This window comes from Pan troglodytes, chromosome 6 (genome assembly GCF_028858775.2).
Source record: "Pan troglodytes isolate AG18354 chromosome 6, NHGRI_mPanTro3-v2.0_pri, whole genome shotgun sequence".
Taxonomy (NCBI): Eukaryota; Metazoa; Chordata; class Mammalia; order Primates; family Hominidae; genus Pan; species Pan troglodytes.
This window is the reverse complement of record NC_072404.2, coordinates 131177569-131249657: the sequence shown is the minus strand read 5'-3', so window position 1 is coordinate 131249657 and position 72089 is coordinate 131177569.

Below are 72089 nucleotides of genomic sequence, written 5' to 3'. Positions count from 1 at the left end.
CAGCAGACAATTAGAATGAAATTAGAACCAGGGACTGACTAGGATAGGAGGACCAGTCACCTTTTCCTAGACCTGAATCAAAGATGCAGCCCACAGGGATGTCTTGGATACAAGTTCAGATCCTTTTTGCTAGTGGGAAGGAGCTTCAAGGTTCAAAGTGGGTACCTGGTAGAAAAAGGGGGCAGTTTGATCTTTCACATGGCAAGTTTTTGTTGCTAAGAGCTAAGGAAGAGCCATGGCAGGTGGGGTGACGCTGGTGAGTTGACAGTTCCATTGCACTTATCAAATACCTTGATACAGCATTTACTTAGGGGACACGGAGCAGGATCAAAGTCTCTCTCAACCAAATAAACGGTGGAGGACTAGAGACATACCATGATGTTCACTGACCGCTCAGCAGTGTATATGTTGCTTGGGGTTTATAATTTCTTTTCTCATGTCTGTGTTTCTTAAAATATCTGCAGTGAACATTTATTACTGTTGTAATAAAAAGAAGATCTGATTTGAAAGTGAAATGTTTTGAAATGGTATTTTTATTACACTATGTATAAAGAACAAATAAGTAATTTAACTGGTTATTTGTTCAACATATAAACAGTACACTTACTGTCTTTTTTTTCACGTTCTCCTTACTCATAAACTATTTTAATTAGAGAAACATCTTTGAGTAAACTCTAATAAACTGTGTATGATGACAACTGATCAACTGCTAGTTTAAATTTATTCACTGAATTAACAAATATGAATAAGATATGTATATAAATATTATTGTACAACACCAATCAAAAGTAGCATTCACAGCCAGAAGAATTATTAGAAAATTGATTGTTTTGAATTATGTTTATATTTTCCTTGGAAAGGAAACAAAACAATAGGCCGGGCTCAGTGGCTCACACCTGTAATCCCAACAATTTGGGAGGCCGAGGCAGGTGGATCACCTGAGGTCAGGAGTTCAAGACCAGCCTGGCCAACATGATGAAACCCCACCTCTACTAAAAATGCAAAAATTAGCCAGGCGTGGTGGCATGTGTCTGAAGTCCCAGCTACTCGAGAAGCTGAGGCAGGAGAATTGCTTGAACCTGGGAGGTGGAGGTAGCAGTGAGCCGAGATCGTGCCATTGCACTCCAGCCTGGGTGACAGAGCAAGACTCCATCTCAAAAAAAAAAAAAAAAAAAAAAAAAAGAGAGAGAAAGAAAAAGAAACAATAAGTAGCTGTGTAAGTTTGTATTACTTAATTGCAGTTATCAGTATATAAAATTATAAGAGCTGTGCTTTCAAACTGTAATATTTGTATATGCATCAGATAAATATCTTTGGAATGATAGACAAACATTGATAACATTGACTGTTTTCAGAACAGGGAATTGTGATAAGGGGCAGTTGAGGGAGACTTTTTGCTGTATATTTTCAATACTTTTATAATATTGAATATAAGAATGTGTTACCTACTTAATAAATAGATATATATTTAAACAAAAGTTGAAGTAAGTTGTCTCAGTAGTAAGTGGGAAGTTAAAATAATACTTGGATAATGCACTGCGCATGCCTGAATATAAGAAGAGGTTCCCATCTTCCCATTGTCTTTCAAAAGGAGAGAATTATTTGCTTTACATTTGAACCCTTACAAAATAGCTCATGTTATAGCTGCTTTCCCAATTACCTTATTTTGCACATCAACGTTCCATTTGGCAAGTCATTTTATTAGTGTTACAATCAATGCTGGCTTTGCATGACCTTAGAGGTTAACTGATGGGATTTTTACAAAAGCAGAAACAGAAATTGAGCTTTATTTCTCAATAGGTGTTGGATTTCATTACAAATAATTCTGTTAAACATCACTTAAAAGTAATGTTGTACTTTATGGTTTGGAGATAAAAATAACAATGAAAAATAAGTCCTAATGTTAAGCTTATGGGTTCGTGTCTCTTGGGATATACTTTAGGGACAGTTCATAAAAAGAATGAAAAATGTGCTGTGTTGCAAACAATGATAGGTGAAAATAAAAACTATATTCTCTGCAAAAATTTGTAAAATAACTTTAAAAGTTTCTCTACTAATGACCAAGACACTGAGGTCAAAGATGTGTCTGGAGAATTTAATAAAATTTTTCATGAAATTAAGGAATGGAGAAAAGGGTATGGAGAAATTAAGAAGTGGAGAAAAGTGAATATTACACTATTATCTTATATATTATTTTAAATATACATAACTAAGGAAATTATTTTAAATACTAAAAGTAGACATTTGGCTACCTCATATGCTTCGGTGTTTATATATTCAACTGACTGAAAATAAAATCTTTAATTGCATCTTCTCATTGGAAAAGTAGGGAGTTGCCTTATTTTGCGGTGACCTTATATTTGGTATTGTAAGGTATTTTAAACTTTCTCAAATAAATTTACATTCAACATTTTCCAGAACTAAAGGTGAGATTTTGTTCATGCTTTTCTAACAGTGTAGACTTTTAAATTATTGTTTAGTAAGGCTTTCAGATTCAGACAACTTTTATTCTACAGCGCTGTAAAGTGTCTCATAACTGCGCAGATGGTATAAAAACAGGTAAAATTGCCTTTGAATCACATCACATTAGATGCATTACGACCCAAGGAGAAGATATAATCCAAAATTAAAATTATTTTAATAAAGCTAGCTTAGGTCTCTTTGAGATTTTATTTCCCGCAGTGTCAGGTAGACTGCAGAATAAAAGCTTTTCTGTTTCGTTAGTAAAAACCACTGTATCATCACAGAGTTTGCAAATTATCCACAGCTACTTCAAATAAATACTTCTCCACAGTGCAGTGCTCTTAAAATATTTTGGGTAGTTGAAACAAATCAAATGAACTCATGCACCCATGGAAAAAAATGCATGAAAGTTGAAAACACAAACACTACTGTGGCTTATGAAATTTTTAGATTAATGTAAACAGCGTGACTAAAATGCTAATCTTTTATTTATTTAAAACAATGAGCAAGGTCATGAACATAATTCACCATACTGATTCTGGCATGTAAGGGGAAAGTGAAGGCCCTATCAGTAAAGAAAGGAATGTTAATTCAAAATTAATGTGCTAGATCCAAATCATGCTGTTTACTATAGTTTTGACATGATATCACTCTTTTTCAGTAAGGATAAAAAGTGACTGGTAAGCTTTTTTTTTTTTAATGAGTAATGCCTATATAGAGTATAAGGGTTTAAAATAATTTTTAAGCCTGAAATTAAAATTAAAATTAAAATTCATGTTAAGCTAAAACTACACATCTTAATGTATGTTTTAAAAGGACAAACTTTAGCCTGTGTACTACAAGACAGTCATTTGCATGTAAATAAACACAAATTAAGCCAATTCATTAATTTGATTATAAATTTTCAACAAAATTTCTCTATTACTTTGGAGGAATGCCTGTGTTTAATGCTTTCAAATGAAGGTCATGTGAGTAAATCTTGTTTTGTCAGGTGGATGGTCTATAGTATACAGAGCTTTGATAAAAACCAGCTGCTATGACCTGATATTGGTTAAGGCTGAAAAACCAGACAGTGCAAACAAATACTATATCTTGGCTCAAAATACTTTCCACATCTGCCAACAATTAGTTATGTATCAGACCTAGAAAGGGATGCTGAAAAACAGGATAAGATTTCAGAGCAAGCAAATAAACAAGCGGCCCTGCATTATTCATCATCGAATGAATGCAGAGGTACTCAGTTTTTATACTGAAGCTCGAACTGTCAATCCTAGAACTCAGCAGATAATGTTAGATAAAAGGGTGGTGGGGACTTTGCAAGTTGATAGTCTAATCAGATCACTGACTTAAGGATGCCACCCAACAACTGTTTATTATTCCAGATAAAAGAGACCATACAGAGAGGTTAGAACACTAACCCTCAGAAACAGAAAATTTCAAAAGCATTCAGATGCCATCTGCTGATATTTCTGGTCAAGATTTATGACACAGTTTAAGGTACAATAGATAGAAAGAACAAGACTGGTCTTAACTACTGTGCCTTCATTCCCCCCAGAAATCCACCTTTCTAACTCTCCATTTAGTTTCCTTTCGAAGCCTACTCAACTTTCCTAAGATGATGGGTCTATTCTGGATGATTTTTAACTCCTTGGCCCTGAAATATGGCTTCCCAGATGAATTATTTATGGTATCATGATTGCCTATTTAGCCTTCTCTCTTCACTCTCTAACCCAAGAATTTTCATTTTCCTCTATCTCATACGTGGCTTCTTGGTGTCCCAGTCTACTGAAGTGGTCCTAACTGTTATAAGCCAGTCTGGGCTGTGAACATTTTCACCATTGCCCGGAAATACTCCATGCCCCTATCACATTTGTTGCCATTGCTGGGTCTCCATGCCTTAGCAGGTTAACCTGCAGATCTGCTTCCAACCAGAGGCGGTGAATCTCTTCCTCCTCTCCTTGTAGTGGATACCCATCTCAGAGAGTTAATCTGCTAGATGAAAGGTGCCAGTCTTGCTGCCCAGAGCAAAGGAACTTTCCTCGTAATGCTTCTCTCATTATTCTGCTCCTCCCAGTAAACCTGTCTTCTTCTCTTTTCCCCCAGACTTCTGGTTACTCACCTCTTCAGAAGTGCTAATCAACAGATTCACTGTCAAGTATTATGTTTCTCTATTAAACTGACACTCTACAACTCTCTTTTTGTTTTTTGTTTAGCTGTTTGTCAGAGACATCTGAAAATCAAGGGTAAAACAGAGTGTATATATATACACACACACACACGCATATATGTGTGTGTGTGTATATATATATACATACCTACATGGACACATACACGTATCATATATACATATGTATGTATGTAGGTATATATATCATATGTATATATGTCATATGTTGGATGACATTATCTGTAGAATATGGGTAATTGAATTGGGTGGGAAAAAGATGTATTAAACAAATAATTCTTTCACACACAGCCAACGTTCATTCAAGAACATTATTTTAAATATTCATTAGTAATAAAGCAAGGAAGTTTGGCTATAGAGCCTCTTCAATATAAAAAGAAGATGGACTTTTCTACTCCTATATTCCACTTGAAAGAATAATTTAATTAAAAGGCAAAGCTGGCAAGAACTTTATAATCTGCATGCAATGCAGGATATTATATAATGACCTTCATTTAAAACCCAAATCATTAAAACTAGTAAGTCTAACTGGTGACAAGGGAGATTTCAACATCAGGCCCAACAGCTTAAAAATATGAATAAAAATCATAGCTTAAATGAATCAGTCCATTGAGAACTTATCGCAAAGTAAAATGAGAAAAGAAAAAAGTTACCTAGGCAATGAATCCTTCTGCTGCACTATTTTATTGTTTGACATGTGCTTCTTTTTTTCTTCCCTTTTTTTTTTTTTTTTTTTGTTTTCAGAATTTCCTCCTTTGTATGAAATAAACTTAAATCCATTTCCTAGGAAAAAATTATTTTAGACAATTTGGATGCACCAAAGAAAATAATTTTTAGAGGTGGCTAAATCACTTCTCGCTCACCCCAGCCTCATTTGTCACATCATCTCCAGAGATGTGAGCATTTGAAATAATGTGAGGGAGCTGAGGTCCGTTAGAGGAGCATAGAGAATTGACGACTCACTCATAACAATTCCTGGACATTTTTCAGCAGCAATTCACTAGCTGAAAAGTATGTGTTTAGTTTCTGTAACACATATCTTTGTTTTGGCACCAACTTTTTTATATGATAGCCACTCAATACAGATTTGATCAGATCAAGCATTAGATCAACATTTAAGTAGGAGTGAATTCTTTTCTAGCTGTTGAAAATGTTTCTAAGCTTTGGAACAAAGCAGCATAACTAAGCCACATTTTTATAAAATTATATAATAATATTTTATGTTCATCAAATTCTCTTTTCTTATATTTTATCTCTCTTTTTTGTTTCAGTTCTGTTTACTTTTCCACGCAAGTGATTATTAACCCAGTTTTCCTCTGTCTCCTCAAGGCCTGAGTTCTCAGGCAGCAAACGCCATCAACTTTCCTTCCTTTTGATAACTTTCAGAAGGGAGTCAAGGAAACCCAGAACACATCATCTTCTTTGGAAACATGATGCCAGAGTTACTAAGAGAAAGATGAAAATTAAGTCAAAGTGATCATTTGATCTTATGTGAAAAAAGTTGTCATGAATTTATGACGACACACTTAACAATTAACTCCGTTCTCATTCAGAAGTGGAATCTGCACCAAATCAATAGAATACAAAATAAAACATTTCCTCAACCAGTGAAGTTATTTGTTTATAAGCAAACAACCAATTTAACTAGTTGCTTAAACATGAATTGACTAGGCACTCTTATTAACCAATAATTTAGTCATGTAATTAGTCAAACTAATTGCTTAAGCAGATTTGACCAATCTGTTGATATTTATGTGGCATTAATGTAGTAAAGGCTAATACCATAGAAAGGAAAACCAAGAAAAGAAAAATAGATTTAGCTTCTGGAGTAAACTGTCTTTGTCGAGTAATTTTCTTGTTATTTCATCAAGGAAAATAAATATACATTAATTTAAATGGAAAACAATTTACTGACTAAGGGGTATAAGGACTGAGTTCTAATCCTTGGTCATCTTCTTTTTGTGATCATGTTGGACAAAGTATGTGGGACTTTCTGGTCCTCATTTTCTTTGTCATAAAAGCATTGGGCTAGCTAGATGATCTCATAGTTCTGTTTAATTCTCACTATCTATAGCTGTATGTGATGTTAGATCTGGAATATGTGTCCCAAAGGACAATATAAATATGAAGCCAAATAGGTCTTGAAGTCACTAAATTTCCATGAATATATATTACTAATTAATGATATTGTTATTAGCATTTTATAATGCAGCTAAAAAGGAATGTACTTGTAACTATGTGAAATATGAAATGATTACTGAAACATATTTAATGCTATATAGTACACTAATAGAGTTTCTCTTGTTAAAAGTAATCCCCATAAAGTGTTTTTAAATAATTGATTGGCTTTTCAGTGACCTGATTTACAATAAAATAATTGAAACCCAAATAAAGCTAGTAATAATAACCTTAAAAGACACATAGAATGACAAACACAAACCTTTGTATTAGTTGGCATTAATTTTAATTTTTTTTACATTTGGTTTAATAGTATATTAAAACATGTAATTATGAACTTTTGTATGTTTTTGAAGAAACAGAGTGAAATATATTGTTCAATAGGCAAACCAGATTCTTTTTGGGAAGTAATCTCTGAAACATTTTTTAATTTTTAAGAATAAAAGAAAATGAATTAAATTAGATGTAGTAACAAACTAATGCTAATATATCTCAAACTTTTAAGAAGTACTACAGTGCATACTATCCTACTATTTAACTGTGAAAATTGGCAAAGATTTATTGGGAAACTTTTATTTGTTCAATTAGTCATTCACTAACTCAACAAAGATTTACTGACAAAAATATAAGGTATGTATATTAGATAAAGCATGTACTTTGGAGATTAATATTCCAGTTCAACTATTTATGAGTTTTAGCTTAAAAACTTCACTGAACCTCATTTTTAAAATTTTCATTAATGATTCCTAACTTATATGCTTGTTGTGGAGATTTAGAAGAGTTAACACAGTAAAGTCAGGACAAAATAAATTTTTGTTGAACTGAATTGTAATTACCTCTATCCGACCATACAGTAAGTTCGTAATAGGTGTTTACAATTCACATATGAAATACCGTCTCTGCCCTTAAGGAATCTCAAAATCTAGAATGTGAGTCTATTTATTTTGAGAATGAGAGAGGATAGAGGCTGTGTAGTAATGTAAATAAACTAAGAATTACTCTGAAAACCCAGAGACCTGTGCAACTACATTAATTGTGGAGATTAGCAAGTTTACATCATGAAGTACATTTTTACTTAGATCTTAAAGAAAGAAGGAGAAATTTCATATCAGGAAGCAGGGAGATAAATTATATACAAGAAAAAAGAACAGCATGTGAAAGGCACAGAGTTGTAAAGGGGCTGGAATAAGCAGAGAAGGGATAAGAAATTCAGCATGGCAGAGCACAGTGTGTGTGGTGGTAGAAGAGATGACACAGATAATTGTTGTGCACCTATTGTAGAGATCTTCATGTGGTGATCTAATGAACTTGGACTTTATCCTATAATTTAGCCCAAATTCAAAAGAGATTTTTTGACAGATCAGTTTTGCCTTGAGGAATGTTGCTCAGGCAGTAGACTGGAGGATGAATGCAAGTGTGCAAATCCCACGAGGAAGTTATGAAAAAGGAAGTTTTTTTGTATAGACATGGAGCCATCAGCATACAGAAAGTGGGTTAGAATCCTTGGGGAAGACTGGGATAATCTTGGGAAAATGGAATAAGATTTTTAAAAGGACCAAACAGAATTCAATGGAGCACCAACATTTCAGGTGACAGATCAAATAAGGTAGATTATATAGAAAGAAAAATCTGGAGAGAATCAAGGTGGATGGGTCAAACACTTCCATCCTCTAAGACAGGCACAGAGGAGTTAAATGACACTATGAAGCAAAGCACATTTCTCTGCCGACCACTGTGCTTATTTACATGATCTAGTTTAGTAATTGTGTTATTAGGAGGTTGGCATAGTAGGTTCAATTGCTGTTGAGAAATAAAAAGCTAAAAATTCTTCAAAGGGTTGTCCAACTTTCACAGAGCTGTGAAGTGAAAGAAGTGAAATAGGAAAGTACAGCAGCAGGAGGATGGTAAGTTGAGCGAGTTCTTCTGTGATAGATGGTGTTTTCTCCTTAAAGACTGAAGTAGGAGAGAAGGAAATAAAATAATAGGGTGTGCTTTGGAAACAGGCTTTCCAGAAAGTGTAAAGGGAGTTTCCTAGACAAGGTAAAATCAATGCTGGGTCCTGTGGAGATGGAAAACTATAAACTCAAGAATAGTACCAATTTTTGTAACTTTGTGGTTTTCTGCGAATAGGAGCAAAGAATATAAAGTTTGCTCTGTATCAGCTTTGCTCTAAGTTAGGGAATTTTCATGAATCTAGAATCTACATAAAAGTCACAACATGAAATGCTTACAAGAGTTTGTGAGGCCACTAAAATTCATGATGCTGGCCAACTAGTTGGATGGGATATGAAGAGCTGAAAATTTAGAGATCTCAGATACTCAGATCCTGCAAATTATTATAATGAGGAAGTCTGGGTCCTAAGTTTTCATATCCTCAATTTTTTCAAGAGAGGGTGGAAATGCATATCTTAATATGAAATCTAATTTGAATATGAAATCTAATTTGAATATAAAATCTAATTTGAAAATACTGACTCTCGAAAAACAAAATGAAGCTCTGCTTAATAAATAACCAACAGCGTACTACTGTGTGACTTGTGCTCTAAGTGATTCTCCTTATGAAACGCCAAAGTCTACCTAATGTGTGTTAAAGTTGACAATGGTTTATAGTTCCATATGATACATGTAGATGTTTGTCCTACCAGAATAAAGTTTCATCCAGGATTTGGAGGCCATTCAGAAATTATTTAAAGAAGTTTGGCTGATTACTTGGAAGTTGTAACCAAACCTAAATCCAGAGACAGTTGGGGAGTTGGGATGTCATCATCATTTCTGTTATGTTTCCCCTATTCTGGTTAATCATGTTGAAATGGAATGCTGGCCGGGCGTGGAGGCTCACGCCTGTAATCCCAACACTTTGAGAGGCCGAGGTGGGTGGATCATTTAAGGTCAGGAGTTCAAGACCAGCCTGGCCAACATGGTGAAACCCCATATCTACTAAAAATACAAAAATTAGCCAGGTGTGGTGGTGGGCGCCTGTAGTCCCAGCTATTTGGGAGGCTGAGGCAGGAGAATTGCTTGAACCCGGGAGGCGGAGGTTGCAGTGAGCTGAGATTGTGCTACTGCACTCCATCCTGGGTGACAGAGCGAGGCTCTGTCTCAAAAACAAAAAAAACAACAACAACAACAACAACAACAAATTATTTAAGTTCAATTTATGTGAAAGAGAACAAGTAACAAACGACATAGGTTAGTAAGGGATCTGAGTTTTGAGAAACACTTGAACCCAGGACATGGAGGTTTTATGAGCCGATATTATGCCACTACACTCGCAACAGAGCAAGGCTCCATCTCCAGAAAAAAAAAAGGGAACGGAATTCATAACACTAGTTGAAGCTTCCCACAATCTGCACAATAACCCACTTTTGGGATGCCTAGGGAAAAACACATTTTAAAAACAATTGAAATATTAGCTTGACATTTCTCAAAACTTTTTCTATATAGGTAATAAAAAGCTGCCTTCTGAATATATTATGTAAGATAACATTGGAATAAGATTAATAAAATATTTTTCTCATCTTCTATATGCATGCCATTTGCTATATGCTGGAAACAGAGTTGTTTAATCACTATCATCTTTCCCTGGTACTTAAAATAGTAAAAAAGCACAGATCAGAACTGAACATTCCCTGACTCTTGTCACTTCCATACAAATGTATTCGGATGACATAGCACTACTTAGAGTAAATCTGGAGCAGAAATAACTCTGGCTTCTGACTGATTTCAGTTTCACTTGTTCCTGGTTTAGAGATAATAGATTAGTATTAAATGGAAATAAGTCAAGGTCATGGTTTTTTGGTCATAAGTGAAATTCATCAGCCTCAAGCCTTTTCCCCTATATCTCCTCTGACTTGTGCTGAAATTTTCCTATTCAGATGAGTTATGTTGGAGAATTTGAGTAGTATTTCTGTAGTAGGCTTCAATATGATATTCACGGTCCTTAGTAAGGAAATTACACTACCTGTCAAATTGATGTTCAAATGCTACCATGCCTTTATGGGACAGCTTTCCTCTCCTTTGATATTATATGTTTCCAATAGAGCAGACAGATTTGTTTCAAGTTGAGATGAGACATTCATTATTAACTCAAAAGGTTTTCATTGGCTGATTAGTTTGCTCTCCAGTCAAGTTCTGAACACTCATATTTCTTTTAACTACTTTTGATCCACTAATAATTTCTTTTCTAATAGCCTCAATTTTTCCATCTTTCCATGTCTGGGAAGCATTTATTATTTCCTTACTTAACAGAGAGAATATAGCACTGCCTGACCTTCATCTTTCCTTTATCTACATGGTGATAACAATTACAGATTGAGGAATTTTCTTTTCTAAGCCACATAAGTGTTTGGCCAAAGACATTATTTGTGATCACAATAACACATGACTATAAATTCCTTTCCTAAACCTGAAGGAAAAGAATGACATAGGTGGTGTCCAAAGTTATTGGACAACATAATGCCATGACATCAGGAAGGATAGCCCAGGCATCCTAGCAGTATCTGGTGGCACTGTGGTGATGACACACGTATAAATTATGGTCATCTAAACTGATGCATATGTGAGCACTTACAGAAGCCAAGACCTGGGACAGAGAACCCAGAAGAACTCAAGCAATGTGGATAGAGATGAAGCACAACTAGTACAGTGAGTTATAGACCCTATGTCTGGCAGGAACCCTTTTCTGCTCCATGATGGCTGCGTGACCTTGCAAATGTTATTTACGTTCTGTGACTCAGTTGCCTACTGTGTATAATGATAACAACATTTCTCACACAAGGTTGCTATCAGTGTGATAGTGAGAAACAAAATGCTATTTAAATTCACAGGTATCACCAGATGCTGCTATCTCCTAAGGGGATAGATTATTTTTTTCCTTCTTAAAATTTGTGCTCCTTTTTCCTATTTGGTTGTAAAAAGAAGAGTCTGAGGACATGTGTGGGAAGGCAAACAGTCTATCGAGTGGGGCCAATAATGATAAATTGCTGTGCATAACCAATGCAAATTTTGAAATTTCTATAGGAAGAGAGTGATCTGGGAGTACCAGAAGGGTGAAGAGCTTAGCAAGTGGGTTGGGGAATCTGTGGGATGTTGGTCAGTAAAAATGACAAAGCCAGAGAGAGAAAGAAATATGGAGGGCTTTCAGCATCTTAACAAAGTTTGACAAAGGTTTAAGCCAATTTAATTTGACTCACAAAGACCCAGTTTCATTTGAATTGTAAAGAAAAAAAAATGTGTTCATACCCAGAGGCCAGACTGCCATAATTTTGCTTTTAACTAGGTCTGTGGCCTTGAGCAAATTTATTAGCTTGTCTGTACCTCAGTTTTCTCATCTGTAAAATGGGGTTTATAATGGAAACCACTTCATAGAATTGTTCTAAAAGTTAGTTGAACTGATAGTTATAAAGGGCTGAGAACTGTGCCTGGCACATAGTGTTAGATGTGTTGTGTAGTGCATTTTCCCAAAGTTTAAGTTACTTAATTTAGAAAGATACTATGGTGATAGAGGGTGGAGAAGGGAGGATGCTAAGATAGGATGCAGGAGCTGGGGAGTTCAGTAGGACAGTCCAGGAAAGTCTTGATCATGATGGGTTTGGGTGAACTCAAAGCTCTGTGTTATTCTTCATCATTTGGCATGAAATAATTGCATCATACCCATATCCCACTGACAAAAATAATTGTCAAAGACAATGTGGTCTGAATCTGTATCAGTATTGTCAATAATAATAATAATAATAAATCATTTGAGCCACATATGTAATTGTAACTTTTTGAGCAGGCACATTTAAAAGAGTAAAAAGAATTATTACTTTAAAATATATTTTATTTAATCCAATACATGTAAAATTTATTATTTCAACATATAATTAATATAAAAAGTAATAGTATAATTTGCATTACATTTTTAATATATCTGGTTTTCAAAATCTGGTATGTATTTCACACTTATAGAACATCTCAATTCAGGCTAGGCTTATTTCAAGTGTTCAGTAGTCACAAGTGGTTATTGGCTACTGCATTGGACAGTACAGTGCTAGATTAAGAAGGAGAAAGGAGAAACATATACCGGTGTCTTCAGGTACATAAAAGGTGTACTACGGCTAAGTCCTTCTCAGTTAACAAGACTTTCAGCCCCTGCATGCTCATCCTCTGGGTACAAAAATGCTCAAGGGATGCTTTGAAATAAATACTTTTCTATCTCTTAGGGAAGATACAATTCCGAGTTAAGCTCTCCCACTCCACTCTATTTTTCTTCCAGTTACATATTTATATATGAGTGAGGTGAACTTAATTGAAACATGGAAACGTGCAAACGTAATGCAGGAGTACAGATAAGATCATATCTAAATATGCTGACAGTGAGTTAGAATTATTATACTATAGTATTTATGTAAAATCTTAGATCTGCTTGCCTAAACTTAAGACAGTCTGCAGAACAACTAGAAAAATGCAACACTATCCTCAGAAATTGTATACATTGGGAAGCAGATATTTGACAAAAGTCTGCCAATTACCTTAAGTACAAAGTAAATACTAAAAATATTTTAATCAAAGTAAGAAAAATATTGTAAAGATATTTATGTTTCCTTAAGATTATGTGTCGGTAAAACAAGACAGCTTATGTCATCCCCAAATATTTGTTGTACAATTTCCACACAAAGCTTTATAATTGGATGAAGCCCCAATACTAATATGTGCCTCTTTAAATTTACCCACAGTTAATCAGCAAAGACATTTTGAATTTTTTATTTCACATAAACAATACCAGAATCTGTTCCTAAGTACCAATTATACCTCTTAATTCACATATGTGATGGTGCGTTTATGCAAATTAATTATAAGAAACATTTAAAAATATTTTATTGTGTTCGTAGGAACTTACATAGAAGAAAGGACATGTTGAAGTAAAAAACATCATCTTTTTATTATTAGAACACTTTCTAAGTTTGCTTATAACTCTATTTATTCACTTGCTGTTTTTTTAGTTGTGAAACCAGTGTAGTTCCTGAGAGAATGTCCTTACGTGGGTAAGTCATTTGTGTAACAGTGCATAACTTTAAAGTAACTGAATGATGAGTAGAATGTTTTTTAAACAGTTTAGGCAGAAATTATATTTTAATGGAACATTGAAATACAAGTGTAGATTTTACCATGGAAGATTTGACAGCACCCCAAGTAGCTAATCAATCAAAATGAGAACAGGAATTTGTAGGGAGTGAGCCACATTATGTCAGAACTACAAGAGTCCTTTCAGGAGAGCTGGTCTAAACTCAAAGGTTAAGTCACTGAATTAAGTTCTCACAGTTATTGCCAGAATCAAGAATGAACCTAGATTTCTTACCTAGTTGGTTTAGTGATTTTCTCAGTTTGTTATTAATGCTCAAAGTGAACTGACAATTTTGAGCAAAGAATTGGTCATCTGAGAAATAGAGAAGAAACAATTGTAAATAGCCTCTATACAAAATAAATGCAACTCCATGGACAGTGATTGATTCCGTTTACTTCTGTTCTATGAAAATGTCTGTTAAATAAGATAATGCGTATAAAGCACTTAGCAAAATGCCTGCTACATAGTTCACACGTGGTAAACTATCATTTCTTAGCATTGTCAGTCATGCACTGGACTTTACATCAGAGAAGTATGAATGATAACACTCATATGCATGGATCTTCAATCTTGAAGGACAACAGCATATCTATTTGTGAAATAATCTAAAGCACTATAATGGGTGTCATTAAATTGTGCCTACCTGAGGCAGTATAAATCATTCAGGTAAATGAACTGATTAAAAACCAATTACCAACACTGTCTGAAATGGAAGATCGAGGAATAGAAAAAGAAGGCTGATGTGGACTCCGTGAAACTGGTAGGAAGACTCAACTCCTGAGGTTCCAGGGAATGGAATTGACAAGATGGTTAGATTGTGGCGGTTCTTCTCAGAGGCATTCAACCCTGCATTTCTTGTAATTAAAAAAAAAAACATGTTTGCTGGCTAGATAGAAAATTGAACTTCATTGAGCAAATGATCATATTTATGATGGCTCTTCATTTGATATTTTATCTAGTTTGTTTGACATTTACCTGGAACAAATAGTTTTCCTCTGAAAATTGCTCAGATTTAGGCGTCTGATTTGAGACCTTCAATTTAGTAGAAGCCATAATTAAGAGTCTGTTTTTGAGGTAAGAAAATTTGGTTGAATCAGATGGGTAGTCCCAATGCAAGCCAAAATCATTATTTTAATGAAAATTTATTTGATACAGTTGAGGGGAAATTGAACAGACATTTTGGGGTGGTTATTTTACAATAGGCACTAATTCACTGATTAAAATGGATTTTTCATTTTTCATACATATATTAGCTATTAGCAATGACATAAAACATTCATATGTCAGCAACAAGTATATGCAGAAATAACCTTTGCTATCATACGTAAGAAAACCAAGTCAATATTTTCCCTTAAAAAAAAAAAAAACACCTGGCCAGGCATGGTGGCTCATGCTTCTAATCCCAGCACTTTGGGAGGCAAGGTGGGTGGATCACCTGAGGTCAGGAGTTCAAGACCAGCCTGGTAAACATGGCAAGACCCTGTCTCTACTAAAAATACAAAAATTAGCTGGGAGTGATGGTGTGTGCCTGTAATCCCAGCTACTTGGGAGGCTGAGGCAGGAGAATCGCTTAAACCCAGGAGGTGGAGGTTGCAGTGAGCCAAGATTGCACCACTGTACTCCAGCCTGGGCCACAGAGCAAGACTCCTCCATTTGAAAAACAAAAACAAAACAAAACAAAATAAAAAAACCTTCTGTACTTTATTATTGATGTGCAGTTCTAAGGCCCTGTCTTAGTCTGTTTGTGCTGCTATAATAAAATACCCAAGACTGGGTAATTTATAAACAATTGAAATTTATTTCTCACAGTCCTGGAGGCTAGAAGTCCAAGATCAAGGTGCCGGTGGGTTCGATGCCTGGGCTCTGTTTCCAAGTGATGCCTTGAAATGTTTGATAGCAAATTCAGATGGTTGAAGGGATGGAAAGGCAAAATGGCACCGACTAGTTCCCTCCTGCCCTTTTTTTTTTTTTTTTTTTTTTGAGATGGAGTCTCACTCTGTTGTCCAGGCTGGAGTGCAGTGGTACACTCTTGGCTCACTGCAACCTCTGGTTCCCAGGTTCAGACAATTCTCCTGCCTTATTCTCCTAAGCAGCTGGGATTATAAGCATGTGCCACCATGACGGGGGAATTTTTATATTTTTAGTAGAGACGGGTTTCACCATATTGGCCAGGCTGGCCTCGAACTCCTGACCTCAGGTGATCTTCCTGCCTCGGGCTTCCAAAGTGCTGGGATTACAGGCGTGAGCCACTGTGCCTGGCCCCTCCAGCCCTTTTTAAGAGCACTAATCCATTCATGAAAGTGTCCTCATGACCTGATCATCTTCCCAAATCCACACCTCTTAGTAGTATAGCATTGAGGATTAAGTTGCAGCATAAATTTTGAAAGGACACAAACATTCAAACCATAGCAGACCCTGTACTTATACTTGCACTTTCTCTATTTGTTGACATTGTACCACTCTCTGGATTTTTCTCTTACATAGTTTTTCTGCACTCTACACAATTGGATCCTTAATGTACATGTATTGCCTCTCAAAGCTGCATTTTTATCAGCATCCTAATAAAAACGATCATTCCTCTAAGGCAGTGGTTCTCAACTTTTAACCCATGTTAGAATCATCTAAGGCAAGCTTGTCCAGTCTGTGGTCTGTGGGCTTCATGCAGCCTAGGATGGCTTTGAATGCAGGCCAACACAAATTCGTAAACTTTCCTAAAACATTATTAGATTTTTTTTGAGAGTTTTTTTTCTTTTTAAAGCTCATCAGCTATCGTTAGTGTTGGTGTATTTTCTGTGTGGCTCAAGACAATTCGTCTTCCAACATGGCCCAGTGATATGGTTTGGCTGTGTCCCCACCCAAATATCATCTTGAATTGTAGCTCCCATAATACCCACATAATACCCACATGTCATGGGATGAACCCAGTGGGAGGTAATTGAATCATAGGTATGGGTTTTTCCTATGCTGTTCTCTTGATAGTGAATAAGTGTCATGAGATCTGATAGTTTTATAAAGCACAGTTCCCCTGCACACGATCTGTTGCCTGCCACCATGTAAGACATGGCTTTGCTCCTCCTTCATCCTCCTCCATGATTGTGAGGCCTTCCAGCCATGTAGAACTATAAGTCCATTAAACCTTATTTTCTTTATAAATTACCCAGTCTTGGGTATTCTTCATAGCAGTATGAAAATGGACTAATACACCCAGGGAAGCCAAAACATCGGACACCCCTGGCCTAGGGTGTTGTTAAAAGATGTACCTCTCCTAGTCCCCTGCCCCTTGAGATTCTGATGTCCTAGGTCTGAATGGCAGCCCAGGAGTGTTCCCTTTAGCCATCATTCTAAGTGATTATGGTGCAGGTTTCTGATGGCTACATATTGAGAAATACTGCTCCTAAAGGATCTCATCCTAGCTTTCTTTTCATTAAATTAAGAAGTTTACCAGGTGATTTTTTTCCTCTCTCTGATTACACAGTTTACATTATCCGTTATTCCTTTCTAAATTGACCACACTGATTAAACACTTACCACTATATTGATTCACTGGAATTGGTCTATTGATAACATGCATTCTATGATTACACTGTATTCTCAAGAGCTCTCATTTGCAAGCATGAAAAACCCTTTTGAATAAGCCTGAATGCAACAAGACATTTATTAGAATGGTAGTAGGCTATCTCATGTAACCAAACCAAAGTGAGTGGAGGGCAAATGTCCAGGACAACAAGTCCATCATTCTCTGTATTTGGCCTTATATATTTGTTTTTGGTGCAAACTCACTTTCTGGTGTTTGGAAAGATGGTAATGAGCTTCTCTAGAGTTATATTTCTTACATATCTAGAAAATACTGAGTAGTATTACCTATGGAGGGCTCTGACTGGCCCTGTACATCAGGTGTTCATCTCTGCTTTGGGGTATGAGGCCTATAAGAACATGTCCTCTCCCATTCAAAACACAAGATTGGATTCAAAGATGGGCCAAGTGTTTCCCAGAAGAATAATTGTTCTGTCCTCAGAAAATAAATATATCCTGAGTCACAATAAATACCCACTGTATTTTCTGACACATCTGTATTATGAGACAGATTCTCATAATTTGTCCTTGCCCTTATGACTTGAATGAGAAGGTACTGATTAATTCAGTGAAGAACTTATTAACAAGTGACTAACATCTAGAAATATGACCCAAGAAGCACTCTGACTAAAACATAAGATAATGTCTCCCTCTGTTGCCCAGACTGGAGTGCAGTGGCATGATCTCAGCTCACTGCAACCTTCACCTCCCGGGCTCAAGCAATCCTCCCACTTCAGCCTCCGAAGTAGCTAGAACTACAGGTATGAGCCACCATGCTTGGCTAATTATTATATTTTTTATAGAGACAGATTTTTCACCAGGCTGTCCAGGCTGGTCTCAACCTCATAAGCTCAAGCATCCACCTGCTTCGAACTCCCAAAGGGCTGGGATTACCACACCTAGCCCATGTTTTCCTACTTCATCCTTCCCTCTTCTGCACTCGATATCTAACACACTTCTATGTATGTACACTCATGTGCACACATATACACATACAGGCACACTAATAAATATACAGGCACACTAATAAATTCAATGATAAATGCCAAAATGTTACAATAAAACGTTTCAGCATTCTAACTCTTTACCTCTTTTCTGGCTACCATATTTAATTTATATTTTCACTTAAAGGTATTGATTAATTCAATTAAGAACTTAACTCCAAACTTTGACAAAGAATGGCTTTCATTTTCTCTTTCAAAAATATCTTAAGAGTGGCAATGTTTTATTGTTTAGGTTTTTCTTCACAGAGATAACTAAAATTATTTCTGCCAGTGTACAGATAAAACTGTAATTCTGCTTGATTATGCCATAATTAATTTTGCAAACATTCCTTAAATCCAAAGATACAGTTCATCTGTTCAATAGTAACTATTTGTATCTTATTTAAACATTTTAACTTACCTCCCAGTCACTTGGAAGCTCCAATGGTATAATATAACGCACTAGTTAAATTTACTTGCCAAGTTTACATTTTAATACTACTACATAAAATAATTTAGAGCTATAAACTACAGAATTTCCTAGAGAAACAACAGTTTATAAATAACTCCAGAGAATGGTGTACTTGAATTAATAAAACAGGAGTTCTACTACTACTAGGCATGTAATAATAATTGAGAATTTGTCTTTGCCTTTGTATTTAGTAACAGAAGCTCTCCCATAGATTTCATTTTGTACCTTTACAGCTAGAATTAAATCTCATGACCATTTCCAGATTCCAGAGGGTGTGAAAAGCCAAGCGTTTCTCTTAATAGCATCAAGAGCAAAGGAAGGCAGGGAGAAGGGAGTTGAAATGGACATTTAGTGAGCTGTCTCATCCTATCAGCTACATGGAATTTACCTGGAAGACAGATTTTTAATCTGCAGACATGGGCTTTCTAATTGGCGTTGTTTCAGTTGCTCTGCTTTCTTCCTTGGGGTTACATAAAATTTCTAGAAATGGTACTGAGTTTGTTCATTGCATCAGCCATCTTCTCTAGTATCTCTTCAAGTCCTGAACTTCTTTTCTGCATTTTGGCCAAATTTTTCAAGACCGTGCTTCTCATCAACTATTTTTAAATTTTTACATGATTATTTTTTAAATTCTGGTCATGCATTCTTAGTTTCCTATTGTTGTCTTGTTGTCACTATTCTCTTAAGTAATAATCATATTTTTTCTTTAATAAAGGTTCCAATTCAAAGCTCTCATCCTAATCCCTCAGTTTTTGGAAAGTTACTTATGCTATGTAGCACTAATGTATTGATGTAGAATGTCCTACTTCCATTTCCTAGTCGTTGTGTGATTAACAGTGGTTTAGGTGAATAGACAAAACCCCTAGAATGTAGTATACTAAGATATTTTCAGTATACTAAGATACTTTGCTAATGGCAAGCTAAATGTAACTTAACTCCAATTCTTCTCTGGCTTCCTCATCCATTCTTGCTCTGTGGTCCCCTATAACTAGTTATTTCTGAATGAATATTAAATAAGAATGAAGGAAGGGCAGAAAACAGTGATGTTGCCACCTTCATTCATGAAGAATTAAGTGGATGGAGAGTTTGGGGGTTTGTACAGCTCATGATTCAAGGCTTAGACAACAGAGAATTGCAAAACATCTTCCTGCTGTTTAAATTAATGGATTCCATTTCCTAAGGTTAATATACTACAGAGTATAGATGGGTGTTTCTCAACATTTCCAATGGTGATTTGTTATTCAATGTTACTTTTCAATGTTATGAACTTTTGTTGTTTTCTGTTCTTCCTGGGCATTTGGGTATAGGGCTGGAATGGGCTGTATTGGGGAATGCTAGTCAAATGCCATTTTATGCTAGCAATCTCTTCAAAGATGATCAGAAAGAAACTCAGAGGTAAGAGGAAAAGGAGAGCAATAGAGATGTGTGTACTGATTCTGCACCTCCTGTGAAATCCTTCTTGAATGATACATATTTTAAGGTGTAATTTATATGTTTGTGAAAATTCAAAGTTAATGAAGAACATAAAATACAAGTCAATGCTTACATGTTTGACTATGTCTTGGTCACAGATTTTTTTAATAGGGCCTCCACAATCCTACTTAAGATGCTCTGAATCACTAGTCTATTTTAAAATGTCCTCCACATTTTCCTTAACATTTTTACAAGCAATTTTCATTGCCTTTATTAGTTCCTCCTTATTTAAATTTTTCTTCTTCATTCTTTCTTAAAGACATTTTAAAATGAGCTCAATATATCAGCCTTCTTAGTGCAATAATTAATTCTTTGCTTCCTCTCATTTATTAGTTACCCTATTTTTTCTTCTGTTTCTGTCTTCCCCCGATACATCGGTTCTACACTTTTAAATTCTTCTTATAATAGATCAAGTCAGAGTTTTTAAAAATTTTTAACTTACATTTTATTGGTTTTGTTCTTCTATTTATAAATATACTTTCTGTTGGGAGGGGGTTGAGTGAAAATATATGGTAAAATTGACTATTATGCTCTAAGTTGGGTTATTTTTTCTATTACTTTTCACAATGTTTAATGCTTACTATTAAAAAGGTGGTTCTTCTATTCCCTTTATTCTGTGACTTTTCTCAGGGACCTCCATGATGCCTCAGGACACCAATTAACCCTATCTATAACTACAGTAAAAAGAATCATTGATATATTAAGACAGGTTGAGGATCAATTAAAGATGGTGATTTTTTAAAAGTAAGACTGTCCCTTCATTCCCACTGCAATACACAACTTTGGGTTTGATCTTTACCTTTTAGGGCCTTAATTTTATCTTAGAAGAAGACATAATTTAATATTAGAAGAAAAGACAAATATGTTTTTAAGTATGCATAGTAATACAAATAAATGGTAAAATACTGTGAAATGGAGGTTTATGTCGGATCTTCTGATCTTTTTATATAAGCTTACGCATTCATGTTTTGCAAATAGCTCTTTCAATCAGATAAAATTTGTTCTTATGAATGAAATCACTAATTCTTAAGAAATCTGACTAACACAAGGGGGCAGCATGGTATAGTAGAAAGAGCACTGGGCTTAGAGTCAAGAGCCTGAGTTCTAGTCTCATCTATTGACAGATGGAAAGGGAGTAACCACTTGAATATTTTCTAGGGGGTACTTGAGGATGAGCTTTTTCTCTTCATCTCTAAAATTAGGGGTACTGACTATATAATCTAAAGGGTTCCTTCAAACTCTAAGCATCTATGCCGAATTTGCCTTTTTTTAATAAATAGTTTTTACAAAGGTAGAAGAGAATTAAAGCAAAGTCCAAATTCACAGTGGTAAGATTTAAATTAAATGAACATGTTTTCATCTTTATAATGCATGAGTGGGTAGAGCAAGCTCCTTCCTGCCACCCCTGCCCCCACTCCCAAGAGGGAATATGGAACATTGTAGCAGTTGAGCTGACTCTGAGTCAAGGAGGGCTCAGTGAAATGGTCACAACAACTGCAAATTTGAGGTGACTATAAAAACTCTAAAAAAGCTTTGCCTCAGCTATGGCTTAGTTGTATGTTATGCTGACAGGGCAATTGTGAACTCTTCATTCTCCAAGAGGCTAGCAAGCTGTTGGTAAGGGACATAGGGAACTGTCAAAAAGAGAAACCCATGGGAGATCCCATCATTGTTCATCAGCACAGTTAACTGAAGTCACTGTTGGTGCTGATACAAAGTTATAAAAGCCACTGGCGGGAACCAGCGATGAGAAATTCTTTGGGGAACTCTCTTTCATTGGTATTTTTAGATTGAGTTGTGTACTATGGAGGACCTTTCAAAGTTTCTGGTCTGTCCTACCAGTCTAATATATCCCTTTCATGTGGTGAGTGATTTGCTGAGAGAAGTAATTTTATTTGGTTTCTAACCTAAAGTTGGTGACCATACTGTCTGCCACATGAACTTACACTACTGATGGTTACTGATTTGATCAGGAGTTAACCATCAACTCAATGAGAGTCAATCCATGAAACAGCTAGGAACTTATGAGGTGGTTTGGAATTAAGTTATTCCCAAGAAGAAAGATCATTAATTGGCCAAAATCAATAAAAGTCTACTTCTTTGTAATTTGAACTAGAGATATGGAGAAAATATCAACATGTTAGTAGCAGAAACATAAGCTAAAAGACCCATAGAGAAAAGGCAACATGTAATTGCTAGAAGGGAGAAAATGACATAATTAAGGATAAATTCTAAATTAGTATATGCTGTGAAGTAGAAAAAAATCATCACACAGTAAAAGTAATGTTTTTAGTTGGCAAGTGCAGAAGAAAAACATACAGATCAACTGAGAGACCACATGAGAAAAAATCATTAATTACCACTGTTGGGGGGGTGAGCAACAAGGTAATGCAGTCACTGGTTCAACTTTGGATACTTCCACTACCTGAGTGCGTTCCGATTTCAGAGAAAATTAATGACAACCAAAATATAAAGAGTCAACTATGACTCTTTTCCCTGTGTTCTTATGAAGACTGATTACATGACTAAGATTCCTATTCCTGTCTTAATTATTCTCACACACTTCCTTGAAATAAATTGTTTTGTTTGAGCTAACAAAAGAAATTTATACAATACATCATGACTATAAACTGATCTCAAAAGATGCAAAAGCAAGTTAAAAAGTCATATGAGGTAAACAAAATCCAATCAGATAGCATTTTAAATATCAGTTAAAAATGTATGGTTCAAGAATGAAGTTGTTCAGAATTCTGTCAAGTTCAAAGGTCTTTAAGCGTTTAGTAAGGCAGGTTTATAAAGAGCAAAAGAAATGCAAAATCCAATAAAGTGATTAGCTAGGTGTTCCAATACTATATTATTTTCTTTCAGCTCCAAATCTATTTCTTCCCATGCTTTGTGGTAATGATACAACCCAGGTAACATTTACTTTGCCAAGTTGCAAAATGCTAGGCATTATCAATAGAGGGCACTGGAAAGATCTGGCAAGACTGTAATAAAGGAAGATACCTCCCTTTGGGGTTCTGGTCTTCCATTATTATTATTCAGTGCAAAATTTCAGGAGCTCCCACAGAAGCAAACTAGCTGTGCTTTCATGTCACGATCTTGCCAACAACCAATTCTGAAATTCTAGCTCTTCCTGGCCACACCCTCCAGCAATTGTGGGCACTCCTACAGACTACGTCCCATTCACAGCCTCTGGGAATTTCTTCACAACCAGAAGTCTACATGTTTCTCCTATTGGGAGAAGTCTGCCTCTCAACTTTGGCAGCAAGAATCCCTAGTCATTAATTTTGTCCATTTGTTTTTGCTTGTTTTGTTATTGTCCATACCCCCTCAGCTTAGAGGTAGTAGTTGCTTTTTTGTACTTGCTACTTCTGGAGTTTTTAAAGTCCTCTTTTACCTCTCTTATCCATCTTCTACTAATTAACAATTCTCTTCATTAAATTCAAATAACTACTATGGTTATTGCCTCCTATTGGATCCTAAATGATGGAGCTGCATATGTTTTGCTGACTGCTATTAGTACTGAATCAAAGGATTTGGCCTACCTGATTATCTCCTTTGAGTAATGAAATTATTCACACAGAAAAAAGAAATCGAATTTAGGATGTCATATCAGGATGGCCAATAAGAATACAGTCAGCATCCCATTCAAAAGCTTAGGCAATTGCCTACATTAGTGAGAGTGCATATTTTAACCTTAGGAAGATTTTAATATAAATATAGAAAAGTATCTTAGGTTATATTCCAAGGAAACAGTCTGAGATGGAGATTTGTGTGCAGGAGCTTTTTTGGAAAGGGCTCTCCCCAAAAAGTAGAGCTGATGTGAATACATCCAGATAAAGGTCTCATAAGATCCAAAGGGAGCTCAAGTGCTGAGATGGCCATTCACTGTTCTTCCACCTTGATAAGGTTTAGAACAAGGAGTTGTTAGTCTCCATCAACCAGTCATTTGATATGGGCTGATTCTGGGAAGGAAAGTTATCCAGAGAATTTTAAAACTAATCTCCTTAACTAAAGGGAGTCCAGAGAGTGACTTGACTGACAACCTACCAATCAGCTGTTCACACTACCATTAGCTGGAGAAATGGGCACCACATTTCTAAAGGAGGTTTCTGAGCAGCTGTGTTAATTACGTACTGCTACTTAACAATCCTCCCCAAAATTTGGTGGCGTAACATAAAGACAACATGGTTTTTGATCACAAATTACAATTTGGACATGGCTCAGGGGGAATAATCCTTTTTTGTTCTACTCAACATAATTACAATGGCTCAAAGACAGGGAATTGAAATTCTCTGGAGACTTGCCACTCATGTTCGTTTGTTGATGCTGGTTGTCAACCAGGACCTGGGCTTGGGTTGTCAGCCACTCCAAACATGGTAGCAACATCACTTCCTCTAATTTTTTTTTTTTAATAGTATAAGTATTTTGTTAGGAACGAATTTGTGTATGGTTGACATTTTATTTATGTGGATATGTAAGGTAATTTTGGCTTTTAATGCAAAGACTACAACTCCAATTTCAAATGTAATTGAGCAATTTAGAAAAGATTTTAAGTTGAAATTTTAATGTGTTCCTTTTCAGAAATGGAACTTTTAAGAAAAGGTAAATCTCATTGTATTTTTACGCTTAATTTTTAGATTAACAAAATTGTTTTAGTACTTGGAAAGATCTGGTTAATTTAGTTAAAATATTTTAAAATAAAAAAGAATGTATACATTTATAAATGCCATTTAAATGTCTGAGAAAATATATGTGTAAATGAGACCAAACATTATTCATTTAAAAAAATTATTAAAATCTGCACAGTGACAAATAACAATATTTAGATTGGCAAGCTGAATTTAAGAACTAGGGGAAAACTATAGTTTTTAATGTATATCATTTAACAGAATAACAGCTTTTAGTTCCCCAATAAAGTTCTAAATAGTCTTTTTTGCATGCAAAAATCTACCTTTTTAAAATTTATTTATTTATTTTTGAGATGGAGTCTTGCTCTGTCGTCCAGGCTGGAATGCAGTGGCAGGATCTTGGCTCACTGCACCTCTGCCTCTTGAGTTCATGCAGTTCTCCTACCTCTGCCTCCCAAGAATCTGGGATTACAGGCGTGTGCCACCAGGTCCAGCTAATTTTTGTATTTTCTGTAGAGATGGGGTTTCACTATGTTGACCATGGCTGGTCTCAAACTCCTGACTTCAAATTATCTTCCTGCCTTGGCCTCCCAGAGTGTTGGGATTACAGGCATGAGCCACCTCCCCTGGCCTCAAAATCCACCTTTTGGATGTCTCTTCTTTTTCCTCACCAAAAACCTCTCATCAACATAACCAACAAGTCAACTCGCACAGAGATATTGATTATAACTCCCAAATTTTTAACACAGGGTTTGACCTTAATAGGCTTGTAGAAACTTACAGTTTCAGCACAGATCAAGTCAGCTGTATGGACAGTGCCATGTGCTTAGGACTGCAATCTCCCCGAGATCATCTTCCGAAGCTACTCCTTTTCAGGAGCTTACAATGTGAAACAGACAAAAGCAGAGTTGCTTTGTTCATAAAGACTGAAATAAGGCTGGGGCTGAATTTGGCCCTGACCAATGCATTTTCACCTCCCTTTTACAGCACATTTTGAAAATCACTGGTTGGTCTAGCAGATAAACTAATACAATTTAAAAGCTCAAGGTATCATTAGCAACTTTACTGTCAGTGATCTACTGATTAACTGGAAGTATTTTTTTTCTTGAACTAAGGGACTCAACAGGGTCAGTTCTATAGGTTAGAGCTTTACTGTCAGTGATCTACTGATTAATCGGAAGTAATTTTTTTTTTCCTTTTCTTGAACTAAGAGACTGCACAGGATCAGTTCTATAGGTTAGAGCACATGTAACATTCTTTCTTTTAGAAATTTCCTTTAAAACTGTACCTTAGAATTATAATATGTTATAATATGTTCTAAAGAGAATATGATTAAGCTTTCAATGGGTTTTTTTTTCTGTTGTGTCACATGAACTTTTTGGCAAAATAGTGTTATATTAAATAAGTTGGCTTGAGAGATAATTAAAGACCAATAGCTTTTCATCTAGAAAACACATTAAATATGTCAAAGTTATGGTTCTAGCTTCTAGATTTTGTTGTAGGTTATCCAGATAAACAGATTCTAGCTTTGAGATTATTTTGTTTAAAAATGAAAAGGTAAATTCAATCCCAAATCTACATGATAGCATATTTGGGGTTATTTATCAGCAATTACTGTGACAAAATATCTTAAAACTGACTGTGTGGCCCTCAACTGAGTAAACTGTAACAATTTGTTAGTATTTACCATTGTCATTTGTCACAATAACCTATCTACTCTCACTCTTAATGTACTACCTATCAATGAAGCCTCATTGGTGTAATCTTCCTGATTTAAAAAATAAAAATAAAAATCAAACAAAAAAACAGCAAGTTAGTACTAGTATAATGAGGCTGCATTATTTTAATTTTATATTTTATTGAATAAGTGATTTCAAGTTTTCGTCTAGGCTTTATTATGTAAGGGGAATAATGGTTTCATTACAGCATATCTATTGCTTTAAAACTTAAAAGATGAAAGACATTAGAGGCCTGCTGCAGTTGGGCTCTTCAGGAAGCAGCATCTGAGATGGGGATTATAGACTCTGGTTTTAGATGTATCTGTAGTTGAAAAATGAGACCACGTGGAATTTATGGCAAGCCCCAGGAGAATGATGATAATATGGAGCCCCTGGTTTCTGAAGCAGAACCATGATGTCTTTAGCATAAAAATTATATACCTCTTAAAAAAAATAGGAGCTGACATGCTCCTGGGCTCTAGAAGAGAATGAACATGTGACCACTCGGCATGATTTGATTATGCAGTCAGAGCTAACTATCATGAGCTGGGCTCTGTTAGGCTTCCCCAAAAATAAGGTTCAGTGGGCCCAGCAATACATTGTAAGGGATAAGTTGTACAGCTGGGATCAGGCCAGAGCAGGGTCAAAGAGCAGACTCCTGTCATCACCACCGTTGTACTGGTGTCTCTTATTCATACCTGTTGCTCATACCTATGGCTGTACAGAGTCCTGTATGGCCAGCTAGCAGAGGAGGAAAAAGCTAGTGCTTAATATACGCACAGATAAAATGAAGATGCTCTGCTGCTTAATTTAGGGATGACCTTGAAAGACAGTAGTGAAGAGTATTCTTCCCAGTGGGCAGAACTTTAGGCATGATGCACCTGGTTGTCTACTTTGTAGGCAAAATGAAGTGGCCTGGATGAAATGTCCACAGGCTGTAGTTACTGTCTTGGCTGGTTGTTCAGGGACCTGGAAGGAGAAAGATTGGAAGTTCAAGATCAAGGAGGTCTAGAAAAGAGTTAGGTTCAAAACTGTATGGGAGTCGATGTGTAAAATCTTTCCAGAAAATGACATAAGAGTTGTGTGTATTTCATATCTCCATTTCCTCACCTCCCACGTTCTCCTAAACTGACATCATCCAGGCTTTCAAACTCACTATACCAAGGTCACCAAAGGTCTCCATCCTGCCAAATCCAAAGACTATTTTTAGCCTTTACTTACTTGATCTCAACAGCATTGGGCATTAAAGGTTGTCTTTCTACTTCTGAAACAAGTTTTTCCATGCATCTTCTAGGATATTACATTCCCCTGGTTTTCCTTGCATTATATTGAATGCTTGTTTTCAGTCACTTTTCCAGACTTCTCATATTCCTTCTGTCCTTTAAATGTTGGAACGTCCCAGTGCTAAATCCTTGGCCCTCTTCTCTTTATGTATATTCACTCACTAGCGAATATTACATAAACCTATGGCTTTCAATGATACCCACAGCCCTGACTATTCCCTGAGCCCCAGACTGGTATGTTCAACCATCTATAAGCCATCTCCACTTGGATGAATAATGGGTATGCCTAACTTCAAATGTCCGAACCAGAACGATAGATTTCCCTCCAAAACCTGCTTCTCCATGGAGTCATCCTTATTTTTCTTCATGATACATCCCATCTGCTCCATCAACATCAGATCCTAATATTGATGCTCAAAGCACAGTATAAACTCGACCCCTTCTCACAACCTTAAGCAACCTCCCTAGGCTAAGCCTCCTGAAGTATCCTGAGAGCTAACTTACTGACATCCAGGGTTATGTTCCTGTTATGCTGCAAGGTCAATAGCCAGTACACAACAGAGGTGTCCTAGTGACTTTTTTTTTTTTAAGACATGAAGTCATATCATAGAACAAAGCCTCCCAGTGGTTTCCAATTACATTTAGAATAAAGTCCAAACTCCTTGCCATAGATAAAAAGGCTCTCCCAGATTTACCCCTGCCTGCGTCTTGGACTTCTTCTCCTATTCTCCCAGCCCGTTCCTCTCTTCATTTATTCTTTGGCCGACTAGCATTCTCAGCATTACCCAAATGTGTGCTTATTCCTCCTCTAGGGACACTGTTCTTGCCATCTTGCAAAAACCCTTCTTGTCCAAATTTTTCTGTGGTTTTCTCCCTTAGATCATTCACGTCTCTAACCAAATTTCACTATAATAAACATTTTAGTCGGGCATGGTGGGTCATGCCTCTAATCCCAGCACTTTGGGAGGCCGAGGCGGGCGGATCATCTGAGGTCGGGAGTTGGAGACCAGACTGACCAACATGGAGAGACCCCGTCTCTACTAAAAATAGAAAATTAGCTGGGCACATGCTTGTAATCCCAGCTACTGGGGAGGCTGCGGCAGGAGAATCGCTTGAACCCGGGAGGCGGTGCTTGCAGAGAGCCGAGATCGTTCCATTGCACTCCAGCCTGGGCAACAAGAACGAAACTCCATCTAAAAAAAAAAAAAAAAAAAAAAAAAAAAATTAGCCTGAGCATATTATTTGCAGATTATTTAAAACACATACTCCTGGCCCGGCGCGGTGTCTGTTGCCTGTAATCCCAGCACTTTGGGAGGCCGAGGCGGGCGGATCACAAGATCAGGAGATCGAGACCATCCTGGCTAACACGGTGAAACTCTGTCTCTACTAAAAATACAAAAAAAAAAAAAAAAAAAAAATAGCCGGGCGTGGTGGCGGGTTCCTGTATTCCCAGCTACTCGGGAGGCTGAGGCAGGAGAATGGCGTGAACCCGGGAGGTGGAGCTTGCAGTGAGCTGAGATGGCGCCACTGCACTCCAGTCTGGGCAACAGGCAACAGAGGGAGACTCCATCTAAAACAAAAACAAAAACAAAAACACCCACACATACCCCTTTACCTTCCCCTCAGCCTCTACTGTTTTTCTTCAAAACACTAACTGTTTTCTGCTGTGCTATAGCCTTTTCATGTGTTTATTTTCTTCCTTTCCTTGTAAAACACAAACTCCTGAGGCAGACACTTGCTGGTTCACTGCTTATCTTCAGCATCTAGAACTATGCCTGAAATTCTAAGAAACTTAGATAATATTTGTTGAATGAAAGCTAAATTTTGTAATTTATTATCTTACCAACATTGGAAGATATACAATACTTAACCTATTTTGCAAATGAAGAACATGAGTCAGGAAGGTTAAGTAATGTGGTAAAAAATCACATTGTTTTATTCAATGTTTCTATATGATAGTTGAAACAGGAAATTTCTTTTAAACTTTAGCACCAGGGAGGAAATGCTTGCTTGGGGAATATAATGACAGTTTTTTTTTTTAAGTATTATGTTTTCTCTTTGACCTTGGCTTCTAGGAAATTACAGTAAGATTTCCACTTAAACTACTGCATTATTTTAATTTTTAATTTTCATGGATACATAGTAGGTGTATATATTTATGGCGTACATGAGATATTTTGAGTGTGTTTTTGTTGTGCTGTTGATTCTTATGCTTTGTGTATTTTATTTCACTTTTTCATATATACATGTTTAAAAAGTCTTATCCAGCTAGAAATGATGGTGCATGCCTGTATTCCTAGCTATTTGGGAGGCTGAGGTGGGAGGATCGCTTTGACCTGGGAGTTTGAGGCTGCAGTGAGCCATGATTTTGCCACTGTACTCTAGCCTGGGTAACAAAGTGAGACTCTGTCTCAAAAAAAAAAAAAAAAAAAAGTGAAAAAAAGAAAGCCTTATTCTATTCTTCTTACGCTAAAAATAGTATTTTGAGCTTTAAAATTCAAGTGAATAAATTTGGCAAATTTGGTCAACTTAAGGCCAGAATAAAGAAAGAATAGACTATACAGTATCTATTTTTTGTACTTGCAGGTAAAAGGGTTAACAAAGTAAAGTGAGAGCAAAATGATTTTTAACAGTCTTTGAGATGCTTTACAGATTATCAGAGAAGGAAGAGCTCAGAAAAAAAGAAACACCAAATAATGAACGAGGGTATACGTATTATTAATAATTCTGCTAAAACGGCTGATATATTGAGCTCATTTTAAAAAATCTATTTTTAACAAGAAAAATGAAGAAAGTTAACTTGGGCAATTAGCTACTGACATGACCACTGCATATGTAGGTAATGATCAAAAGCTTGTGGGTGGTATGACCAACTGAACCTCTCAAAGGAAGATGCACTGCCTGGCACGAGACAGTGTCTGGGCATTAGTTAAAAGTTCTAGGGAATGCAGGTCAATTATTCATTTGTTTTAAATATTTTTATATTTATTTTCACATAGTTGTTTGATTTTACAACACACTAACATGTTTTAAGTTTACTATGAAATCGTTTAATTAAATATAAATAATACTTAAAATTTTCAATCTTTTTAAAAAGAGTATCCCATGGCAGGGCACGGTGGCTCACACCTGTAATCCCAGCACTTTGGGAGGCCAAGGCCGGTGGATCACCTGAGGTTGGGAGATCGAGACCAGCCTGAGAAACATGGAGAAACCCCGCCTCCACTAAAAATACAAAATTAGCCGGGCGTGGTGGCACATGCCTGTAATCCCAGCGACTATCGAGGCTGAGGCAGGAGAATCACTTGAACCCAGGAGGTGAAGGTTGTGGTGAGCCAAGAGAGTGCCATTGAATTCCAGCCTCGGCAACAAGAGTGAAACTCCATCTCAAAAAAAAAAAAAAAAAAAAAAAAGAGTAGCCCATATATAATTAGCAACAGAAATATCCTTTTAGAATTTTCTTTGCTGTGAAAAGAACTTTTTCTCTTTAAAATATACTATCTCTGACCCTCTTAGAAACAAAATGGATTTATAAGCACATTTACTTTACATACTACATGATGTGATACTATGTTGTTACAACACATCATTTCATGTCATGCCTAAGATGATATATCTTATCATAGCATAATGCATTTTTAATATATTTGTTTTTTATTTATTTATATCCGTATAGAAGAATATAAGCTCTATGAAGTCAGGGGTTGTGTCTCTTTAGGGTTCTATCCTGGAATACAACAAATCTTTGATACTTATTTACAGATGAATGAATGAGTCGTTTACATTTTACAGTTTAATGAGAGACTTGCTTACAATAATCACATTACTGAAAGTTTCACAGTTCTCCATAGGTCTCTCACATTCTACATGCCCTGCAAGCTGAAGCACCAATCATCTTTTGAAGGATGTTTGTGTGCACAGCAGTGTTGAAAAATCTGGAGAATGTTTCCCTCTGGAGAAAATGGCAGGTTCGTTTACTGTCCAATATAATACAGAATGTGTTTCCCTCCAGGGAAAATACCAGACAAGTTTGTTTACTGCCGTCTTAGATGAGGGCTCCCTGAACTTCGGGTCCCTTTCCTGTTACACAACCTACTGCATGTGCAGGCTTCATCCGGACGCATTTCACTGACCTGTGGGAACTTGGGCTTCAAAAACCAGGATAAGAAACTGATGATACTCTAGATACTGTTATTACTGTAATAAACGGCCCTTTATCTCTGGCTCAGGTGTGTTGTTCTTCTGCCAGTATCTATGAAACTGTGATGGATTAACTTGTTCCTTGCATGTAGAGTGAAAACTCATACCCTTCATACTTTTTGAAATTCTGTTTTCAGTTAAAAATTTTAACATGGACTTATATTGAAATACAAAAAGACAGATAGTAAGAAACCTACTGTAAAAACTATAATTCTGAAAATAAAATAAAACCCTTAGCCCCAGGTGGGAAGAAGAATGCATAGGTTCTCCTGACATGTGGGGTGAATAAAATAGGAAAAGAAGAAAGGTAATTAGAAAGATCCACTTGATAAAAAGAAAAAGGGAAAAAAAGAAACATCCACTTGAAAATGATATGAATATTTTTAAAGCAAGAAGAATTTGCATTTCTGTTGTAGAATATGTTACATTGAAGAAGATATAGTGTCTAGGGAACTTTCCACTTATCTATCCTTATTGTTTTCTACTTATTCAACAAATATTAAACATACAACAGTGTCCTATACACTATACTTGGTACTAGGTTTTCAGCATTGAACACAATAGGTCAAGTTACTTACCAATCCCTTGCAGTAGAAGATCAGGTCACTACAGTACCATAAGTTACTACTACAGTAGAAGATCAAGTTTTCCCTTGTAGGGGAAGGTTTATAATAAATATATATGTTTATATATTTATGTAAACATAAACATGTTTATATATTTTTAAAACATACTATATATGTTAAAAAATAAATGTTTGTTTAAAAAAATTAAAAAATGAAGGCAGTCAAAAATTTCTGAGATAAAGTATAAAAGAATAATAGATTCACTAATTTAGTTAGTGGCCAGACCCTTTCTTGACCTTAAAGAGAAAATAAAATTTTAAATAAGAGCAACAGGATAAAATGAACCAGCCATGCAGAAGTCAGAAGATCATGTGAAAAGGTCCTGAGATGGGAAAGACCTTGATCTGTTTGAAACTGAAAGAAGGGTCAAGAAGTAGGGTAGTTTTAAATAATATGGAGGCAATAATTGAAGATTCAAAAATTCAGTTTTGCATAGTTAATTTAGAGATCTTAAAGAGATATACAATTGGAGATATTTGGTAGAAAATTAGATATACTAAGCTATAGCTCTAATAATACATGGAGCTGGACATAAGGAATTGTGATAAGCAAATGACATTATCTGGAGAAGGAGACAAAATTGTGGTCTGAGATAGAGGGCTGTGAATCTTCCAATATTTAATTATAAATAAAGGAAAGAAAGAGAGCAATAAAATTTAAAAGGATGTATTCTGGAGGTGAGAGGAAATTTAAAAGTATAGCATCACAGAACTCAAGAGAGAATGGTGTTTCACATAAGGGTGTGATACTCAGTGTCAAATACTGAGGAAGACAGAAAGGTACTTGTAGAATTATGCTACATTGGCTTGCTCAGCATCTAGTGCTTCCTTCTGTTCAGTAGAGACTGTAATAATAAATGTGACATTTTCCATAATCCCATGCAGATTGGTTTCTGGATGTGACTGATTTTTCTAATTAAGTGCTCTCAAACTGACATGGATTTTAAACTAAGTGGGAGAAAGACTGAAGCAGAAAGACAGCCTTTCATTTTTCTTGTGTAAATGCAATAGACGTGATGTAGTTCTGGAGTCTAAAATTCCAGTAGGGACTTCCTGATTAATTCACTGATTGCATCATCTTCCCAGTGAAAACAGACTGAGGAAAGCTTTCTGTCTCAGGGATTGCAATCAATGCAGTAAGGTCTTGAAACTAATAGCTGGTAGAGTAGATTCTTGATCCTTCAACTTCCAGATTGTGCCACAGGTAAGCATTTCTTGGTTTGGTCCATGCTGTGGTGTTTTTCAAGCAACAATCCCTAAAGATCTCGCCTAGAGGCTTCTAATACTTTCATGAAATTTTTAAAGTCCTAATTTCATAAATCCCTATGATTTTAAAAATATAGCTGTGCTTTTTTCTGAGTTTTGCAACTGGATTGTAGCTGATTTGTTATGTCAGAGACAAGGCACTTAAGAAATAAGAATCCTTTATAGCAGCATGATTTATAATCCCTTGGGTATATACCCAGTAATGGGGCGGCTGGGTCAAATGCTGTTTCTAGTTCTGTATCCCTGAGGAATCGCCACACTGTCTTCCACAATGGCTGAACTAGTTTACAGTCCCATCAACAGTGTAAAAGTGTTCCTATTTCTCCACATCCTCTCCAGCACCTGTTGTTTCCTGACTTTTTAATGATTGCCATTCTAACTGGTGTGAGATGGTATCTCATTGTGGTTTTGATTTGCATTTCTCTGATGGCCAGTGATGGTGAGCATTTTTTCATGTGTCTGTTGGCTGCATAAACACATATGTTTATTGTGCCACTATTCACAATAGCAAAGACTTGGAACCAACCCAAATGTCCAACAACGATAGACTGGATTAAAAAAATGTGGCATATATACACCATGGAATACTATGCAGCCATAAAAAAGGATGAGTTCTTGTCCTTTGTAGGGACATGGATGAAGCTGGAAACCGTCATTCTCGCAAACTATCGCAAGAACAAAAAACCAAACACCACATGTTCTCACTCATAGGTGGGAATTGAATAATGAGACACAGGAAGGGGAACATCACACACCAGGGCCTGTTGTGGGGTGGGGGGAGGGGGGAGGGATAGCATTAGGAGATATACCTAATGTAAATGACGAGTTAATGGGTGCAGCACACCAACATGGCACAGGTATACATATGTAACAAACCTGCACGTTGTGCACATGTACCCTAGAACTTAGAGTATAATAAATATATATATAAAATAATAATAATAATAATAATAATAATAATCCAGAGGATGGAGAAGAGATGGAGGTATAAACAAAACAAATAATTATTTTGGTAATGATTAAAAGTAGGTGATGAGTTCATAGAATTTACATTATTCTCTGTGTTATACACGTTTGAAATATCACTAATAAAAATTTTGGCCAGGCAAAAAAAAAAAAAAATGAGAATTCATAGACTCTGGAATGGGTCATCTTACCTGACCTGATTTGAAGGCATGAGGATCTGGTTAAAATGTGATACAGTTTAGCTCTGTGTCCCCCGCCCCCTCCCCCCGCCACATGCCAAATCTCACCTTGAATTGTAATAATCCCCACATGTCAAGGGTAGGACCAGGTGGAGGTAATTGTATCATGGGAATGGTTTCCCCCATGCAGTTCTCATGATAGTGAGTGAGTTCTCACAAGAGCTGATGGCTTTATAGGGGGCTTTCCCCTTTGCTTGGCACTCATTTTCTCTCCTGCCTCCCTGTGAAGAGGTGCCTTCCATCATGATTCTAAGTTTCCTGAGGCCTCCCCAGGCATGCTCTTTTCTTTATAAATTACCCAGTCTTAGGTCTTTCTTCATAGCAGCAAGAGAACAGACTAATACACAAGGAGAGGATAAAATACCACCAGTCTGGCAGCCAGTAGCAAAGCATTTCCTTAAAAGGACTGTTCCTTTTAACTTTATTCCTGGCTGGAATAAAGTGCCTGTTAAAGGCCAGGCTTTGGCAGATCATATGGCATCTGGTGCATCACAGAATGATGAGCATGAAGAATACAAAACTTTTGGATAGCCTGACTGTGTTTAGTTGTACTTGAGAGCTAAAGGAAGAATATGACAGGCTCAGGTCTCTACATTCTCAACTCAAGGTAGCATCAGAGAAAAAAACCTTTCTTCTCTTGTACCTCAAATTTAGATGCAGAGTCTGATTCTGCAACTTATAATGTAGATTCAATACAGCTTATTGAAGGTGTTTCATTTATTTAAATCAAATAATTTATTAGATGTTCACATGTGTTTTTAAAGAAATTTTACAGAGAATTATTTTTCAGAATGACTGCAATTTGTTTTATTCATATTTTTACATCTTGATTTTTATTTAAAACAATTGCTAAAGCAAGAAAAACTTTTAGCCTTGATGGGTTTAAATATTTTGCATTAATGAAAATGTTCCAGTGTTTTACATATTTATGGGCTATATGTGAATGTTGGTTATAGACATACATTGTGTCATGATCAAGTCAGGGTATTCGAGGTATATGTCACCTTAAGTGTTTATTACTTTTATGTGTTGGTATCATTTTAAGTCTCTGTTCTAGTTACTTTGAAATATACATAATATTGTTGCTAAGTATCATCATGCTACTCTGCTATCAAACATTAGAATTTATTTATCCTATCTAACTGTTTGAAGATTTTATGCAAAGGTTAGGGCTTCCATTTGGAAAAACAAGTGGGGTTCAGGGAATTAGATGAATAACATTTAGGAAGATTGCAATGACTCTCAGTATCCCAAATTCAAACTGTACTGAGCAGAAGCAGCTTCTCCATTTCTTCTGAAGAGACTGATTTACTTTGTTTGGAGATCCTGTATGGATTTCTGAGTTTTTTGCTGGTTATCTTTATGCTCCACCATTACTACACTCCATGACCTCCAAAGTTCTATTCAGCACCAGGTCTCCATGTGCCCAAGAGGGCAATTACCAGGTAAAACCATGAAAAGAAGACTTACATGTCAAAATAATTGAAGCCTGCACTAACATGTATGAGCAGAAAGCTGGGGAATATGTTTGAAAAGTCTTCAGTGGTAGATCACGGCAAGAAAAATATTTAGATAAGGCAAAATTTATCAATATGGGACATTTACCAAAGATTCTTGATTCAATATGATAGCTTGAGCCCTTGTGAGTGGCTCCTTAGTTGGTTAACTAAAAGCAGAGTTCAATTGTTGTCTACAATGAATGAAGTGACCTGCTGAACACTTCTTGATATTATACACAAGCAGAAATCAAATACATAAAGAAGTAGGGATGTTTGAATAGATTTATCAAGAGCAATCCACTCACCTACCCTCTAACTATGCTCACTCCTCTCATTTTAATGGCAATAATGAAATCTGCATGGCAGCATTTTACTGCCAGAGATAATGAAGCTAGGGTTACCATAATAGACACAATTTTAGAACAGGAGAGAGAATTGTTTCATCCATGGGGATCTTTGCTAGTGGCTAATGGATCATGAGTCTCTAAGATGGAAATAGATGAAAAGTACACTAAGGCACCACTTGGTCTCTTTAATGAATACAATTTTAGGTCTGGTGAAAAAAGAAGCTTGATCTATGTTCCACAAGAGAGTTGCATTTCTCATGCAATTACTAGAAAAGGGCATATCCTTGGGGGAAAATCCTGCAATGATATTTTATAAGATAAACGTGTACTACAAATCTTCCTCCAGTTGCAGCTATTTACTAGAGTGATTGAGCACTGGGAAAGAAAAACCCAGACCTTTCAGGATTATGGGACATTGGCTTTAAACTAGCAATAATCCCTGGAGACATAGAATATCACTGATCAGAATAAGGGGTTATGAAGTCTGATGAAATAAAGGAATTTTGCCCTGAGTTTATCTCACAGTGGTCTCAGTAAGTAGTGACAATTAGAAATTGCTAAAAACCCACACTGGCTCCCTGAATCCTGAAGTCAAAACCATCATCACAGGAAGAAGAAGCAGCTCAAGCTTCTCAACGCTGCCAAACTAGTAAACCATAAACTATACCATCTGTGGTAAATCAAAGCTATCAGTGCTGCTCTCAAAGACTTGAGAGATACACGGATGGTAATTTCTCTCATTTATTTAATTTGGAATAAGAAAGGAATAAGAGTGCCAGAAATATGTGAATATATATAAAATATTTTTTCTTCATTTGTTTAAAGGGATATTGATTTTTAACGTAAAATACTAGCAATGTTTCGTGGGGTTTATAACATTAGAGAAGTAAATTCATGATAATGATAGCACAAATGATGGGGTTATTGTAAATGTCTTACATTATATGTGAATCAATATAAAAGTAATTCGAGTTTGATTGCAATAAATTAAGAATGCATGTTATTATCCCCAGAGACTAAAAACAATAAAACCAAGACTCAGTACTAAAAACCCAAAATAGGGGATAAATGAAATGCTAAAATATACTCAATCAATACAAAAGAAAGCAGGAAGAAAAAGGATAGGGAAAAGTAAACAAAAAGTAAGACGAAAGCAAAAATTGTCAGATAGAAAAGGGGAAATAAATAAATCCAAAATCATGGTTGGAGAACTTACTCCATTTTTAGTAATTTATTTAAAAATCAGAGAAAAGTCATTAAGAAAATAGAAAATTTGAATACATATATTGAGAAACTGGACCAAATGATATTTAGAGAGCACTACACACAACTTGAAAATAAATATTGTTTACAAGTATATGCAGAATAGTCACAAGTTATACCGTATGTTGTGCCATGAAACAATGTCAATACATTTCAAATAACTGACATTAGAAATAAAAGAAGGTGGCAGGGCGCCGTGGCTCACGTCTGTAATCCCAGCACTTTGGGAGGCGGAGGCGGGCGGATCATGAGGTCAGGAGATCGAGACCATCCTGGCTAACATGGTGAAACCCCGTCTCTACTAAAAATGCAAAAAAAAATGAGCCGGGCGTGGTGGTGGGCACCTGTAATCCCAGCTACTCGGGAGGCTGAGGCAGGAGAATGGCGAGAACCCGGGAGGCGGAGCTTGCAGTGAGCCGAGATGGCGCCACTGGACTCCAGCCTGGGCGACAGAGGGAGACTCCATCTCAAAAAATAAAATAAAATAAAATAAATAAAATAAAATAAAATAAATAAGATAAAAATAAAAAATAAAAGAAGGTAGAAAAAACGAGTGCTATTACTTAGCCTTTTTCACTCTTGTCACCCTACTGAAATCAGTTGGCTCATTTCAACTGTTCTCATTCTCATCTGTATCTCTCACTACAGAGAGCAATAACTATCACACACGTTCTCTGACAAGATTAGAATAAAGTTTGAAATCAACGGCAATATTTGGAAATAAAGCTGCAAACATCTAAGTATTAGTAAAAACAAAAATACAAAGGATGCTAGAATATATTTTGATATGAATGTAAATCAAAAACACTACATACTAAAATTTTGTGCTATGAAGCTAAAACAGTACTAAGAAAGAATGTTGTAATTTTTGGATATGTATTTCCAATATATTGGAAAGGATAAAACTTTAAAATCAATGATCCCAGCTCAAAAAGCAAAAAAGAACAAATTAGTAGGAGGAAGAAAATAAGAGAAATAGTCATTGAAATAGGAAAGACAGAAAAAAAAACACCTCTTAATACTGTTACAGTGGTAATTAAGTTTCTAACATGCTTTCTGGGGGACACATCGAAACCATAGCAGCAGTTAAAGCATTTGATAAAATTCAACATCTTTCATAATAAAAACTCTAAGCAAACTAAATTAAAAGAGAACTTCTGCTGGTCCAAGTGCGGTAGTGTTTACAACTAATTAATCACAATCAGTTACAGGTTTCTTTGGTCATTCTCCACTCCCACTGCTTCACTTGACTAGCTTAAAGAAAAAGAGAGATAGAACCTCATAATCTCATTTTTTTAAGTATCTAAAAACAAACAAAAAGCTAACATTACATTACAGCTAACATTATAGTTTAATGTGAGAAGTTAAATGCTTTCCCATCAAGTACAGGGAAAGGACAAATATAATTACTCTCATATCACATCTAATCAACATGGTACTGATACAGGAGTTTTAGCTATGCAAAAAGAAAAAAGTATAAAAGTTGTAAAGAGAAAAACAAAACTGCCTTTCTTTGCAGAAAATGACTGTGTATATAGAAAATCCAAAGGAATGGGCAAATACATTATTAGAGTTCATAAGTGAAATTAGACATAGAATAGGATAAAGTTCAATAAAAATCAATTATATGTCTAAACACTAGCAGTAATGAAATTAAAACTAAATTTTAAAATAATATAATTTATAATAGCATCATAGGTATCAGAAACCTAGGTATAAATCTAATTAAGGAAGCACAAACCTTTAATCTGAAAATTTTAAAACAATATAGAAGGAAATTAAAGAATAACTACATAAACAGAGGGATATTCAATATTTATGTATCAGAAGACTCAAATTTGTTAGGATATTAATTTTACCCTTAATGATATAAAGATTTAATAGAATTTCAACCAAAGCCATGGGAGGTTATTTTACTAAAATTGATAAGATAATTTTAAAATGTATTTAGAAATCTAAAGGTGCAAGAATATTTTCTGGGAAAAGATTGAACAGATTTGAAGGACTTACATCATAATTTTAAAATGCACTAAAAAAAAGATAGTTTGGCATAGTCAAAAAGATAGACAAATAAATTAAAGGAAGGAGAAAGAATATAAGATGGACCTACACATGTTTAATAACTTGACTTAAGATGTCACTGAACTTCATCTGAGAAAGAACTATATTATATTTAAATGGTATTTAAATCACTAAATATCAGTATGAAATAAATTAACATTAACTTTTACCTCACATGATACAAAACACCTGATGTGAAAAAATAAAGCTTTCAGAAAAAAACATGGAATGATATTCCATGTCCTTGTTATAGACATATATTCTTTAGATAGGATACACACACACTATTAAAAAAGAAAAATAATGAATTATATTCTAATAAAATTAGAAACTTGTGCTTGTTAAAATTTACCAAATGGAAAGACATTTAGAAAAGGTACTCATGTTACATATATACAAAAAGAACTTATATACAGAATATATAAAGAACACTTACTTTGGGAGGCTGAGGCAAGTGGATCACTTGAGGCCAGGAGTTCAAAACAAACTGGGGCAACATACTGAGACCCTTTCTCTACAAAAAAATTAAAAATAAAAAAAAATTAGCCGATGTGGTGGTATGTACCTGTAGACTTAGCGATTTGCGAGTTCTAGGCAGGTGCATCAGGAGGATCACTTGACCCCAGGAGTTTGAGGTCAGAATGAGCTGTGATCTTGCCACTGTACTCCAGCAAGGGGGACAGAACGAGACCATGTCTCAAAAAAACAAAAACAAAACAAAACAAAAGCCCTATTACTCAATTATAGAGGAGAACAAACACAATTTAGAATGACCAAAATATTTGAACAAACAACTAAAAAGTATATACAAATAGCCAGTGAACATTTGAAAATATACTCAATACCATTACTCAAGAGGAAATGTAAACCAAACCACAATGAGATACTGGAACACTCCCACTCACACAATTACATTAAGAAGCTTTAGCAACGCAGGCTGTTGGTGAGAATAAAGAACAATGGCACATCTCATAGACTGCAGATAGAGTATGAAATGGCACAATTGCCTTGGAAACCTGATAATATCCACCGATTCTATAATCTAGCAATATAAGAAAAAACAATAATTCTAGGTATATAGAATACTGTTGATATCTAACAGACATATTTAGATAGATAGATAGATAGATAGTAGATAGAAAGGTAGTATTGAACTAGTGAAACACACAAAACACAGATGAATCTTATATTTATTTTGTTGAATAAAGGAAGCCAGACACAAAAGAATACATACTATGTGTGTCCATGTATACGTATCTGAAAAACATACAAAACGAATCCATGGTAATAGAAGTCAAAATATTCCTTGCCTCTGAGTGGGGGAATTAACTAGGAAAACCAATGAGAGAACGTTTGAAAGTGTCAGGAAAGGTCTATATCTTGATTTGATTGGTAGTAACATGATAAACTCATATAAAAATTCATATTAAGTGTACACTTGCTATTAGTGCACTTTAAATAATTTATTTTTTGTGTATGTTTCTTCTTGAGATTATATATACATTGGTCCTGTCTGCATGACTACTCAAAACAATAAATAAATTTTATATAAAATGTTTTTACTAAGTTTTTTTTTTTTACTTTTCCTGACTACACAATTATTTATACAGGTTTTGTGAGACTACCCTTCATGCAAAAAGAAAAGTTAAAAAAATGTACAACCTCCCATGGGAAAAATCTTGTTTAATTAAGTATGACAATATCTTTATTAAGAAATAAAAAGTATGTTTTGTATGTTAAAATTACACCTATAATGTCCTCCTAGAAGAATTGCTTGTTCTTGTTCTGTGATACAATCCAATATTCACAGAGAGTCAAGAATGTCACTTTCTGACAGGTCGGAAACATTGTTAAACATAGGAATCTCTGAGAAAGTATTAGTTATGAGTTTAATAGGCAAAATCTGGCAGTCATAGTTTTGCTGATTCTTGGTTCCTGATCTTAGTAGATAAGCTTAAAAACACAGCAAAATATCTCTGACACACAACAGTAAATTACAATCCTAGAAGTTTTACAAATCCTCTGCAATGTTATTAACTCATAAACCTTAGATTCTTGTGGCTCCATTTTTCAAAACTAAATGTTAAGAAAGTCTGGATGTGTTCATTAATAACACTTTTAACTCCCATAAATAAAACTGATCAAATAAAAAATCAAATTAAGGATACTACCATTCTTCAAATGTCTATGGTCAAATCCATGCCCTCAGGACAGAAATCTGCCCACATGAGGGATTTTGGGGATAAAAAGCTGACCCTTGGTCCTGCTGCATTGCACATAGACACACACAATATGTCCCACTGTCCCATATTTTGCACTTTTGGATAAGCAAAAATAATAGGCTTCTCCTGCCTAGTTCCAGTCCCCAAAGAATAATTCTAGGCATATAAAAAAACTGTTGATATCCAAGATAAATATTTAGATAGATGGATAAAATTGAGCTACTAAAACACACAAAAACATGGATGAATCTTACATTCATTGTGTTGAGTAAAGGAAGTCAGACACAAAAGAATACATACTAAGTGTGGCCATTTATGAATCTCAAAAACATACAAAAGTAATCCATGGTCCTTAAGAATTATAAGAGAGACCGGGCATGGCGGCTCATGGTTACAATCCTACCACTTTAGGAGGTGGAGGCAGGAGGATCACTTAAGGTCAGGAGTTTGAGATCAGCCTGGGCAATACAGGAAGATGCTTTATCTACTAAAATTGTTTGTTAAAAGTTAGCCAGGTATGGTGGCACACACACACAGCCATAGTTCCAGCTAGTTGGGGGGCTGTAGGGGGAGGCGTTTGAGCCCAGAAGACTGAGGCTGCAGTGAGCCTCATGCAGTGAGCCTCATGAGTGCATGGTCATACCACTGCACTCTAGCCTAGACAACAGAGAAAGACCTTGTCTTAGAACAAAAACTATGAGAAATAGTTCTTATTTCTAGTGACCAAATGAAACCTTGAGCATTTCCTGTGAATTACCGCTACCATGAGAAAAACAACATTATCACTGACTTTTGCAATGTTATTGTCAAAGGATGTGACAATATCCTTCATCATATACTTCATGACATATCCAGTCTCTTTATTGCACAAAAAGAAACATGTTTTATCCTTTTTATCATATGTACAAAAATAATGATACTGGTAACAATAAAAAAGATATTGTTATCATTATTTTTATACATATGATAAAAAGGATAAAACATGTTTCTTTTTGTGCAATGAATAGAATAATCTGAACTTGCTAGTCTTGCCTCCCCCTCCTCTTCAGATGCCTCTTGTGTTTTTATATTTGGCAAAGTGGACCGTCTCCAGTCTTTACAAACCAACTTTATTTTTTTTCTACTTGATATTGTCTCTGAATTTTTCTTTCACAAAAATGAATTATGTGTATCATTATTAGTGTCTTAGCTTCCTTCAAAATACTAGAGAGAGACAGCATTTTGAAGGCAATTGTGATTCATGTACAACAGAGAACATGAATTAATGTAGATATATTCACAAAATAGGTATCTTCCAATGCCAGCAGTTAAACACATTAGTTTTAGTCATACTTATTATTTCAACAAGCAGAAAATCACTTTTTATAATCATTGTGATTATATTTCAGTCAAGCATTTTATGTTACATGATTACCATAACTTAGCTATCATATATATTCATTTAAATGACAATGTAGTTTGGCTCCATTCTTTGTCAATGGAATCCATATTTGAATTGCCTATTCTTGGGTCTGTGGTTTTTTGGACTACATGGATTTTAGAGACAAATGCCTGCTTAAGTAGGGTGCAACAGAAACCCACATGCAACCAAGTTAGTCATTTAGCAGTCAGACAGTAATTTTAATCTCCTGGGAAATAATCTACTCTGTAAGAAACAAAATCAGAACACATAGAGCTTTTTGGAATCCCAAAGATATAAAATCAAATCTTTAATCAAAGGATAAAAAGTTTTAAGTATTTAACAGTACTTCTGGAAAATTTGAAACATGTTGTAATCATCCTAATTGGCATGGTCTGATAGAAATAGAAATGTGCCAATTAAAAAAATCATAATGCTAATTGGTCACTCAGAAAAACACACAGTTATTCCATAATTTCACATTTATCACATTATTTTATTTGGGAGAAAATCCATTAAAAATTTTTCAACACTTCATAAACTAAAGCAGGTGGGGAACAAAAAGAGAAGATATGCACCCAAAGAAACTAACTGAAACCAAAAGTAGCTGTCTGGGCAAAGGAGAAAAAGACTTTCTAATTAGCTCTCTGATGCATCTACAGTCATCCGTTTTTACAGTTCAGGCAGCAGGATCTAGCCTACACTACTGTCAGGGTTTATGTGTAATCTTCAGGTGTCATTGAATATAAATCTCAGTGAAAATCATGGTGATAGTCAAGAAATGAGCTCTTTCTTCAATTCTGAGCAACATACTGAAAAAACATCATAAGAGTTTGAAAAGGAGAGTTTTTTTCCCTCCGCTAGATGGAGAGTGTTTTTTTTTTTCTTTCCTCTTACCAAACTGACAATGATATAAAATTTTCTAACTTAAAAGATTTCTCTTTCATTTTTAGCCAGCTTACTTGATCTGGGGGTTAAGAATAGCTTCCCGTAATGGTGTCAATCTGGTGAAAAAGAGTTTCTCAGAGGAAGTAGCTAGTCAGTTGCTGTCTGGGCAAAGTGTAATGTAAAGAGAGTGGGATCATCCAGAACCCTCCTCCTCTGTCTCCTGCTTCTTCCACCACGTCCAGCTGGTTTTTCCTCAAACTATGGCTTAAAACTGAGAAAAAAGAAATAGACCTGGCAGAAGCATGTGACAAAAGCTCTATGGAAAACTACCTTTACTACAACACTGACTCTAGCTCACAGCTAATTAATCCCACAATAGAATGTGAGTTGGCTAGTTGTATTTTGAATGTCCTCAAGTGACTTCTTTTGACGGGACTTGCCACCAAGGGTTTTAAGCTTTCACCCTATTTAATATTCATGTCTAAAGAAGCAAAGTGCCTTGGGACATTAAGAATTTTTAAAAAATTGGTCCTTTAGGTTTAGATTATAATGGAAAATTCAACAGCTAGAGCTGCTGGAGACAAAAGGTGAACAATTCACATTCTGGAAGTAAACTATCAACTATATGCTGAATAGGAAAAGGCATAATTCTGGGACAGTGAAGTGATAGTTTTTGCAATGGAGTGGCTAAGTAAATGGTACCCACACAAAGTTAATATCCCAAATGAATTATTCCTGAGAGTAAGGTTCTTCACAATAGGAATATCATTTCAACAAAAGATTTAGTTTGGATGGATGAAAGAGGTGAAATCAATTTAAAAAATTAATTTATGGTTCTCTATTTAATAAAGCATCGTCCCCTTATGTATATAACTTATTGCCTGTTAGTCATTAGGCCTTTGATATATACTGTGACTTGTACCATATTTAACCCATGGGAAGCAGATTCAAAATTTGCTAGGAATTTAGCTAGCTGTATGTTTTCTGCCAATAGTGCTCTATTGGCATGGATGTGTGTATACAGCATGGAACTAAAGTGCAACTAAAGACAGAAAGGATTTGTCTAAAATTCTTAGCAAAGCAACTCTTGAGTATATATTCATGTTGTACCTTATGGCGGTTGTTTGCCTGGGTGAAATTTTGGAAAAATTCCCAAGTAATGCTGAGGGTCACTTTTGATTAAGAACCACCATAATGAGGAGTTAGAATGAGAATGTAGATACTTCCTTACTCTTTTATTTTAGGAAAAAAATTTGGAAAGCATTTAGTTTTTACTTCCCTGTTTTATTTTCTTGTATTTTTTTTAAAAACATACTCTATGTTTTAATCCTTTAAATTTCTTCCTTTTGATAACATCAACTTAACCATACCCATGAACTTTTCTAAGATGTGCCTGATTATCATATGTAGGTAATATTATTACCTAATAGGTCAAAAATTATTCCTTTCTAAGATCTTACTGATAAATGAAATGGGAGAGAGAAGAGTTAAAAAAAATAAATTTCAAGGCACACTAATAGGGCAAAGTGTTTATTGTTATTGCTGCTATTTTTCAAATCTCGTGTTCTTTCTACTATCACACGTTACCAGGGATCAGTGTTGTCTACAATTAAATAAGGTTCATTCCACCTCTTAAAAAAGTCTATTTAGTCCTTATCTCAGGATGACTCAACCCTGGCCGCAAGGACAGCTGCCTATATACATCACAAAGGCTAAACATGCTTTTTTTCACAGTAAGTTTACTAGAAAATTTAAAAAATTTCCTCTGTGTTCAAATAGATGGTAAGAATGGATAAAATGACTCATATTTCTTTGGATTTAGAAAGTGTATTTCCAAGGATCCATTGTTAAAATAAAAATTCCTCTGGGAAGTATAATATATAAATTCAATATTAGGTATTAAAACTTCCAGCTGGACTAATTTTCCTAGTAATCCTTCATCAGTTTGGCAAGTAGAAGACAGAAAAGTCAATGTATAGGGAAATCTGGACTTTAAAACTTTATTAGGCTAGTGGGTATGGAAAAGGTCTAAAACATGTAATGGTTCCAAAACTTGCACTGGGATAGGGAAATAAAGTAGGGAAATACAGAAACTCTTAAATAGCGTGTCAGCCCTGGGCATCTGAGAGAAATGGCTGGATGTAGCAACTGTGAGTGAGAAGAATAGGGCAGATGAAACAGTACTAAATGCAAACACTAAAGCCTGCATCTACTTCAGATAGACTAATGTAGAATATAAACTCAGGCCAAATAGGTTGACATAGCTTGTATATTTTTTCCCACTCAAATCGCATATTGAATTGTAATCTCCAAAGTGGGAGGTGTTTTGATTATGTGGGCAGATCCGTCATGAATGGTGTAGTGATGGCCCTTTGGGGATAAGTGAGCCATTGCCCTAAATTCACATGAGATCTGGTTGTTTAAAAGTGTGTGGCACCTCCCTCCACATCCCCCTTGTCTCTTTTTGCCATGTGATGTTCCTGCCCCCAATTCACCTTCTGCCATGATTGTAAACTTCCTGAGGCCTCCCTAGAAGCAGAGCAGATGCCAGTACCATGCTTCCTGTGAAGTCTGCAGAACTGTGAGCCAATTTAACCACTTTTGCTTATAAATTAGTCACTCAGATAGATATTTATAGCAATGCGAGAATGGCCTGATACATAGGTATTTAATGCAAAGAACATTAATTCTAGAAGAGACATAGTATCACGTATTCTAATTTTGATTTTCACAGAAAGGAAACTGAATAGCAGTGATATTAAGTGAAGCACAAGGTAGTATCATTTGTACATGGCAAATGTTTTAGTGTAAAGTTTTTGTTCAGCACTTTGCATAGTACCTGGCACCTAATAAATAGCTCCTCCAAAATATATGCTGACTGACTGCTCACATGGCAGTCATTTCTACTTTTATTTGAATGAATTATTGCTAGTGTTTTAATTTATACAGAGCCCTTCCTTGATAAGTAGTATATCTAAATGTGCTTTAAAACCATTTTTTTCTTAATTGTTTTGCTAAATTGTTAATTTTTTTCAGATTTCAACAGGTTTTGAAGAGTGGAGGGTCTTATTTAGGATAATGGATAATTAACACCGGATATCAGATGCAGCATGCAGGCAATTTACTTTCTCTGTATTGGTATCAAACACACTGGGAGCCTGATCTGACTCCCATTATATATGGATCCAGCATAATAACTGCCATCACTGAAAAGAGATCCTCCAGAAGAAATACATGGAATTATTTCAAGTTACTATTGGTGGACATTTTGGTAAGTATATTTTTGTTGCTAAATCAAGTTGTTGATATCAGGTGGTAGACAAAAAGAGTTTCTAACACCCTAGTGACCAAAGGACATCTTTCCATAAAGAATAATTACTTATTCTTTTTTCTCTTTTTTTTTTTTTTTTTGAGACATAGTCTCACTGTGTCACCCAGACTAGAGTGCGGTGGCGCGATCTGGGCTCACTGCAATTTCAGCCTCTCGGGTTCAAGCAATTCTCATGCCTCAGCCTCCAGAGTAGCTGTGATTACAGGCATGTGACACCACCATAGGCTAACTTTTGTATTTTTTAGTAGAGACAAGGTTTTGCCATGTTGGCCAGGCTGGTCTCAAACTTCTGGCCTCAAATGATCTGCCTGCCTTGGCCTCCCAACATGCTGGGATTATAGACATAAGCCACTGCGCCCAGCCAAGAATAATGACTTCTGATATTTCCTGTTTTGCTAAAAATATTATAATTTTCTTAGGACTATTAACTGTGATTCTAATGACTCAGTCTACACAATAAACTGTATTCATTTAACTGATAAAACATGTATATTTATTTTATTTGAATTATGCACATGAAACTCAAGTCATACCTCCTGTTTATCTGTGGATTGCAAGTGTTAAGGCCTTAAAAAACTGTTAAATAAGTAACTCTTATAGACCATCTATGTAATTTTAAAAAATAATAAACTCATCCACCTTATCCAGGTATTTTGGATTTGCTCACTGTTCTCTTTCTTTCCCCATGAATAAATTCTGACTTATAGAACTCTAAAGCAATCTTTTAAAAATCAGTCCTATTTCATTAAAACCATTTATTAATATAAATATAATGACTCTTCAAACTACTGTTTTAAAAATTCTTTTTACAAGCATTTCTCTTCCATTAAACACACTAAAATTGGCTATAAAAATGCTTTGAAGCCAGGTAGTAATGCTCCTATTATTAGTCTATGTCCTTCTTTCAGGTGATGATATGTCACATACTCCATCTCTTTCACAGGTATTTTTTTGTTGGGAGACAATTCTTCTGGGATCTCTTGTGTTTCTGCATGACTTTTGAGCAGAACCACTGACAGCCTTCATTGCAGAATATCTTTGCAAGGTTGCTTGTATAATGAACACCTTGGAAGAACAGAGATAATACCTGTCAGAGCAAAGGACAGATTTATTTACTGTCCAATATAATAAAGATTATGCCTCCCTCTGGGTGAAGGTCAGGCATGTGTTTCTTACTGACTATTATAAAAGATTTTGATTCCTTAAGCTCAGGATGCCACAACTGTAACACACACCCTCTCCACGTGCAGCATCTACTTGGATGCCTCCGCTTCACCCCTGTGCCATTTGGGAGGCATAGGCAGCCGATGTAAGCATGATGGTAATGCTCATGCTATTTGGTGTGCCTCAAGTAATAACATCTTTTTATTTTTTTTCTGTGATTCAGAAGTCTGTGGCTTGTACCAGTACCCATAAAACTGTGGCAGACTAAGTGGTTAACTTGTAAGTAGGGTAAAATCTCAGACCTTGCACAGTTCTTGACAATACTTATGTTTTTCTAGTCAATTCCACACCTACTAAAAACTTCCATCTTATAGATGTATGTTCAATGATTTTAAAAAATTAGCTATACAAGTGTTTGGAGATACCATCCATGAGCACCTTCTCAGATTTTCCTGATTGCATCTGTCTTTCTCTTGGTTAGCACTACCTAGGCTGAGTTGTCCCTCCACAGCACAAGATGTGACATCCAGCTGTCTAAGCATCTGCCAAAAAGCTACATGATGAAACCTTTAAGTTAGGTTGAGTCAGCTCCCCTTGCCATGGAAAAACTTCATCTGTATTTCGTCAAATACTTTTTCTGCCTTGTTCTCTTTGTCCTCTTCTGCTATTCCAGTTATGCTTAAATAACACCATTTGATATTGTATCATAGTTTTCAAAGATTGTGTTCTCTTGTTGTTGTTGCTTTATTATATATTTTTCTCTTTGTCTTTCAGTTTGGATAGTTTTTATTGCCCTATCTGAAAGCTCACTGATCCTTTGCCTATCTGTAGTAAGTTTAAGTCTCTGTTGTGCTCATTAAAGGCATGCTTCAGTGGGCCAGGCGTGGTGGCGCACGCCCATAATCCCAGCACTCTGGGAGGCTGAGGTGGGTGGATCACCTGAGGTCACGAGTTTGAGACCAGCCTGACCAACATGGTGAAACCCCATTTCTACTAAATAAAAAAATTAGCCCGGTGTGGTGGTGCATGCCTGTAATCTCAGCTACTTAGGAGGCTGAGGCAGCAGAATCACTTGAACCTGGGAGACGGAGTTGGCAGTGAGCTGAGACTGTGCCATTGCACTCCAGCCTGGGCAACAAGAGTGAAACTCTGTCTCAAAAAAAAAAAAAAAAGAAAAAAGGCATATTTCATTTATGTTGCTGTGTTTTTTATTTCTGGCATTTAGTTTCGATTATTTCTTATAGTTTCCATTTATTTATTGATATTACCAAATCAGTCTTGTTTGTTGTCTACCTTTCCCTTCAGACTTTATGAGTAACATATTACTTGCAATCATTTTAACTTCTCTGCCTGATTATTTTAACATCTGTGTCCTATGTGAGTGTGGTTCTGATCATTGCTTTGCCTCTTCAGCCTGTGTTTTTTTTTTTCTTTCCCTTTGGCATACCTTGAAATTTTTGGTTGAAAGCCAAACACATTGTATAGGGCAGGAGAAACTGAGATAAGTTGGTCTTCAGCATGAAGGTTTATGTTTATCTGGCCAGCAATTTTCTGTATTTGATATCTGTTGCAGCAAAGGCCATCAGAGGTGTCAGATTCCTCCAGTAACCTTGCTCATGTTTCTTTTCTTGGCTTTGGTGCTTCCTTTTGCATTACTCCCCAGAAGAAAATGTCCTTCTTAGTTCTTCCAGCTGTACTGGTATTGTTACTGAAGTCTTACAGGCTTGGTGATAGGATGTAGGGAGAGAGGGACATTTTGTAATCTTCTAATGTATGTCTTAATCTTTGGAATGCACATGGAATCTGTATCTCAACGGTTATATGGCTTTCCCCCCCAGCGCTCTAACCCCTTCCTCAGCTGTAGCAGGTTCTTAAAACCCTCTTTTTTTGTGGATTGTTCCCATCCTACTTAGGTGAGATGGCGGATAGAGAAGGGCCAAAGATGGGCTGAGCTCCCCTCCCTTACTGGAATGAGATTTCACTATTGCCCTCTGGCTACGAAATTTTTCCTACAGATTAACGCTTTTGCTCTGTAAACTAAATGAAAGGATATTGACAAGTTTAACAATGTTCACATTTCCCCATCCCCTGCAGGGATTTTTGGGGAAGAGCTTTCTCCAGATTCACCTGGATCTTCCCTGTGAGAGCCTTGTGAGGTGCTTAGAAGAAGCATCAGGGAAAGTCTGAGAGCCATCCGCGATGAGGCTCCTAGTAGTACCTCCTTACATTCATGCTAGCCCATACTGGTCCTGCAGCAATTCATCAAAATTTCTAGTTTAATGTTCCTACCAGTTTATGGCATCTGGTGGCTTCTATTCCAGGTAAGCCAGCCTTGGGTCCTGTATCTCCCTGGAGGTATTTGTCTTTCCAGATTCTGGAACAGTGGTTTATCCTACCACATTTTCTGATGGATCTGAGAAAAATTGTTGATTTTTAGTTTTTTGTTTGCCCAGCTTTTTCCTGTTGAAAGAATGATAATGACAATTTTCTTCCTCATTGTATGTCTGAGCTAAAACCAGAAGTCTTATAATAGTAAATAAGAGAAAGAATAAATAATACCTCCTTCCTTTCTTTCTTCTGATGACTGCTGGGATTTTTTTTTCAATCCTTCTGAGGAAGCCCCATTTGCCAATGAATGTGTCTTCTCAGCAAACTCCTTTGTCTCTGTGCCAATCATTGCAAAGAAGTAACCAACTCAGTAATGTATTGTACTTCATTGCTTCACACATGTCCTGCATCTTCAATTCCCTTCCCCTTGCCACCCTGAACTCACAACCTTAAATAAATCAGCACCTTAATCCTAGTCTTGTGCTCTACTTTCTAGATGACGTGGGCTGAGACAACAAGCAAAATATACACACCTCTTTACAAAGTACTCAAGCAATATAAAAATATACATATATATATTTTAAGTCAATTTTGTTTCTCCAAAATCAATGTTAATAATTTGATGTGTACCTTTCACTCCTTTATCTATTCACCTGCATACATATCTTTTTCTTTTATACAAATAAGGTAACATTCCCAAAATTACATTTTTATTTTTAAAATATTTCTGTGTTTGTAAATAAGATCTACCTCATTCATTTTGATAGCTACAAAGTGTTCCATTGTACGGGCCCACCAATTATTATTATTATTATTACTTTAGACAGAGTTTCACTCTTGTTGCCCAGGCTGGAGTGTACTGGCACAATCTCGGCTCACTGCAACCTCTACCTCCTGAGTTCAAGCGATTCTCCTGCCTCAGCCTCCCAAGTAGCTGGGATTACAGGCATGTGCCACCACAGCCTGCTAATTTTTTGTATTTAGTAGAGATGGGGTTTCACCAAGTTGGTCAGGCTAGTCTTGAACTCCTGACCTCAGGTGATCCACCTGCCTCCATCGCCTAAGGTGCTGGGATTACAGGCATGAGCCACCGCACCCAGCCTCATCCCACAAATTATTTAATTATTCCTTTACTGGTACTCATTTAAATTTTTTCCTGATTTTACCTATTGTAAAACAATTAAAGCTACAATAAACATCTTTTGATATATATCCTTGTGCGTATGTGTGCATATTTTTATAGATTAGATTCCTAAAGGTGGAATTACCAGACATTGTACTGGATATTTTAGATACATTTTAGCGTATAATCTCAACACTTCGAGATAGGTACTATTATTTTTACTTTTAAATTAGAAACTGAATTTTAAATAACTTTCTCAAGGAGACACAACTATAAAGTTGTGATGATGGAATCTGAAACAGATAGTCTATCTTAGAACCCTTTACTCACATATTATGATATAGTGCCTCCTCCAAAATATGCTTATTCTTACATTTTGATTTAAACTGATATATTACCTAAAAATAAGGCTTTGCTGATGTGTGCTCCCACCAAACAGTAGTTTCCACTCATCTTGCTCAACACTACCCTGGAAAAAAACAAAACAAACAAAAAAAAAGAGGCTCTGAAACTGTCCTCAACATCAAGCAATGTTTTATCTGCTTTTCTGAATGTTTGGTAGTGTCATTGCCCCTTGTCAAATCATGAAACTTTCTAGTGATTTTTCTTCCAAACTTGAAAATCCTTTAAAAGAGGGATGCTTCCATGCTGTTATTGTTCAGGGGTAGTTTCATATGGAAAACATCTAAGTTTAATCCTATTAGCCTCAAAATAATAACAATATATGTATATATGTGTCTATATATATATTTAATATGTGTCCAAGTGCATTCTATATCCTTTAAACTGAAGCAATTCTTTTTCATTGATAAATGTATCATTATTGGAGTGATTTAACCTCATGTTTATTGCTAAGTTCATTGCTGAGAGCCTACGAAAGAGCATCTGATCTGGTGTAATGCTAGATTGTCAGTTGTTTTGAATTTCTTGTTGTTAAAAATATTCTAATAAACTGGAAACAGTATATATATATATTCTGTCTTTTGTGTTTTCTTTTTCTTTTTCTTTTTTTTCTTTGACAGAGTCTTGCTGTGTCACCCACACTGGAGTGCAGTGACGCGATCTCTGCTCACTGCACTCTCCATTTCTCACTTCCCTGGTTCAAGCAATTCTCCTGCCTCAGCTTCCAGAGTAGCTGGGATTACAGGTGCATGCTACCACATCCTGCTAATTTTTGTATTTTTTAGTAGAGACGAGGTTTTTCCATGTTGACCAGACTAGTCTTGAATTCCTGGTCTCAAGTGATCCACCTGCCTCACCCCCACAAAGTGCTGGGATTACAGGCATGAGCCATCGTGCCTGGCTATTTTGTCTTTTTAATAAACTCATGTATGCTCATGGTTGGAAATTTAATTTAGATATATTCACACCTTTTATAAGGTAGGTAAAGATTGATATAAGTATGTTATATAAACAGAATTACTGATGCTATTAACATTTTATGTAATCTTGAATATATTCCTACATTTTCAGAACAATTTGACAGAAGTTAAACTAACTTAGAGGAGACAGTGTGTGTGTGTGTGTGTGTGTGTGTGTGTGTGTGTGTGTGTGTAACCAAAACAAAAGACTAAAACCACTGGTTAAGTTACAGAAACTAGCTGCTCAGACAGTTCCAGTTTCCAGTTCCTTTGATGAGGAGGATCTTCAGAAGGTGGCATTGGCATGGGGGAATTGTCTTCTTTTTGTACCCCCTTTACTTTGGTAGGAGTACAATATGTTTATTATTGGTTTCCACCATAATAGATCAATCCGTTTACCCAGGATATTTTAGAATTTTTTGTTATTTTACTAAAATTCTTAAGATTGGTTTATAAGACTGAGATTCCATAGATTTTGTTTTTGTGAAAACATGACTACAGCTTTTAGAAATGCACAAAAATTCCCTCTGCCAAATCATTGATAAAACTTACTATCTAGAAGGCTTGGGCACATTAAGCTTACCCTAGAGAGATGTGAGCATGCAATTTTGGGAAATACAGATACAGAGGATGGTTAGGGGTTTACTCTCAGGAGTCTTGGAAAATCCAATCTTTGAGTGAGGGGCAGCTATAAAGATTTGTCAAATGAAAATCAAATCTGGACTGGGTTATTGTAAGAGGAGGGGGGAAGGGGACAATTGCAATAGGGGGGACAATTGCAATAGGGAGAACACTGTGATTGTAAGATCTGAAGCTTCTGAAGAGTTCAGCAAAAGAGATTTTCTTTTATAGAGACAGGGATAAACAAGGCTAGAAAGAACCAAGTGTGGGAGAGTGGAATGAAAGAGTGGTATGCTCAGAGAGTAGATCAGGGAATGTTCTCCATGACGCTAGCCTGTTGTCATGAAGGGTTGCATGCCGGCTCAGGATGAGAGTGAACCAAAACTCAAGCCCTCCAGAGAAGGAGAGAAGCTTAATGAAAAGTCTGGTTAACAAGCATGTAGCCTTGATTGATCAGCAGGAGCAAGCAGTGCAACTAATTATTTATAGGACCAAAAAAACCCAGAATGTATAGGGTCTGTGTCTGGCTTTGTCATAAGTAGATAAGGGTAAGGAAATCAGTGAGTCTTATTCTGTTTTATGGGAAAGGATGTTTATTATTTAGTAAGCCATTCTTCAGAACTTAAAATAGTAAGAGGATTTCGTAGCTTTCACTGTTTTTCACAAGCACAGGATTTGGGTAAAGTTCGGCGTTGTTAGATTAGAAGTTGTTTTCTTTAGATAGCTCTAAGAACTGTGGACTCTGCAGCTCTTAAACTTGTATCTCCTGAGCCTCCTGGGCCTGTAGAGCCTGTAGCATGGTGTTTCACATTTGAGCAGAAGGGAATAGGACTAGAACCTCGAGAGAGGTGAAAGAGGCCGCCTGTTTACCGGCCTGACTGCCATATCATAAATAATGTGGACTTGTTTAGTACTTTTCTTTCTGAGTAAGGACTGCCATGGATTCCATGAACTGCTTTCCCTTAAAGACTGTCCTCTGACCCTATGAGGTTTGAGATGTTTAGACACAGGGAGCTAAGGCTTTCTTCTACTTTGTTGCGAATTGAATATTCAGTTTGAATAGTTTCCTATTTTTTTTTAACTGACTTTTAAATCCTTCTATAATTCTAATTAAGCTCATCTTCATCTCAGAGCTTGGCTAGCTTTAAGGCAAGAAATAAAGGAAGCTTGCTCGCCAGGCCAGGCTTCCTAAGCTCTCACATCTCTACTTGAATTGATTTGCATTATAATGCACATGGGCAGGAAGATAGGTAAATTGAATGTGTGATTAACTGAGCAAAGAATAAAGCCCATATAGAGTTAACATTATTGCTAGGCTTCTTGTAGGTCATTTCTGAAGGATGGAAACAGGCACTCTCTAAGAATGAATGTATGAAATATGATGATTATCTTATTGAATATAAAACATTTATTACATCATCCAGCTCCTTTTTATTTAACATGAAATGTGTTAAACAATTTCTAAGATGAGAGCTAATAATGCTCTGTGGAGGTAACCCAGTGCTGGCAAGATAGGAAACCCACTGGATCTGGAAATGATCCTTTTAGTACTAACTGGTAGGTACAGCAAAATAATGCAACCCTATGCAGTACACTAGGATTTTTACATAGTTCTGCAAAAACTGAATTAATGGGTTTTTCGGTAATTTGGTAAAAATACATATCCTACTTACAATTGGCTTTGGGGGAGTGAAGCTTCAAACATCTATCTTAAAAAAAAAAAATGAACCCTAGATGACTTAAGAAGTAGCATTGTGAAGACATTTTAAAAAATATGACCATGTACCTAGGCAGGTTTTTCTTTTTAGCATGTGATAGCCATGTTGCATGATGTGATAGCACCTAGAGCAAACATTCCTTTGACTTTTGAATTTTGGTTCTCACATTTTTGATGTTTTGTGTAATACTTTGATAATTTAGACTACCATTAGACGTTCACAATACAATCGCTCAGGTAAAGTATGTATTAATCATAACAATAAATATTTGATGCTAATATTTCATTATCTTTTTCTGTAAGGGTGTCCATGAACAAATTTTGCATCATCAAGTTAATTGTATTTGTGAAACAACATGATACTTCTGGTTTATCCTCTTGGTTCTTTCCATTTTATTAAAGTCAGTCATAATAAGAAAATGTTCACTTCATCGGGAAAAATATCCCATTTGTAATTAATAGCATCCCATATAGAATAAGATTAAACTGTTTTATAATTGAATTATATACAATAAAATGTGCTAGAAATAATGTGTTTATCTATTTAGATAAAATAATATCTTTAAAACAAGACTTGTATTTTTTAAGAAGTCAAGGTTTTTCTTGAATCTGAAAAACATTGTTGCTGACGTTATACATGCTGTCAACAACATAAGTAAATTAAAGAATATCACTCTTAGTCAAAGAATTTCTAGACATCTGATAGATATGATTTTTTATGAAAACATAAAAAGTGTTCAATTCTGATACCTAACTCAGCTTTCAGCTATAACCTAAGGGACTGAATATTAATACATGGAATTAAAAACATTAAGGCTGATACTACTTTTTTCCTTTTGCAAAAGTAATTTGTAATTACTTGCTAGAGATCTCAGAATACTAATTTTAAAATAGAAGTGAAAATTTATATGATAACATCTAATTTGCCTACTTATATATCTGGGGATTTAATTGGATCACAATTTCACTCTTCTTAACAAGTGGTCCTAGCTGTCAAGGGTAGAAATAAAATTTCAGCCAATCAAAATACAGCATACATAAATGGTCACAGTACTACCATATAATAACACAATTCATGGATTCCATGAACAATCCTAAAACCTTGCCCACTGATAAGAATTTAAAGAACAAGAAATGGTACCAAGTGAATTCTATCATGTAGTAGCAATTCTAATGAGATTTTGAAATTCTACAGACTTACCCAATGTAGCTACTAAACCAAGGCTCTAAATGCTTTTTGGTTCAATTTAGAGTCCTCATGTCCTTCTGCTTTTGACTTTCAACGTCATCCATTTTAATTGTAAAAATGGACAGTGTATTCACCTTGTCAAAGAGAATCATACAAACCTTTGGAAATAAAACAGAAAAATAATTGTGTTTTTTAAATAAAATGCTAGAGAATTATCTGACAAGGTTGCCTGAGGCTGAGGGTCATTTGCCTCTCTCTGGGAATGTAACTTTGTTTTATTTAGAATTCACCCTTGACCAGGGCTCAGGCATTTTAACAACTCTGGAGCATTCAAAGAGAGCTTTTAGGAAACTAAGGTGTGGGTAATTTTCTCTTATGTCCATAGAAAGTGTAACTCTAATGGTTATATGTTCACTGATGGATAGCTTTAATCAATTTTGCAATTTCATGATCACATTCCACCATTCTGTTCCCATGGTTGTATACAAGCTCAGTCCCTCAACCCCTTTTTGAACAAGCTTTGCCATCCTGCTGTTTCTCTCATTAATGAGTTGAATAAAGTGTCCACGGATGCTCACTATTAATTGGTGAGAATTATATTTCATTTAATATACTAAGAATTATGTTTTAATAACCTAAAGGCTTTTAACAAGAAGAAATAAAAGAAGTAGAAATATAAGTAGAGAAAGAAGCAGAAGAAGGAGACAGAGTTAAGGGAGGGGAGGTAGAGAGGGAATGCAGCATTTATCTATGGGATTATTCTGGATAGTGCATTCACTCCAGTTATGATAAAATGTTATAAATGTTTTAAATCTCTTAATCAATAAACTGAAATTGTGCTGCCGAAGAATAATTGCCTTCATTTTTCAAAAATGCATAATCTACAATTGGAGCATATAATTAGACATACGGAGTAGACTTATTTTGAATCAAATACTATTTGATATTAAATTATATGGAGAAGAGGTTTTTTATTCCTTACCCAATCTAACTATTAATATATCAAAAAGGTTTTATTAAACTTTCCTATCATAAATTTCGGTGAGTTTTATCAGGTTATACATGTTTGTACATACATATATCCTTTTTTACTGAAATTAAAATGTTGATTGCCCATATAAAGTCTCCATGGATGAGGGAAAAACTTTGCAAACGATGTTTAAAATTGCATTGCTTACCAAATCAAAAGAAAAAAATACACCAAATGTTGGAGTTTAAAGACAGTGTTGTATTGATATTAAAACCAGAGAACTTCAGGTAAATTCTTTCTACACTAGATATGAATGATACCATACCTCCCTGAAATTAGTATTGGGGGAGAAAAAGACAAACACACACACACACACACACACACACACATATATATGTGTATATATATATATGTACCATTTCCTCATTGAGAATCTCTTATATAAAAAAGGTCTGCATATAAAAGACAGTCCAGAGACATCTTTGAAGGTTCTCTTTCAAGGCAGCTCCACTTTCCGGTGTGTCTAGGGATTTCTGTTATTAATTGAAGTTAATTTTCTAGGATATCAGTTTGCGGTGCACGTGGGAAAGATTGATAGCCTCTTGGATTCTCGAGAGTGTTGAAAATGACACTGTTCCATCACCGGGTGCCTTTACTTTTATCATCACAAATCAAATTATAAACATCGGGGCAACCTTGCTGGAATCTGGCTTCAGGAGATTTCCATAAGATTAATTAGGCGGCCAAAGCAAAGATGGTAAAATAGAAAGGGGGAGGGGTGAGGGGAGGAGGGAGAGTTGAACCATTCATTCCTCACAGAATGGAAAGTCAATTCAACAATGGGTAATTAGCGTGGGCCACCGATTCTCAAAGGCACTGAGGACACTGGACTCTTTCTCGCACTCTGATGTTTAGTGCCGTATTGTGGACCCCTCATTTAATTAGTGCACTTTGATACCCACAGGAGTTTGAGGCTCCAGGGCATGCTAAACACAGACTGACACCAGCAAGCTTCTGCCTCCTTCCACTCTAATTAGAGACACAATGAGCTGCAAAGACAATGTTTTACTCCAAGATTTCTTCTGCAGATACCTCTGGCAGGAAACAATCATTTATTTTGTGTCTATATTGGTATTCAGATTAAATTGTTAGCATGCAAAAGATGAGCTAAGGGTATATATCTAGTAAAAATGCTTTGCAGGGTTCAAAAATGATGGGAGCAATTTGTGAAAAAAAAATATTTCCCTTTTGGAAACTATTTATTTTGCTCTCATCTAATTAGAAATAAACTTTAAATCACAATGCATGTTGCATTCTAAAGTAAATGTCAGTACTTTCTTGAAATAGCCATAATCTCTATGCCTAAACAAATGTTTCTAAAATTGTCTAAAAAAAGAGAGGAAGAATAAGAGGGGAACCCCTCTCCTCCTCTGAATTCAATTGCATTGAAATAACTAGCCAGCACTAGGAAAAATGACAGAGGTCATTTTTATAGGAAGATTGCTAATCTGTCTAGAGCTCTTTAAAGAAAGCCCTGAAATATTTGCAGTGCCAAGTTAAAAAAATTTATAGTGTTAGTTTTGATGGACAGTTCCATGCTGATTGGAAGAATATAAATATCCCAAGGGAGACTGCATATTGAAAATTAATCTCAGCATCCACAAATACTGGTATGTGTTGCTTTAACTATACACTGTAAATCTTGTGCCACTAACATTTAAACACAGGACAAATGTTTCTCTATGTTATTGTTGACTATGTATTTCTATAAGACACAATCAGCTTCCAAAATAAAATGTCTCAAAGCATTGCCAACCAAATAAATGAGTGCTATTATCTTTTTATGCACCCATTTGTCCACCCAGCTACCTACTTGTCTATCAATCTATATCTAACTTTTCAGAAAATAAAGCCAAAAAGCCCCAAAGGGGGAAAAAAAGAATCCATTCTGAGATTATGTCTCCACAAGATAAATGTGTCCTAACTAACTTTTGGTGCTCTTTGACACTCACAATCTTCCCTCCCCATCTTGATTATTTATTATAAAATGGATCAGAAAGAAAATACGTTAGCACAGGAAAGTGGTTTGTTCTATTGCTCAAAGTTGCCCAAATACTTTTGCACAAACATTTTTCTTCAGATCCATTCTGAATTTACATCTGAGAAAAGATTGTTAAGCAGGTTTCATCTCCAGTGCAAAACCCAATAGACTGTGAGGATCTCCTGGGAGGGCAGGTTTAAGAAGGATTGTTAATTCAGTGGGAAATAATGCCATAATTACTTAGCAATGCCTTTCTTTGGCTTGGCTTGAGTTGAGGTGAGAGCTGGAAACAAAGGGACTGGTGATATCAGCTTCATAATTTTTTCAACTCTTTTCTGAACTGATGAGCTGTATGTTTAGACCTTCTTTTCTCTCCATTCCAGCTACCAATCACTCTTACAGTTTAGAGAATCCGCATCCACACCTACGAATTGTGTGGAGCCCATCTGATCTGTCAAGCTAATTCTACATCTCTGGATAGGTTCATTATGCCATTTTAAACTATATCTTAAAACTATAATCTTCTTTAGGCATTTTGGCAAACTATGATCTACGATTGATTTCCTTTACAATAATCTTGCTTGTGAACAGTGGACAGGTTCCATGTGAGGCAAAAATCTCAAAATCAGACATCCAGGCCGACAAATTTTGATAATGGTCTTGATGTGTTATTGATGAAGATTTTCATCTGAAAATGCCCCCATATGATTGAGCAGTTCATGAAGTTCTGGTTTAGTCATTAATAAAACATTGCCCTGCTCATGTCCTCTGGTTATTTTTTGCTTATATTCCGATCCTGTCCACATGTCTGGAAAAATCTATACCTATAAAAGAAATATTTAAAATGCATGATTAAGCCTAAATTAAAGAAAACTCTCTTCCTTGTATATTAGATATTTTCTAATTTGATGATTATGCCTATGTTAAGTACTTTATATTTTAGACAAAAAATATATGTTTCTATATTTTTGGGGAAAGAGTTAGCAGTAACATGTACTATACAATTTCTAGTAATACTTTAGTTTGCATGACTTAAAAACAGAATACTCTCTCCCAAAGGTAACCTATTCCCCATCTAAGTTGCTGCAGTAACTGCTGAATAATTAGCTAGCAATACCTTACATATTAATGTTTCAAATCATCCATCACTTGAAATCCTGAATTCAGCCTCAGCACTCTTTCCTAAAAAAGGATTCATGCTTCCAGCGAAGAAGGCAGGGGTTCTTTTCAAATGTAATAGAATACAATGCACTCAAGGATAGACAATCAGTCCCATTATGAACAGTTTACAAATGGTTAATATGCCTTCATATTTTCTGCATGTCCTATTGAAAATCATCTCATCTATTATTAAGACATGCACTAGATTATAGGTGCTTATGGGCAATTCTTGATTTATTTTTTAAAGCAACAGACTAAGGAAAAATTATTTGAATATGCAACATCCATAGAAAAGTTCAACTCCATTGGTCACAAAGGTGGGCAGTGTTCCCAAATCACCTATTTGCAAAGTAGAATTATATTACATAGATTTGTATTTAGACATCCCTGAAGATAGAAGAATGTTAAGTGCCATGTAGCATTTGGTTAAATGTGACAGCATGGAGCACCACGCTATGACATTATTTTAGATTACAGGCTATGCCAAAAGCCATTTAACAGCACTATCAGAAAGAAGAGACCCCAGTGAAAGGTTTCTCTGCTCATCATACTTGCTTTTTAAAGTTTCCCTTATTTCCATTAGCCTATTTTCTTCCTGTTCTTCTCTATCTTCCCTTTTCATTTAGAAATTCATTTCATTCCCTCCTGTATTCAATGATGCTCCTTGCTTCAGGGGCCCTTTATAGTAATTTATTCCATATGCTTATTATCCTTTGTGTAAAAGAGTTTTGCTTTCTTTTTTCCTTGTTCCAACTTTCTAATTTTCAGATCCTATCTACTCACTTCTCTGGTCTTGAAGCATAAAGAGTTTGCTTGGATCAATTTTATCAATCCACCTTATAATTTTTAAAACTTCAATTGGGTTACATGAAGTCTTTTCTTTTCCACAGAGAACTTGCTCAACTTTCCCCATATTTTCTCATAACTTAAGCATTGAGATCTGGTATCATTCATATAATTGCTCCATACTGTTCCACTGCATAGCAATTAAACCTTGCAAAGGTTTAGTGACCAGCACTGTTTAAATTATATAAGGCAAGGTCTATAAAAGTTTTATCAATAGCAATATTATAATTCTTTCCATTAAAAAGGAGTTGAGTATCCCAAATTATATTCCCTATTACTTAAAAAAATCCTGTATTACATACTTCAATAAGCATTTATTACCTATCATTTGACAATTAGACGTGTGTGTGTGTGTGTGTGTGTGTGTGTGTGTGTGTGTTAATAATCCAGTTAAGCCCAGGAAAGACATTCTTCTTCTATGCAAAGCATACTAATGTCTAGATTTCCAGTGTGTTTATGCCCACGGAATTTGGAAGGCTGTTTTGATAAAATCACAGTAAGTCATCTCACAGAAGACTTATTTAAGCTTCTTTTACCCCATTAGATAACATTGGTACATTTTAAGTAAGTAGATATTTCCTTTATGAAACTTTCTGCCTATAAGTTTCTTTATTTCCAAATGCTAAAAATGTTGGATATTTATATACAACACAGTCAAGTAAACAAGAAATAAGCCCTCAAAAAGGTACACTTTACATAAGGTATTTCTAATTTAAAAAATAATTTACTATGTACAAATTTGAAAGCATTTAATTGAATACCAGTTTTGATTTATAATAAATATTGAAATAAAGTCTTAAAGGTATTAGATGATAGAAGCTTTGAAAACATCTTTGTTAGACTTTTTCTCAGAAAGACAAATAATGCTTATTTTTAAAAGCCTTGTTCTGACCTTTACTTAGTCTGAATTAGGTAACTTGGGAAAAACTAGTTCTCTGATAACTGCACTTACTTAAAAATTGTTCAAATGAAGTTAAATTATAAAATGATTATTTTCAAAGACAATGAAAAAAAATCCTTTTAGAGGTTTTTCTAAACCCAGATGTCTACAAATTGCTTGTATGTAATAGTATTAAAGCTCTGAATGAATATGGATGGAGGGCAGTGTGCAAACTGCCCAGATCCTTATATTATCCTAATGACTTGGAGCAGCAATTCTCAACCGGTTCACTGTCTTCTGCTGTCTGAAATATCACTTTGATGTTCACTGGTACTCCTTATAAAGAGAGGCCCTCTGAACAAAAAATTTCAACACAGACATTCTGAAACCAATATTATTTCCAAAGTGACTTTATTTTTTACTGAAGAGCAAAATGATGGGCGGTTTTGGCAATGGGGTCATGAAAATATTAACTGTTCTTTTCCTTAGACCTGTGGTTCTCAACTCATGCTGCATATTAGAATCACCTGGGAAGCATTAAAGCATGCTGATGGCCAAATCTAACCTCACACCAATTAAATTGGTCTTTAAAAGTGGGCTTTGCAAATTGGTGTTTTAAAGCCTCGGTAATACTAATGTGTAATCTGAGTTGGGAAGCATTTATTAATATTTAAACCAGTGGTTCTCACCTGTGTGGAGGGTGCATCTTGTAAATACTAGATGATATCTTCTAGGATGCACAGAATATGGGATGGGAGCCAGGGGCTGTATTTTCAAAAGTTCCTACAGATTATATTGCTATCTATATTATGTTTCTCCATAGAAGAAGATGATTGGTATGTTAATATGTATTTTTACAAAGCTCATGAAGTGATTCTGGTATGCCCTTCACTCACATTTAAGAATGACTTACATTATTTATCCAAGCACATATGCTTTGAGAATTACAGCTATATGCAGACTCACCCTGAACTCAATATTTTTGGGCTGTGCCAGGGGCTCCCCCAGTGTATTTTTTGTTTTTTTTTCAGAACTGGGAAGACATGCTATTTCTGTTTATCTGTTTCGCAAAGTGTTTCTTTAGAAAAAAATCCTGTGGTGGGATAATAGTTCCTCTGTCTCCCCACCAAAATATATGTTTCTGGGAGCAGTGCTTTGATCCAATAAGATTGGGAGATGTCATTTCAAACACTTCTAAATAGATTTATTTAGTGCATAATTTATCAGAGCCATGTTGATTAGCATTTCTAGAGGTGTGAACTTCAAACTTTAATGTGCATTCAATTGTATTTTGTGGCATGGTGGAAAGAATATTAGCCAGGAATCATACCACTGCTAATAATTAGTCAAAACAGGAAGAAAAGGGACAGGAAATGAATTAATATTTATTGATTTGCTACTATTAAATAATCGGTTTAATATATCTATGAGGTAGGTGATAGTTCTACATTTTATGGATGAGAAAACTGAGGTTGAAAGAGATTAAATAACTTGCTCAAAATCACAGAATTGTTAACTGAGAGCTAGATTCTGAATCCAGGAATGTCTTGTTTTCAAATCTGTGTTCTTTTCATGGTATCTTCCTTTATTCTTTCCTTTCTTCTTTTAATACATTGAGATGCATAAACTTTAAATGTATAGCTTGAAACATTTTAATAAATGTTTACACTTCAGTAACCATCACTTACAGCAAGACTAGTGTATTTCCATACCTCAGAAAGTTCCTTCATACCTCTTTCCAGATAATAGTCCCTCTCTAAGAATAGGCTTTATTTTGTCTTTTATCACCGTTGATTAGTTTTCCCTATTCCTGAACTTCACATGAATGGAAATATACATTGTGTGCTCATTTATGTCTGGCTTCTTTCAGTAAATATAATTAATTTGAGATTCATCCATATTGTTACATGTATTTCTCATTTGTTTATTCATTATCACATTGGTGGACATTTAGGTTGTTGCCAGTTTTTTGCCTATGATGAGTACAGCTTTTATAAATGTTCTTATAAAATAATTTTTTAGTGTACAGGAACACTTTCCTATATTCCTTTAGGGTATGTACCCAGGAATGGAGTTGTTCTTCCATAGGATAAGCACAGATTTAACTTTATTAAAAAATATTGGAGAATTTTCCAAAGTAGTGGTACCATGTTCAAAGTATTTGTTCTACCAACAATGGACAATAGTCCCAGTTGGTCCACAATTTCCTTCCTTTTATTTCTTAACTGTCTTTTTATTAATTTCTTTCTAAACATACAAAATCAATAAAAAGGAAAGCATAACACTTCTAAAAGACTATCTTAGAATTGTATGCAAAATTATTGGAAAAAATTTTCCTAACAAGTGGATGTATGCCAATCCTGGCAAATTCTACTAAGGTGATTTTTCAAAACAAACACACACAATGAAATGATCATCACAGAAGCCAGAATAAGGGTTGAATGCAGTTTTGACAAGAAGAGATAAATAGGAATATGAGCAGGCAAGATGCCTTAGAAGAAAAAGAAGGGATAAGCACGGGGGGAGCAGGAGGCATCAAAAACAAATACAAGTGTAGATAGAACAATGAAGGCATGTCGCAAGGTGGCTGGGATCTAGAATAGATGAATGCCCCAAAAGGTTTGCTTGGCAGACACTGAGCAAAGGAAGAGTGGCCAGGCAGCATAGCAGTCAGGAATTGCTTACTCCAAATGGGTTCTACTGCTTAAAAACCAAGCCTGGAATCATAATTTAAACATCTATTTCCTAAGACGAGTCTCTTTCCCCAACCCTTGCTTGGTAATGGACTGATGTGATTTGAGCACTCGCCTTTGTTCATCAGTAACTCTCTTTCATTCATCAACCTGATTTTGGTTCAGATGCATAATTTATTCAGTCCTTTTCTCCCATGTGTGCTGAACTCAAGTGTGGATTCATTCTGGTTTTGCCTCTTGCAATGCTGCCTCAGTGCTCTGGTCTCCCTTTATGCAACATGCTTTGCTTTCTAGGCCAAATATTCAACAACTTCTCTCAGTCAATTTTAAGAGCTCAGCAGTATCATCTAAATCTGGAGTTCTAAATCGGTCTCTCCAGGCTAAATTTAATCACAAATCCCCAAAACGCATATAAACGACACTCACAGCATGAGTTTAAAAGTAACTCTTTGAATGACACTAAAAAATAAATAATACTCAGCTGCGCTTATTGACTTCCTATTCTTGCCGATTGGCTCAATTTGGCCATGGGTATTATTTCATGTTTGTGGAGAGTCTGCTATATGCAGCGATATAACATTTAGACCCAGCCTGTTATGACTAGTCCTGTAATGACTTGATCCCATTTGTTTATTTTGGCTTTTGTTGCCATTGCTTTTGGTGTTTTAATCATGAAGTCTTTGCCCACGCCTATGTCCTGAATGGCATTGCCTAGGTTTTCTTCTAGGGTTTTTATGGTTTTAGGTCTTACGTTTAAGTCTTTAATCCATCTTGAATTAATTTTTGTATAAGGACCATCACCTAAATTTTTTAAATTTAAAAATATACAACTATTTTTAAAGGAAGAAAACATTATAGGACTGTAAAGGAGAAAGCAGCACCTGCCTTTTACACAATTTCCACAATCTCATAAAGTATGTACTGGAGTCAAAATCTCCACATACCTTTCATTTTAGTTTTCTATTTAAATACCCACATATGAACTGAGAAGAGGTCAATCATTACCCACATAATACCTTTCAGATTATTCTATACATTTTTACCTTTTCCATTTTGCATTGTGGGTCTACCCATTACAATTTATGACTGTCAATTAATATATTATGCAAGAAATGCACATACTGTCAAAATCACCAACTTTATAACTTTTTTCTCTCCAATTTTCTGTTTAAAATAAATGAATCAAAGACCTTTTTTTCACCCTAATGTTTTTATTCTAAAAGCCACTCAGCTCTTAATAGAAAGGAATAATAAGTACTAGTTGTAAAATAATCTGTCAATCAATCAGGCACTTACACTTTGGGCAGACCACTCATAGAGCTTTTGAAAAGATTTTTTTAAGATAGAAATAAAGGAAAATCACAATTAAATGCAGTTTAGAAAATTCCATTTTGTATTGATTTTATTACTAGAATTTAAGCATGGTGACTGTATTAAGCTGGGGTTCAAATGAATGCACTGAAAAACGTGAATAGTACATTGACCAGTTAGACCATAGAAAATTATTCCCCCTAGTCCCCCATTCAAGTACCTGGGAGGAAGAGAGCATCCTTTCCTACTTATTTGATCCCCATAGATCTCTTGATTAGTGTTTGGTGTTTTAGTAATTATCTATAATGGGAAAGATGAGATGAGGGAGTCAAATCCCCAGGAATAAAACAGATAATGATATGCTACCTGTCTTTATTTAGGAAGGTACTTTCAAATGATGATGTTGTTAAGTGAATATTTGAGGTCATCTGATGTGTTTAATAAGCTATTCCTAAATTCTGTCATTCCTTTTCATTTTTTAGATAAAAACTTTGTGGATATGACTGAACTTTAAGGTTTTTAAAAGTTTTATTTGTGTGTAGTGGGGAGCCTACTTTACCTTCTTCCAGCACATTCTCTAGAATTATGTGCATCAAATAATATTCTCAAACACTGCATTGTTATCTAACCACCAGAAGTATTTGCCCAAATAGTTTGTGTTTGCAAATTTAGAAGCTGGGTTAAGACCATTTCCAAAAATTGGCCCTGGAAATGTCAAGTATATACAGCCTTTAGATAACATCATAAATATTAAAGGGTAGACAACCTATATCATTAAGTTCCATAGACGTGGTACACATATCTGGTCACTTGACACTCAAAAGAACAAGAAGCTTCATATTTTTCTTTCAGGTACTTAGAAGTTTGACTTTCGATGTTCCCACCTTAAAGACAATTTATAGCATACCATCACACATTCCTGGGTTTAAAGTTAAATCCAGAGTAAACTTTTCCTTTTTTCTTTTTTTTTTTAATGTAAGTGCACATTTTGTCTTCCACTGGCCTGATAAGATGTTTGCTTGGAGAAAACCTCAAAGCTAAGGCTAATCTTCAGGGCTCCCTTGCATTGGCCTCTGAGGGATGGGTGTTTTACGTATCTACCCCTTACAGTACAGCTCTGACTGCAGCAAGCCAGAATGGCCATTGCTTCCTACTACCTATTTTAAAAATATACAATGCAGAGTAAAACAAAGATAGACAGTTTGGAGTGTTAGAAATGGGGAGATTTGGATTTCATGACATTTTTATATTTTTTCATAGGCTGTGTTCAGAATATAACATGGCAAAAGTTGATAGCTACCAAGCAGAGGTCTCAGATGCTATATGAGAAAGAGAGGCTTTAAAAAACAGTTTTGGAAAGAAAAATTCCTTGGGGCCCTTTTCTTACTTACTCAAAGGTAAATAAAAATAATAAAAATAGCTCCCCAAATAATGTACCTTAAGCTTCACAAAATGGTTTGGCTCAAACTTTCTTACTTTATCTTTAAAATGTCATGTGTGGTTTGCATTATTATTCTTATTTGCATAAGAGAACCCTGGAAGCCAGAGAACTACAGAGTATGTCACAAAATGTTACACCATTAGTAAGTGACAGATTCAGGATTCAAACACATAAGATTTAATTCTAAAGCCCAGGACATTTTACTAAGTATTTTGAAATTAAAATATTTTCATTTATTTTAATTATGAAAACTATCTCCAAGTATATCTGAAATTATTGGAAATGTCAAAAGGTTTGTGTGATAGGGAAATTTATATTTCTAAACTTTAGTATTTCTGGACAAATAAAAAAAGATACAGCTTTGTGAACTTTGACTTTATTTTTCTAATCACTTTTACCTAAAGAATATTTTACATTTATCTGTGACAACAAGGAAAGTGGGTTTTTACTATGTGGACTTAACTTTTTTAGGGGGCATCAATTTTCTTTTGTGGGTTTTTAGTAAAGAAATGGGATCATTTTCTTCAAACTGTTAATTTGAAATTATTAGTGTTATTTTTTATTTGAGCTACCTTATCACCTGGGCATAACAAGCTTCATTCCTAGTGCAAAGGGCTGCACAACACATCTGAGCATAATTCAAGACAGAAAAAGAGCAAGGGCTACTTTTTCAGTATAGTGGAAAATGTGGCTTTCTGCTGACTCCTTTTTGGGACTTTTAAGGTCAACCTCTCTGATCTTATCTGAATATTTGATTCTGATCTTTCCTCTGACTGTGGGCTTGGCTGCAATGCCCTGTCACACCTTAAATTTAAAATAAATGAAATAAAATAAAATAAAATAAAACAATAAAATAAAATAAAATAAAATAAATAAGGTTTGGGACACTAGGGAGAAAATGAGTTCAGAATTTCATCCAGTCCTCTATCAGTTGGCCAGAGCTGTCATAACAAAGTACCACAGACTGGGTGGCTTACACCACAGAAATTTATTTTCTCATAATTCTGGAGGCCAGAAATCTGAGATTAAGGTGTCAGCATGATTGATCTCTTCTGAGGCCTCTCGCCTCACCTTGCAGATGGATATCTTATCCCTGTGTCTTCAGACGGTTTCCCCTCTGCGTCTGGTGGTGCTCTAATCTCCACTTCTTATAAAGATATCAGTCATAATGGTTTAGGGCCCACTCCAACAACTGCATTTTGACTTAATTACCTCTTTAAAGACTCTATTTCCAAATAGAGTCACATTCTAAGGTACTAAGGGTTATAGCTACAATGTATGAATTTGCGAGGGGCCAGGCCAGGGACATAATTCGACACTTAAGAACCTCTGGTTTACTTCACCTCTCTCCCTTGAGGGAGGAGTTGCTTATCCAGTTGGTCAGCTCCCAGGACTCCAATGGGGCTACTGTACCAGGTGGTATCACAGGGCAGTAGGAAGTCATGCATGTGGGTATGGCTAAATGACATCTCACCTTTCTTTCTTGCACTCATGCTAACAAAGTAGCACGTGACCCAAGGCCTGACCTCAAAGGGCTTTCTTTTTTGATTCCTCCACTTGTGTGACAAGAGAGGAAAAGGACCAATAAAGAAGAGTATTATTATAATTTTCCACATTGGCAAGCAAAAATCACATTCAAATTCTGTTGAAAAGGATGTCCAGGTTTTAGAAGAAAAAAGAAAAAAAAAAATCTCTCTTGGCCACACGGTCCCTTCCAGCTTTGGCATTAGCTCTCCCTCTCGCTCCCCAGATACAATTCTGAAATCTTCACTTTCTCACCTGTCCTTCATTTTTTTCCTATTGCAAACTGGTTTACTCTTCAGTCAGTTTCATAATACTGCTCTCTTGAAGATCAACATTGAATCTCTAATACCACATTCAACAGACAAGTTTCTCTCCTTATTTTTCTCATTAAATTTCACACTGCAATTTTTTTTTCTTTCTCCAATCTATTCTGAAATCGAGTTTGTTAGTTCTAGTTTTGAGATTAGTGTTACTTCTGGTAGGTTTTTAAAATTACTGTGCATTGGTATTGTATATACTCTGTTACCTTGAGTTCTATTTTGCCTGGTATTAAAAGTACTAAATCAGTTTATTTGGTTAGTGTCTGGCTGGCATAAATTTTCCCAAGACTTTAATAATATAATATAAATTGTTCTCTATGGTTTTGGTTTCCGTCCCTTTAAAGATAATCTGTTTTTCTCTAAGTGATCTTCTTTGTGTCATTAATTTCTGCCATTTCACTATGATGAATCGCAATTTTTATTTTTTACGAGTCATTTTACCCTCCTTGCAATTACACACACACACACACACACACACACACACACACACACACACACACCTTCTATATCTCATCACATTATCATTTGTCTCTTAACCATTCTTTCATGTTTTCTACTTCTGTCTCTATGTGCCACATTCTGAGTAATTTCTTTATCTGTGTCTTCCATCCACTAATTTAAAAAATCTATTTATACTTAAATTACCGCTAATTCTTCCCATTAATTTGTTTTTCATTTAAATAATTATGTATTTTATTTTATATAAGTTCTATTTGTTTCTCAGCTAGATGAGACGACTTTCCAGTCTTTTGATATTTGTTCACATTTGTAACATTTTTTATATTTTTAAGCATATTGAACATACTAATATTCTGTTTCCTGACAATCCTTATAATTGAAGACTTGGAATTTAATTCAGTTGCCTCTTTGTTTCTGTTCTTTCTTGCTTATAGTGTCTTATTTCCTTGTTTTGCAGATTTTGATGATACATTTACTTTTCTTGAAACTTTATCTGTGATCATTCAATGAGAATGAAGACAGATATGTTTCTTCAGAAATACCTGAAATTGCTTCTCCTAGCCATCT